General features: G+C 40.6%; 1 protein-coding gene, 1 long non-coding RNA gene and 1 pseudogene across 7 annotated transcripts; all 3 read left to right on the top strand.

The window, feature by feature from the left end:
- The window catches only part of LOC126384248 (major histocompatibility complex class I-related gene protein-like), a 7,752-nt pseudogene extending 3,384 nt beyond the window's left edge, over nt 1-4,368 (top strand).
- Nucleotides 4,369-23,321: 18,953 nt separating this feature from the next.
- On the top strand, nt 23,322-27,207 carry LOC126384562 (uncharacterized). Its single transcript, XR_007569308.1, has 2 exons — nt 23,322-23,495; nt 24,807-27,207. It is a non-coding gene; the product is annotated as an uncharacterized LOC126384562 (long non-coding RNA).
- A 2,117-nt stretch (nt 27,208-29,324) lies between these two features.
- Nucleotides 29,325-58,296, top strand: rxrba (retinoid x receptor, beta a). 6 transcript variants are annotated; one of them, XM_050035669.1, is made up of 13 exons: nt 29,325-29,452; nt 30,418-30,565; nt 33,208-33,443; nt 34,091-34,244; nt 34,413-34,592; nt 38,396-38,416; nt 40,553-40,713; nt 40,861-40,990; nt 42,972-43,104; nt 48,185-48,220; nt 51,093-51,184; nt 51,341-51,446; nt 52,207-58,296. In XM_050035669.1, exons 2-13 carry the CDS (start codon nt 30,550-30,552, stop codon nt 52,352-52,354), a joined length of 1,413 nt encoding a protein of 470 aa, XP_049891626.1. In that variant the 5' UTR covers nt 29,325-29,452; nt 30,418-30,549; the 3' UTR covers nt 52,355-58,296. The 6 variants fall into 6 exon arrangements, with proteins under 6 accessions (XP_049891626.1, XP_049891625.1, XP_049891628.1 ...); XM_050035668.1 differs by lacking the exon at nt 29,325-29,452 and adding an exon at nt 29,481-29,608; XM_050035670.1 differs by lacking the exon at nt 29,325-29,452 and adding an exon at nt 29,616-29,956.
- The last annotated feature ends 13,793 nt before the right edge of the window (nt 58,297-72,089 follow it).

Below are 72,089 nucleotides of genomic sequence, written 5' to 3'. Positions count from 1 at the left end.
CATATGTTGCAGTGGGGGAGGACCTGCCGGCTGATATTTGTGCTCATGCTACCACAGCTCTGTCCTTCTCAGAGGAATAGCAGTATGTACAGCGGCATCATGAGCTTCACATGTGGTTTTATTCAGTTCTATCTGTGTTATACATGTGAGTTAAGTTTTCAATAACTCATTAAATATTAAACGTGCTTTGTGACCCGCAGTTTTGCACACATAGGTTTCGATACAGCCACGGTGTAACTGTTCATGCCTGCTGTCCCAGCCCAAGTTCACTATCTGTGAGTGTGCATATGCATGCTTGCCATGCGCATCCGCGCCCCATGAGATAGTTTCCCCAGTGACTTTTTTTTTTGGCCTCCTATTCCTGCTCGGCTCGTGTTTGGGGATTTTAACAGTGTGTTATTATCTCACCTGTTCTCTGACAGCAGCAGGTATGTTATGTGAGGGAGGTCTTTCACTCTGACCAGAGGGCTCAGAGCAGTGGAGGAAGTACTTAAATCCTTTATTCTAGTAAAAGTAACTAATACCACCCTGTAAAAATATTCTGTTACAAGTCAAATTGCTGCAAAATTTAAATGTTACTGAAGTAAAAGTATGCAAGAATAATCAGGAAAATGTACTTGTCACTGTCAGCATGTTTGCATGCTGAGATTAGCATTTAGCTCAAAGCATTGCTGTACCTAAGTACAGCTTGAAGAGCTGCGAGCATGGCTGTAGCCTCCTAGCCTTGTTTTTATGTGTACTTACTTATTTATGTTGCTCTCATCAAGGCTGGCCAGCAACAACTACCAGTGCTACTGGTATGAACCGGCATTTACTCTCACTGTGAACTTCATGCATTGACCTGTCTTTAATTGCTTCTCTCTCTCTTTCTCACTGAATATTTTCATCTTTCTTTTTCCCTGTTTCTTTCCTTTCCTGTTAGTCTTTTCCTTTCTTTTTCTCTATCCCCTTTCCCTCTCTCATTCCATTCTCTCTATCCCTCTCTTTCCCACTTTCTCTCTTCTCTCTGCAGAGCATCCCTTAGTGTCTCTCCTCCAGAAGTCTCCCTCCTCTCCAGTCAGCTGCCACGCTACAGGTTTCTACCCTGACAGAGCCATGATGTTCTGGAGGAAAGACGGAGAGGAGAATCATGAGAATGTGGACCATGGAGAGATCCTCCCCAACCATGATGGATCCTTCCAGATGAGCAGTGACCTGAACAGTCCCACCTAAAGACTGGAGGAGGTACGACTGTGTGTTTCATCTTTCTGGTGTGAAGGACGACATCGTCACCAAACTGGACAAAGCGGTGATCAGGACCAACTGGGGTAAGACTGGTTTTAAAGGGTGCTGAATGGGACTGTATGAAGATAGAGAGCATAAAGAAAGCTTTACTGATTGAACTTATGCTGAGCTTCATTAAATAATTTAATAAAATCGATGCTAATTTCTATCTTCTCGTTTTTAATACACAAATGACAGGTTTGTGCTGCCTATTCACTCTTTACACAAGTCAGAATGAACAAGGCCAATGTTAAACCTATGAATCATATGCACACATACACATGGGGAAATAGAGCCCAGGTTGAAAAATACCGAAGTTGTCCTTTAAGGTTAACCGCCAAAATCTTTAATAATACTGTATTAATGCTGGGGTAGGCAGAGATCTGGAAAAGGCTAAGAAAAACAGAAATTTTAAAATGCACCCTCCTCCTGCACTTCTCCCCTCTCATTACTAAGCCCCTCCCCCACCCCAGACAACCACTGGCACATACACTTCACACAGCAACCCAGTGTTTCCATACATTGATTTAACTAATCATATTTCATTGTAGAGCTCTCTCTCTCTTAACCAGACCACAAATGAGACATCAATTAGGTAGCTAGCCACCCCACAGTCCCTCTGCCTCAGTCTCTGCTGCTGTGGACTGCTTCCCCAGGAGAAGAGCGTGCCGTGCAGCAGCTCCAGAGACAGAGTCTTGGTCGGTGGCTGTAGTGGCTCAAATTTGACCAGCGCAAATCCCCCAGCATTGCGTGTCACAGCGGGCTGGTAGCCAGCTGCAGTGCCACTTTTTAACTGTGTAGCAGCAGCAATGGGAAGTTTTGCTAATCCAGTGGGGAGTTGGGGCTGTTTGGTCCACTGGAGCAGGGGTTTACGCTGGCTGGATATGTGTAGCTGTGGTTGCTGACTGGGGGTCTGTCTCCGCAGCTACTGCCCACTCTCCTCCTGGAAAGGTGGTCTATAATGGAAGCCACAGCCGTGAGCCTTTAGCAGAGGGCTTGCAGAAAGCTAGAGCAGAAGGCTTTAGTTAGCAGAAGGCTCAAGTATCAGCAACATTGTCTCTCCATCTCTGAAACACTCTATCGATATCTCGTTCATTGTCAGACTCGCTTTTAGATTCTTTTTTTGATCAGTCCATCTTCCTCTTTTGGTTGCTTTGCAGTGCAGTTGTTGCCAATGCTGGAATAGCAACTTTCTTTACAGGATTCTCCAGCATCGAATCAGGCTTTTACCAAAGGGATAGGAAGTCTCTCTCTCTCTGAGATGACCTATGATTAGCCAAACTCTCCCATCACGGGCTAGATTTTCTAAAGCCTGAAAACAGAGCCAGAAGTGTAGTGTTCTCTCGGTCTACTTGAATTACAATATGCTTAAAAGTTATTATGATATTTTTGCCCAATGATGCTAAAATAAAACTGCCTACCTCAGTTTTAACTCAACTCTAAGTTACTCTTAGTTCACAGCAAAAAACCCACATTTATGTATGAATGAATTGTTGGATAGACGTTTTTCTGTTCTAACCTGCTTAATCTGTGCTGGTCTTAATGTTTTTTTTCTTTTTTTTTTGTATTCAACAGAGAAGCCTGGTAACATAACCACTGCTGTACTATTTGTTCTTACGGTTATCCCCATTTTTGCCATTGGATATGTCATTTACAAAAGGAGGAAAGGTGAGGGAGAAAAATGGAAAGATTACTTTCCTATTCAACTTTTTCAGTCTTTAATTTTAGTCGTTAAGTTGAAATTGAATCAAAACGAGCTTTACAGTTTGAAGCAACCAACAGCAACCGCTGTTGGGCTCAGAGCCTGTGAGTCATGATAACATGATTATACCATGATCAGTGTTACAAAAGTAGGGTGTTACAGTAATATAGCTTAGTAGTTTTAGTTTTTAGTAACTAAGTAATATAACATGCTACTAATAGGACTTTGGGTAATACTATTACATTTCCTGTGTCAGGTAACATGTTACAATCTGAAATTAAGTGTTCAGTGTGTTTCCATGAATATACCTACATCGTCAATGTGTCTGTCCTTGTCTTACTCACAATTGTCTCTCAGTTGCTGTTGTAGCTGAAAAGGAACTCACAGGCGGGTGTTCCAGCTGTGGCGTTTCATTTGCGCTTACCATAGTGTGGCCGACTCGTACACCAGTCTACTTGTGCTAACCTCAGCACTTGTCTATTATGTTTCATATGATTGGCCTACAATTTTTAATCTCAGTTGCACTGTATATCAGACTTTGATCCTTTGTCTACTTGGCCATCCCTGTGTTCAAAGCTATTCATTTATTTAGGAAAGGTGGAGGCTATTTAATTGTTCTATATCATCATACCATTGTTTACTTAAGCCAGAGTTTTCAGTACAAAGTGGTAACCACAGCATGTGAATGCATGAATGGGCCAGATCTGTGCTCCGGAGGAGAGCTTTTACTAGGCAATCCAGTATCACCTACCACTGGATTTATAATTGACTGCAATAAACTCTGGCTTCCATACTTTGATAAACTGCTATGAAAAATATCTACACTGTTCCATTTTATATCCATTTTATAATGCCTTGTTATTTTGGTGAAAGTAATGCAAAAGTAGTGGATGAATAAAGCATTACTCCACACAGATAGTAATAATGTACAGTACTTTATTAACTTTTAGATGAAAGTAAATAGTATATGTAATACATTACATTTTGAAAGTAATTTGCCTAACACAATGGTGTGGGAGAGAAGAGATAAGAAACATAAGGAATAAACAGAAGGGTGGAAAGGATTTATTTTTCAGTTTGCGTGAGCAAAGGAAGGGATAATATTCAGTGGGGATATGATGACGAGATATTCTGCCATTTCCAATTGTAACTGAAATGATTTGTCTTTTTTTCTGATTTCAGCCAAATGCCCCTCATCTCGTAAGTAAAACCTATTTTTTTTCTATTTTAGCTGATCTGAAGCACACTTTATGCTGTAGATTAAAAAAGGGTTCAGTTATTGTGCAGATAAACTTTTTCAAGATCATTTTCTTTCCTAACAGTTTGTTTCTGACCTTGCAGCTCCAGACAACAGCCATGAGCACTGTGAGAGACTGAATCCAGAGACTCAGTCAAAAAAGTAAACTTTGATATGTGTTACGATGTGTACAGAACTAAAAGAGACTGAAAGAGGAATCCTGCAACAAATGTGGAATGGTACTTGTGTGCTTTATATTTGAGAAGACAAAATGCAGTGTGTACAACAGGGGTGTTGTTTGCACAAAAATTTATAATCAGGATACCAGAGGATGCATTTTCAAAGCCCAACCAATACGCTTAATGAGTGATACAAAATATAGTGAAAAATAAAGGTGATGTCCAGTGTAACAAGTCTGTCTCACCATTAAGGATTTATGAGAAAAATCTGACAAACTGGACAATATAGAAGTTGCCCATGCGTGCAGGTGCAGGCACCTCTCTTGCGCATTTGGCATATAAAATACTGCAGCAGATTTTGCTCCACCTCCTGGCTCTGATGTCCGGTCAAACTTCTGCAGTGCCTGGCACATTTTTCAGGAGGTGTCTGGTGCCTTTCTGCAGCTCTCTGCGAGCCGAGTAAACCATCACTGAGGCTACTCGGAAGCTCTTCTTTCCGTAAAGCTTTTCCGCAGACATATTAGGCATTACTTTTTTTTGCCTGAAAGCTAACATTAACTGTAGTGCTGTTCCAATGAAGGCTGTGGTGTGATCATATCCTCTTCAGAAGCTTTGTAATTAAACACTGGCTGTCTTCTAAGAATATTTACCTATTTTTTCACGTGAAAGAAAGTTATTGTTGTTATCAATCTCCACTAGCTGTCCATGATGCTTCAGGTTGAGTCAGCTGACCAATCAGAGACTGTATTTCTTACTTTGTGGGCAATGTTGTAGTTAAAATTGTCCCAGCCATGTGATTGTTGCCTGTTAATTTTACGTTTTGTGTGTTATAATTATAAATAATAAATAATAATTATTTTTGTTCAAATGCCTGTATCCCTGCAAGGCATTACAATAAATTGTATTTCTTTGTCATTAAAAGATATAGATATTTAAATCCATATATGCATTTTTGGCCACAGCCACAAGGAGGTTCAGTGAGCCCGCCTGAACCAATGCAAACTGCGCCTGTCGATGTAGAAATGAGGCAGCATAATATCGGCGCTTTGCTTGCGAGAAAGGCTGCTTAAACACACTGGGGTTAGAGAATGGCTTCACCTGTGAGAGGACTGATTAGATTTATGTTGGCAGAGTCAACTGCAGGATCTGATGAAAGGTAAAACATCATTTAACAAGAATAAGGGCCTCCATAGCAATGCTTTCAGTCATATGGCACTCTAGATAAGTTTTACAATAAAACATATGTTGAAGGTCATAAAAAACAAACAATAGAAACCATTATCTCTGAAGTGCAATAAAGAAGTCGGGAAGCTCTTGAGTTACACTGGACTCTGATCTTTACTTGGAAAGTCATGTCAGTTACACAACCAGAGAAGTGCATTCAGTAGAGTGACGGTTACTGCCAGATGCAGCTGTCTGGGCTGATCACAGCCAATCTGGGCAATTCTTGTGATTCCAGTAGATGTTTAAGAAGCTACGAAAAATATGCACTTCATCTATTTTTGACAGAGCCGCAGCATAATTGGACTTTGAACGGTATTAACTTTGTCTGTAGGCTGTAGCACAAGTAAGTAGGAAATAACAACAATAAATACAATTGAAAATAGACTTCAAAGAGAGGCACAAATATCAAGGAAAAATGACCACATCAACAAAATCTGTAAGTCAAGAAAAAATTTAAACCAAAATGAGTCCAAACTTTTCTATAGATGTCAGGTTTTGAGCCACAACGAAGGCAAAAATGTGTCCTGCAACAGACAGAAAGGCTTGTTGTTTTTAGCCGAGCCAATTTCTGGAAAACTTGAAGCCCCTACTGGCTGGTTAAGAGGAGTCAGCACTCAGTGATGGTATAAAGCAGTTAGAAAAACCACAAGAGATCCTTGAGCATACAGTCATAAATGTGCACACAAAATATTAGGCTGATTGAGAGTAGCTGCAGACAGACTGATAAACACACGCACACACACATTACCAAATGCACGATCCCCTTCAGGATTATACCTGGCGGAGATAACACGGGCAGGTTTTTATCACTGGTAAAAGTACATCATATCAGGATTTACATCTCTATCTGACTGATTCATGTATTCCTCTGAAACAAGTTTGACCACTGAAATGTTCTTTTTGCTAGATTATACAACCATAACAGGTTATAGAGAACACAGCAGCCAGAGTCCTCACACAAAGTAGCTCCAGTATAACACTTAATTGGCTCCCAGTGCAACTCAGGATCAACTTTAACATTGTAATAGTAGTCTAAGTCACTTTGTGGTTTGGCTCTCCTGGGCATTTCAGACCTTGACCACTGATTGCAGGATCATAAAAGGTATTTCAAATGAGAATATAATGGGAATTATGTTTTTGATATCATGTCTTTCTATTTTTTAAACAAAATTTTGTCTTGAGGTGCTGCCACACTTTCTTATATTTTGCTGCTTGTTTAGCGTCATTTCTTGGAGTTGCAACTCTAATCCAGTCTTGTACATATATGGACCATACACAGTTAAGAATTACATTTTTATGAAAAGAGACATAGGCATACCTAGTTTGTAGAATTCAAGTTTCACATTAACAGTAATGAAGCCAGCTTAAATTTATCCACATGTATTTGATATTTAGGATTTGAGGATTTGAGGATTTGAGGATTTGTGGATGTTTGTCAGGTCTGAAACATAAGTGTGAGGATGAAAGAACACTACAACCAATATATACCTACCACAAACTGCAATCTGTTTTTTTTGCAGCAGTGCATTAGATCTTGAGGCTTAGACTATGTCCTCCCTTATGTTACCACCAGAGAGCAGCATAACCCTGAAATGTGTCACATGTGAGAGAAGTCAGTACAGAAACCAGCCAGCCCACCTCCAGCAATTCAAAGGATAGGAAACTACTTTAATTATTCAAATATCATAAAGCAACTGGTCTTTTCTCACAAAAAAAAAACCTGTTTTGCTGTGGAAAATCAAACCAACAACTGCAATTTCAAAGGTTAATTTAAAGTGTAGCACCCTGTATAATGTTTGGAGAAACATTTTTCCATTGTGGTATTGACACAAGGATATGCATACAATTTAAGATCAAATTTAATGAGATTTAATGAAAAAAAGAGTGCAACATCAATTGTCTGCAAAATGTCGTACAATGTGAGTGACAGACATAGTGATAATTTTAATGTCGGATCCGTAGGACCTGGAGGTGAAGCTGGTTCGGAGCTTTATAGAAATGAAGACAAGACAGCCTCAGTCTTTCCAATTACAACTTCCTCTCAAGTCTTTGAACACAACAAGCACTTCATATGAAGTGAGGAACTGTCTCAACTGCATAATCTATTCCAAACATAAACAAACTGGAGGCTTTCCAGTGAAGGAGTGCAGGTGTCGGGACAAAAACTTATATCATGTTATTGCTAAACATCAGAAAACTAACCCCAAAAATGACCACCAAAATACAAAATAACATCTTTGTTTGTTTGTCTTTTACCTTGAATGAATTAATTTCTTGGTAGTGATACATCATTCCAATAAACTTGATCAGTATCTCCACTGATACTGACCTCATTCATTGGATCACCTGCATACATGGGCGGATTATGACGCAATGGTCCCCTGGGCACAGACATGCAGAAGGCCCCTCCACCTCTCCTACATAGGAGCAAGACACACAGACTTTATAGTTTTTTTAGCCTCCTTTTGTTGTTTTGCATCTCTTTGTAATCACTATGCATGTCTCTGTGTGATAATTTTGTGTCTTTTGTAGTACATCAAAGATCATAATTAACTCATACAGACTGAGGTATAATTCAACAATGATTTTACAAATACCAGGATGAAATGACACTTTTGTGTCCCGGTTCCCCAGATCTGAACATCTTCAGACCATTTTTGGAATATCTTTACAGGAACAGCAAGTTGGATGTCTTTGGAGAAAGATACAGCATCTTTGCCTTTATATTCCTCCGACATATGCATTGCAGCTTTGCATGCATTGTGTATGTACAGTATTCCATGCAGTACCATTACAAACATATTAAGACCACATAGTTAAGAGCTGCATGTAATCTGTTTAAACCTCGTGGATAATGGGTATATATGATATAGGCTGTGAAGATTACTGTGCAGACATGTGCGACAAGATTTAATTTGTAATGGACTTGATGCAATTACGATTACAGTAATTACATTACTCAAGTAAAAATTTATATAAATTATGCTCCAATGTTTTTTTTTAACATTCTGCCTCTCTGTCCCTCCCTAAACCCATTCATTACCATTCTCTACCTGGCCTCCTGATTACCTCCGACTTTTCCTCCTGTCTCAGCCACCTCACCTCAGATGTGAGAAAGAGAGGAGACAAGTTAGCATCATGAAAGGCACCCCTAGTCACCTGACCATCCCCACCCACCTGCTCACCCGTTCCCACTTCCTCATCAGCCCTACACATATTTAACCAGCCCTCAATCCTTGTTGTCTGCCTGCTTGCACCCCTACCAGCCCCAATCCTGCTGTCCTCTGAGCTCTATACTACCTCTTTTTGGACTTCCCCGTAACTATGTACACTTTTGAAATGAATCCCTAAACTGTCCCTGTCCAGTTGTCTGCATTCGCATCCTGTTTCTCGCTGCCTCACACTCACCCAGTGACAGTGATGTGTCAGTGCTGGTCGATATGTGTCTTCCAATCCTTAATAATATCAAGAGAGTCATCCATCCTTTTGTCACTTTGTCTGTTTTCTAGTTGCACTCTGCTTATGGCTTTAAAGATATAATTAAGTTTGAAGTGCCAAAAAAAAATACATTTAAAAAAACTCAACAGCAATTTGTCTTGCCAGAAATCATGACCTGATCATCCTCAGAAGTTGTCATGAGCAGTTTCATGTAGGAACTATTTTCTCTCTACCAAACCACCAACTGTAGCCTATCACTGCGCAGAAGAGGACGAAGCTTGTGCTCGCAACAGAATTGAGATGTAAACATTAATGGTGTCCTCCTCGGCTGAGCTGTAATTTTAGCTAGCTCAGTGGTGCTAGCTGAGCTAGCAGTAGATGCACACTTCCCTCTGCACAGTAATATGGTTAGTAGTTGTAGCTCAGTAGAAAGAAAATAGTTCCTACATGAAACTGCTCACATCAAGGTCTGTGGATTATCTTGACCAGGTCATGATTTCTGAAAGAGACACTGATGTTGAGGTATTTTTTAAGCACTTTGAGCAACACAGTAATAGCAACACATCTACTATCATCGTAGCTGACTGCTCTCTGGTCTCTGTTTTTGTAGTCTCGTCTTCATGAGGGTCCTGCTGCCTCTGCGGTCTCTGTTTCCGAGGTGGCTGCTTGAGGAACTCCTAGAGCTAGAACAAGCTGGATTTGAGGCATTATTTGATATTTTTTATGTTTGAAAGCTAAACCTTGTAAAAAAAAACAAACAAAAAAAAAAAACAATTGAGATCTTTATTTTTGTTCAATACAAAAAATAAACCTTGCCAAACATAAGCTTATTTCCTTATCTTTTTTGTGGGTGTTAAACACTCAAGATTTGGAAATTTACACTCAGTATTTTGGAACTATGAAGCTTTTGGTGAGGTCTGAGCTTTGAGGCAGTGTTATGTTATTTTGCATAATGGTATGCCAGTCAGAACAATAACATGGCAGCATCTGAGTGACCTGTTAAGATGTTGATGATTTTGTTTGTTTTGGGTTTATTTTGGTATTAACACTGAACCTAATCATTCCCTTATAGCAGCTCTAAAGCAAAGTGCAGGCCAAACATCAAAAAATAATAACTGTTTTTTCCATTTCATACTTGAGAAACAACATCTTCACTGACATGACAGATGCCACATGCACTCCCAGACAGACAGACAGAAATTTGAATCAATCAATATCCTTGTCATTGAGTTAAGTCTACTTCAAGTTCACACGTTTTCAGAGGCGTCTGCAGCCGGCTGCTCATTTTGTCCAGGGGATCTCCACTGACCCCTGAGCCACTGCCCGGGATTGTCCTGATGCAAATCAGGAGGGGGAACCAATTCATCGTCGCACAATTCGATTAGACATCTGCATATTGAGCATCTGCACCCCATGAAAATCTGCCAATACTTACTCTCCCTCCCCCCACTGCCCCCACATTCTCTGGCCCCCCACAGGGGTAGCGCCCCACGACCCCAGGGGCAGCCTCTGTCCCCCCGCCTCCCCCTGTCTCCCCCTCTTGGCCCCTCCTGACCCTGTCAGGCCCGGCTACAATACCTGACCCCGCCCCAGAGACGAGACGATTGGAGTTCAAGGTAAATGTCCCTTTCTGTGGGTCCGTCTGCAGGCTGCCCTGCCTGGCCTCTGTCCGGCCCTTGTCCACTAATCACATGCACCGCTCTTTTTTTATACTTTCTCACACACACAGACAGAAACACACTCAGTTTTTTCATTACAACCTTTTTCTTTAAAAGACATGACTTTGCCTTGAAAATGAAGGCTTTTGAGCATTTCCATTGTAATCAGTTCTGACCGCTGACTCTTATTCAGACATCTCTGCCACTCAGACGATTTCCCTCCTTTTTTTTTGAATCGCTCTTATTGATTCATCAGACTCTCTTTCAGCACTGGGAAGAGAGAGTGAGCATGTCAAGAAGTTTAAAGCAACATGTGTTGAGTCTTACCACACACAGCATCACAGTTGAGGTGTGATGCTCATGCCAAAAAATCCACCAGAGCTTGCTGTTAGAAATATAAATTTATATATAATGTTTGACACTGAATTCTGTTTCAGAGGTAAAACATCTAAAAAAATAGTGACATTTCTGACCATGTTCATGTAGTGTTTATCTGATTTGTCCAATGTCTATCTGATGACACATCATATTTACAATACTGATGAAACACAAATTTGAAACATCCAAAAGGGTGTTTTTGTATCATTGTATGCCATATAAACTACTCTGAATACCTCTTAAAGATTTTTAAGATCAGCTAAAAAGATCCATTTATCAACTTTTAATGTTCTTACAGAAAACTGCAGCTCAAACTTGCAGCTCTAAGGTTTGCATTAGTGTATGATGATACAATATGATACTGCTAAGCTAAAATGTATCATTTGGGACAAGGTTATGCAGCAGAATCCTTGTTGCTGCTGGAATTAGTTGAACTATAAGCTTTAAATTCCTAATGTCTCTGACAGAATTGACAGAACGGCCATTCATGAAAACACAAAATTGGTACTCTTATATTGCATCAGTTTAACAGTTCTTTTCATACAATCATATGAACTGTATTTCATGTGGATCAATATGAGTGGACAGGAAGATGAGCATGAGCAACCATTCTCATTGTGGCAACCATTTTGTTTCGCTTCTGTGACTGGCAGCCTATGTTTCTTTTTTATTTCAGTTTCAACCTTGGTAATGAGGAAATGTTTTTCACCAGGTTATTTATATAGCATGCGAGCGTGCACGAAACAAAACACTCATCTTTGAAACATTGTAGTCTCACCATGGCAGATCCACACCAGTAACATCTGCCATAATTAAAGCCTAGTGTAAGAGCAGTCAGATTCTCTAAGCACCCCTGCTGTCTTTTCCTAAATCCTCGTGAATTCTCCTTCACATCTTTTCTTGATCTTATGACGTTTTCCATCCATGTTAAGCAAAAGTGATTAGGGAAAAGACATGGGATTTTATTTTTTGACTAGTCTACCGCAGCCCATGTGAACACTGATTTGTAATGTCAAACTGCTTTATTCTGTGTTGTAAACTGGGTGATTATTGAGTCCATTTGTTCTGTAGAGGAAGAGACCTCTGCGGATAATTAAGCTCCAGGCGCAAACCTTCTGAACATCTGAACATCTGAGTCTTAAGTTATCAGAACAAAAAAAGGTGAGCTCACCTTAGCAGGTGCTGGGCCAGCCGCCCGTTTCCCGACATGCCAAACAGCACCGGAGAAACGTTATTATTGTGAAACTGCTTTATTCAGTGTTTTTACTGGTTTTAATCATCTGGTTTGTTTGTTTTTAGAGAGGAGAAGACCTCGGATAATTCAACTCCCAATAGAAACCTCTTAAACAATAAACACTGAAGAAATTCTAACGGGGAGAAGTTTTAGCTGGTTGCAATATGCAACCCTCACTGCCAGATGTGAATAAATCTCCCTGAATATTACACACTGAAACTTGTTATTGAGTTGAGAAGTCACTTGCATTACTGTACTTCTCTTGGTGCTTCGTGATACGGTGCTGTTGTTGACTCTTTTATTTAACTGTCACATCTGCCTCTTCTACATTTCCCAGAATACCTTATGACAGTGCCCACTGAAAATATATGGACTTGTTACATCCAGCTGTTGCCTGTACTTCAGTGTGAATTTTCCAAACATCCATTATACAAATTATGCAAGATCAGTGTTTGAGAGAAGACAACAATGTTCAGCACTTCAGTTTTAAGCATGAAGTCTGATAATATGAACCTGTCAAGAACGAAATCTTAAAGCGTGTGTGCTAGGGTTTATGTGTGTTCCTCACTGCACACGTGTTAGTATGTGTGCTGCTGATCACTTTGAACCTCATCTCTCTGACTCTTGGCAGGAAGTGAGCGTCAGCAGCTCTTGGTCATAAAACTGCTTTTGGTCGCTCTCCCAGAGTGCAATGGGAGGGATAGGACAGAGAATCTCTGTGTCACCTCACCATGGCACGGGATGTAAGGAGATCGTTGGGAATGTCAATAATTGCTCTAACCGAGGATGAGCTGCTGCCTGCTCTCAGTGCAACAGATCCACCTGAATATCAATGCAACAGAAACAATTTTTTTTTCTAAATAAAGCAAAAAGGATGCATGCCTCTTTACCACTTCACCATAGCAATGAAGGGCTGCATTCCAAAGTGGTGCCAATTTAAATTCAGAACTAACTTTATATGAGTGGAAATAGGTTTGAAAACAGATTTTACAATAAAAACGCAGCTCATCTCTGAGATATCTGCCAAATGAGGAAACATGAGAGTCAACTAATAGTAAACATTAAAGTAAAAAACGTACTTTTATCTATGAAGTAATTACCTATTGTACAATTAGACTGAATGTGAAAATTATAAATACAAAGGTGTTTTATTTCTACAACATGTGTTATGTCACAGAGGTTTGTATAATTTGAAAACTTAGCTGCGGTTATTCTTTATGCAAGAGGCAGGACTGCCAATAGTTTAGATCATAAGGTAAATGTTGGATTTCACTTGTTTATAGCATTGCTGCAACACTAGAAGGAGGTATTGTACATGATCAGGCCAACTGTGCTTCAGTTATACTGTATTCCTAACCATTGTTAAACCTAAAGTCTTTCATTCACTTTGTGATACAACGCACCTCAGATTGACGTGAGCTCTGCACATAATTATAGAACCAACCAGGTAACTTCCATTCGTAGTTGTCTGATTTCTGACACAAAGCACTGGACGAATTCATAAAAGGATTGCACAACCTTTCCGGTTGCTAAAACTGCACACATAAAACAAAAAAAGTGTAATTCTCAAAGCACCAGCCAGGGGTGCATATTTAAACTAGATAAATATTCATAAATTTGGCCCCTTTTTATGCAAGTGAGTCTTACTGCAAAAACAATCTAGATACAATCCACAATACAATTTTCATGTGTAAATCCTTTGCCTGATGTTTTGGGGGAATGCCTTTTAGGACTTGGTATTGTTTGAAAAATTATGTTTTAAGCAATTATGTATTAAGCATGTAGTGTAGCCAAATTTCCAAATGTTTTGGTGGCAACTCAGCACTCTGAACTGCCACCTCCCACCACAGCACAGACTGTATGGGCTGTCGCTGCTGCTGCGGGAATCCCCCCACCGGATGCAAAAAACAGGTAAATTGCAATCAGCTACAAACTTTCTAGATGTGTTTGTGCTGTAGTATCAGTAGCACAATATCTTTTGTGAATTATAGTGCTATCAGTCCCTCTGTGCTGATGTTGCTAGATGTCTTTTACTGAAAAGGGGGTGATAAGTGAGTCTTTCTTCAACTTTCTCAATGTTGTCTTCACATTCAACAATCTCTGCTGGCATCAGAAACTTGTTGGCGAAAATGCAAGCAGCCCAAGCTGACCAATCACAGTTCATGCAGTCTCCACATGGTATTTCCATACTCTATACCCCCAGCATTTAGTTAGGGGCACACATCACCTATGATAGAGGCTGTAGCTGCACAATAGCTACTTAAAGCACAACTGCATATCCAGAATTTACATTTGTAATTTCCTATGTGAGTTTTATGTAAACAAAATGGCAACAGTTCTGCAAACTTATTTCCTGAGAGAAAAAGGTTCATTTAACAAGCTGCTGAGATACATCATAAAATAAAACCTTTGATATGCAGTTTGGGAAAGAAAAAAATGTGATTATATTTTGTTTTCTTCCTACCTATCACCAGTCAAAGGAAATAGTTGACACGGCTACAACTTACAGCTAGTTAATATTCATTTCATACTGTACCTGTCCAAAACAGTATCTCATTTTGTGTACTCTGCTGTTGGGACATAATTTGATCCATTTCTCAAATTGGTCTCTTACTGTAAAAGTTAATTTCTCCATTTCAAGAATCAGTTCTATTGTTGCTATCCATGAATTTAGTTTGGGTGTTTTTTTTCCATGTCTTTGACACCTGCTTTATGGCTGCCACACACAGTATGTTAAAAAGACACACTTCATTCTGTTGTATCTGTCCATATATTTTAATTCTGAATATGTTTTCTATCTGTAAGGGTTCTTTTTAATCAAATAGGAATTGTATTATTTTCTTAACCTCATCCCAAAAGGGCTTTAACACTGGGCAGAGGAAAATGGTGTGAGTTTAGTTTGCTGAAACTGGTCCAGTATTGAGCGAAATCACTGCAGCCAGCAGCATCAAAAACAGTTGCAATGTAATCCCTGCAATTGAACGCCATCAATTTAAGTCCACTGCAAGTGCTTGTTTTTGCCACTGACAGGCTCAGGTTGTTATTAGAAGTGTTTGACAACAATATGGAAGGTTTGTTTGACCAGAAACAAACTCGAAATCAGCATTATAGACTCCTTTTAAGTAAACAGTAATTTTAGCATTTAGGGAACCAGCATATTTTTGCATTTTACTAGGTAATTTAAGGGTTTATTTCAACCAAACCACAGTTGGTGATTTCTTGAACAGTGGAGAGACAAACCAAGATTACTTCTGTGAGTTCTAATTTTGCTTCTGTTGACTTTAAATGAAGTGTGTTGTACAATGATAAAGTTACTGTTCATTTAAATAATTCTGGTGGCTGTTTCTGGTTAGACAAAAAGGATCTTACTCTTTAACAAAAAGGTGTATCTCTGTAGGGATCCTTTCCATAATGTTATCATAATATTAACAATTGACTGTAGGATTGCATGGCAGCCTGTTTCGACTCTGCTGGCTGCAGCAGTCTTGCACAATACTGGACTAGTTTTTTTCTTTTTTAAACGTTCCCATTTAGACTTCCATTTAAAGTGGAAATTGCAAATCTTTTTTTTTTTTTTTCAATAAAATATTTTCAATAAAAAAAAATTTAAAAAGTAAACACTGCAGGTAAAGCAAGGTTACAGGACAACATTTTATTGATTTACAAGGAAAGAAAGCAGGTTTTCTCGAACACTTAATCATCTTAAAAATTGATTGAGTTGTCAAAACTGCTGTCTGTTCATTTTATCTACCGTGGAACTTGCGGCTCAGCGTTCTCCCATCAGGGTATATTTGTAGCTACAACACAATGTTCAAAAGCCTTTGTCCCTCATCCCATTGCTGTGATCTGCGTCTCAGGGCTTGTGGACAAAAGGTGTCAAACGGAGCGTTGGACTTGGCCTGCCATGTCCTCCCAAGGCTGCTCCTAATCCTATTACTGTGGGCTGTGGAGGAGTATGGATCCCAGCAACTATTAAAGTCTAAGGGGGCCCTGTGTATTTACTCTGTGTATGTGTTGTGTGTGTGTTCTTGTGTGTGTAATTGCATTGTAAGCGACTTCTTATCCACGTTGTCATAATGTGTTATCCACTGATGCGGCTCACGGTTTGCCGTCCTCTTCGGTTTGCTACGGGACAGGTGGACATTTCAATCTTCACTGCTGCCATAGCTCAGCACAACATTAGCCACTTTATCCGTCTGTGTAGGTTAACCTAAACTTTTTCAATTTAGAGACTATTTATGGTGCAATGGGGGAATATGCTCAATTTGCAGCTTTTTGACATCTGACAATTCTGCTGGCATCTGGGAAGTTACCAAGGTTCACACATCACAATACACATAGTAACTTGACCAGATCAAAAGGCCATTTTTGTTGTCACCATATCTGTACAAAAGCTGGAGCAAATGTTAGTCTCAAGTCTTCAATAAAAACATTTTGTGATTTTTTTTTTTTTTTTTTTTTTACATCTTAGCCCCGCTTTATAGATAAGTGATCAGAGGAAGATAATCACCTCCATCATCGGTGCCAAACTTTTGCGGAGAAAAGGTCATTCTAATTTAGCATTAATAAATTCAGAAAATGACAGAGTAGAAAGTGAAAGTTAAGAGGTGAGTGGGACAGCCCAAGTAAAACCTGTGCCATCAATCTATAAACACCTGCAGATCAAATTAGCAGTGTGTATAGGATTTAGTGGCATCCAGGGGTGAGGATTGCAGAATGCAACCAGCTGAGACTTCTCATGTGTGCTAAGCGTGAACAGGAGGTTTATCCACAGAGGTCTCCTCCTCTCCAGATCAATGTACACTGCTCAACAAAAAAAGGAACACTTAATTTTCACAGTTTAAAACCAAGTCAGTTAAACTTCAGGGATATCAGTCTGTCCATTTAGGAAGCACAAGTGACTGTGAACCAGTTTCACCTGCTTTGATGCAAATCAAAGTGACAACAGGTACAATGGAGATCAAAAGTGAGACAACCCCCAAAAAGGGAATGGTAAACATGTGGTGGCCACAGACAGTTGCTCTCTCCTTATCCTTCCTGACTGATTTGTCTCTAGTTTTGTGTTCTTCTAGTGTCCTTGTCACTACTGGTAGCATGCGGCAGCACCTGCAGCCCAGTCAGGTTGCACAGGTAGTCCAGCTCCTCCAGGACGGCATATCCATTTGTGCGGTTGCAAGAAGGTTTGCTGTGTCTCCCAACACAGTCCCAAGAGCATTGAGGAGATACCAGGAGTACAGCTGTTACATGAGGAGAGCTGGACAGGGCTGTAGAAGGGCATCAACCCAGCAGCAGATCGATATTTGTGTGAGGAGGAACAGGAGGAGCACTGCCAGAGAGCTACAAAATGACCTCCAGCAGGCCACTGGTTTGTATGTTTCTGACCAAACTGTCAGACTCCATGAAGATGGCATCAGGGCCCGATGTCCTCTAGTGGGACCTGTGCTCACAGCCCAGCACTGTGTAGCTCGGTTGGCATCCACCAGAGAACATCAGAATTGGCAGGTCCGCCACTGGCATCCCGTTTTCGTCACAGATGAGAGCAAGTTCACACTGAGCACATGTGACAGGCGTTAAAGAGTCTGGAGATGCAGTAGTGAACATTATACTGCCTGTAACATCATCCAGCATAATCGGTTTGGCGGTAGGAGAGTTGTGGAGGCATATCCTTGGAGGGCCGCACAGACCTCCATGTCATAGCCAACGGTACCCTAACTGCTGTTAGGTACTTGCGATTGTCACACTGGTGCAGTGGGCCCTGGGTTCCTCCTGGTGCAGGACAATCAGTGCCTGGCCTCATGTGACCAGAGTGTGTAGGCAGTTCCTGGATGATGAAGGTATTGATGCCACTGACTGGCCCTTTCGTTCCTCTGACCTAAATCCAATTGAGCACCTATGGGACATTATGTATCTGTGCATCCTACACTGCCAAGTACTGCCACAGACTGTCCAGGAGCTCACTGATGCCCTGATCGAGGTCTGGGAGGAGATCCCCCAGGACACCATTCGCCGACTCATCAGGAACATGTCCAGATGTTGTCTGGTGTGCAAACAGACACGTGAGTGCCAAACACACTACTGAAACACATTATGAGTTGCCATGTTAAAATTCACACAGCTTGGATCAGCCTGTAATTTAAATTTTTTACTTTGATTTTCGGTGTGATTTTGAATCCAGCCCTCAGTGGGTTGATGATTTTGGTTTCCATTGACTGTTGTTATGTCATATTGTTCTCAGCAAATCAGGCAATGTACATCAGTAAAGATTTTTAACTTGAATAATTTGGTAATCAAGATCTGATGTGCTTTAAGTGTTCCCTTAATTTTTGAACAGTGTACCTAGTGATTTAAACCAGTAAAAACACTGAATAAAGCAGATTCATAGTAAAAAAAAAAAAATCAGTGTTCTTCCAACACTGTTTGGCGTGGTGGAGACGGGCTGCTAACCTTGCACCTGCTAATGGGGGCTCATCACAGAGGGGCTTCTAACTACGGTGGCTGAAGCAAAAATGCAAAAACACAAATGGTCCTGTCTAGAGCAAGTGTTTGTTTTGTCTGTTCTGGGCTACTGTAGAAACATAACAGTGCAACTGACAGATTCTGTGGATGAGAACTGGCTCCATATGTAGATATAAAGCTCTCATTCTAAAGGCCCAAAAACACCAACAGACTTCACAGAACTAGTAAGTGATGAAAGCCTCCTGCTGCATCACCTCACGTCACCAGACCTCGGCCAAAAAGTTGCACATGAACACACCACAAAGGTCGACAGCCAACCAGCACATATATTCTGTGCCTGTGTGAGAGGAAATAACTCTCCACACCAGCAGACAGCAGTCGTCTGTATTTGTCATTCAAAAAGGGAAAGCAGAAGACCGTCTTGATGCTAGTTGGCCAATTAGCACATTAACAACACAATGCAATGTTGAAAGAACAGAGCATATTCACCGTGTGCCAGTGAACAATAAGACAAACCATCATGAAATGTTTCTGCTGAAGAGATAAATGGCTAAAGAAAAATAACCGTATACCCTTTTTTCACCAAAATTAGTGTGCAGATGAGTATGCCTTTCTGTGTGTTTTTTTTTTTTGGTGTGGCACTTTGAGACAGCAGCATGGAGGAAAGAAAAATTCCATGGACGAAGACAGACTGTGCTTTGGGGTGGCCGTCATTGCATCTCAACTGTAAAGGGGCTAAAATTAGCACTTTCACCCACGTGTTGTGTTTCCATCAATGCCGGTCAGAGCTGGAGGGGATAAATACCCGTGACTACTGGAGAGTTATTTGACCTGGGTGTGAATTAAAATCATTCGCACTGCATTAAATAGCCAGATGTTAGTGGGTGTTAGTGGGGTTGTTTGTGCAGTGGGAAACGCAACAAGTTTGTTTTGGTCTCATTCCCTCTTGACTTTAGCTGTGTGTTTACTTTCCCCACTTCCATTTCTCTTCGCGTCCACTAAGGTGAAGTGCCAATCAGAGTGATTTATTCACTGATGGGCTCCGCCATCACTGACACTGATTCACCATGCTGAGTTGGCAAAAAAAAAGCCGACAGGGGCCCACGGGAGCCGACAAGGGACAATGGTGCAGGGACACACCACACCAACTAACGCGATGGACGTTCACCAACGGCCCAGCGTTGGACGACGGCTGACCATCAGCTGGGCGTGTCAGGGCCTTAAGGTAAGGAAAGCGCGACGATTCTTATTTTTAGGTGATTATACACAACATACAAGAAAACATACGTAATATATTATATTCAATTTCTGTCAATATATCTATCTAAATCCTACACACTGAGACCTTTAAGTGACAAAATAATATCTCATACTCTCCATTTCTTTCATCTGACATTTCAGTATTTGTTCTAATCAAAAGTGAGTAGCATTATGTGCACAGAGTTTTAAATTCAGCTTCCTAAATACGCAACATTTCTGTAGGGGTCAAATCCAACACTGATTTGACTCAAGTTAGATTATGTTCTGCAAAGAATCAAGTTGTCATTCAATCTATAACAGCTCTGTTAATGGAAATTGTAAAAAGCAAGAAGATTTAGTTGATAATATTCACAACCAAGTAAATCTTAAATAATACAAAGGCACACTTTAAAAGAATGGCATCAACAATCAAAGCAAAAGCCATGTCCTGTAGCTTAATATGGCTATGGTTTCTTTTACACACCTTTATGAAGGATTAATTCTTTCCTCATATTTAACTCTGTAGAACAAACTTATTTTTTAACATTCAGCATATGAGACAGGACAGTCTGTAGATAGTGGTTCAATGAAAAGAAGCACCCTAATGTGATATTGACCAACTGTAATATATATTTCTATACTTTTTGCATTGCTGATGTTGACTTTTAAATCTAAAATCAAAACATCACGTTATATCAATGTGTAACTGCACATAACCATAACGAAACATGATAAACCCATCGTGCCTGGGTAGAGATTGAAACAAAGTATGATAAAAAACAACAACTGGGTAAATATATAATATGCAAAAACATTTAGAAAATGTGTTTTCTCATGTTGAGGGAAATATTGATTCATTTGCCGCCTTCAGTTTGTCTCATTGTCTGTGAGCAGTTGGGAGCTTAAAATGAGCGGAATTAAATTTCATCAAATGGCCTTTTGTTTTCTCTGGGTATCACTTATCTGGCCAAAGTGCAGGCTGCGGCCACACACACAGACACACATGCAGCCGTCCACATCCTCTCAATAGTTGCATTTGCGTGTACATTGAACAGAGTCAATTGCCTGTCAAATGCTATGCGCAGTCAGACACCAGCAGGTATCAGGCCTAATGCAGGCGAGCCTCCCAAAGTCTGGACGTTGTAGGGGCCCCACTCTGTGAACCCCATGGCCCCTCTCACTCCCTCTACAACCCCCTTCCCTTTTTCATCTCGCCGCCCCAGTTCAATGTTAATGTCCAGTGGTGTCCACTCTTCGGACGTCTCCCTCCTAAGCAAAAATCCAGAGAAGAAAGGGAAAAAAAGAGAAAGAAAACCAAACCTTCCCTCCTTCTTTTCTCACCCTGGCCTCCTCTTGTGTGCTGTCCAGCTGGCTGTGACCCTTGACCCCCTGACCCTCACTCCTGACCCCTGGACCCGTTCCCACGCCACGCCTTTTTGTGTCCACCTCGCCATGGCAACACCTTGCTCACTGCTGCTGCCACGGTAACAGATGGACAGGGGCCTGGAAATAACTTCATTCAGCCCCGCCCGGAGGGGTGAGCACCATGGACAATCTGCCCGAAGCCTCTCCCTCCTCCCTTACCCTGTCTCAAACACACACACATACTTGAACACACACACACACACACACACACACACACACAGCAACCCCAACCCAACTTTGACACCTCCTATGCTGCATTCTAACACCCCAATTCCCTTGGATGCATTCCCTCAGCAGGGGCCTCTGGGTATCGGGGCCTGATAGAGTCATTAACACAGAGATCCCAGATTCCCCCTGGCATGTACACGGCACATACATGGGAATAAGAATAAGTTGCCGTTGTTGGCACAAAAAAGCATAAAAAGACACCCCAAAGTCACCCACACATCCCATTTCACACTGCTGGTATTTATGGTTCAGGGAGTAGGAGCGCTAACTTCATCACGGTGCTGTAATTATCTCTCTGCTTCTTTTATTAGCCCTATTGTTTTCTCACATCCTCCGATGAGAAGAGGGGCTGGGGGGAGAGTTGTAAAGACACAGAGCTGAGCAGCGGGGGATCTGTTTGCTAACTCGGAGACAAACGACGGACTGAATAGCATCGCTGAGGAGCTCAATAAGGTGCAGCAGGAAAATGAACTGCAACAGTTTTGGTGCTAATCAGTAACTAACCTCTAAACAAGGTTGCGTGCGCTTTGTCTCCTTCTTTGGGGAACACCTCTCGGACAGACACTGTGAATAGATTAAAGGGGGATAGTGTAATTACTTGTGCTGAATGGGGTGCAGAGGAGGAGAGGGTTTACACTGTCGAAACACACTTGTGTTTGTAAAGAGAGCTCTGATCCTCTGGGTCTCATCTTGCACTCCCTGCAGAGAGCAAACAAACAAGTAAACAAACAAAATGGCAACACATGGGAGGGCTCCCATCTCATGGTTATTAGGGTGGACTTAAACTTAGTGTGAGGCGATTGTGTAAAAAAACAAACAAACAAAAAAAACAGGGAAGCTTTCCATTTTTAACTTTATCTTCTTGACAAGGCCGTAGCCACTGAGTCAACACTGGGGGGACGGAATCTGCGGGGGGGTCTCATTTATGTTTATGATTACATTTGCTAATGATCATTTCAGACAGCTGCTTGGTTGCCTGTCATAGCACAGCATTTTTTTAAATTTATATCTTTTTTATCAATTTATCAGGGAGACATTTTAGCATATTCAAATATATATCATAACTGCTGCCTTGCGTCTTAAGGTAATTTTATTGAGGTTTTATGAAAATGTTTACTTTCAGTGTGTGTGTGTGTTTTTTGTTTGTTTTTTTCTTTTTTTTTTTTTTAGTCTAACCAACTGGGCTGACTGGTGAGCAGGCGGGGGGAGAAGCACAGGCAACCACCAAAAGACTGACCATTGAGGCCAAATCACACAAGCGAAGCCACTTATTCAATTTTTGGGATTTCGTATCCCCCTTCCAACCCTGCATGCATCTGCATCCCACTATCTATCCCTCTAGTTTCATTCCCTCCCTCCCTCACCCCTCCCTCCCCTCCTGTGTCCAACACCCCCTCATCCTACCCTGCACCCCCCTTTTCTCCCCCCCCCCTCCTCCCCTCTGCCTCTCGCCCAGTTCATTGTACCAAAGGAGATTTTCTCCATTGAGGCCCAGTCTCTTAGGTAACCCCAGCGCTGCATGAAATGAGGAGAGGAAGAGAGCGAGAGACAAGGAGTGAGAGAAAGTGAGAGAGAGAAAGTGAGAGACAGAGAGAGAGGGCGGGGAAACTGAGAGAGAGAGAGGATGAAGGAAATGTAAAGGCAGAGGGAGGGCCGGACAGAAAGGGTTGAAGAAGGAGAGGGAGAAGGACGCAGGATCAGAGGAGGCTGAGGCGGGGAGAGTGAAAGATGGAGAAGTAGGACAAGTGCGGTCAGACGTCGACAGCGATACAACTAAAAACTCAGCCCAGAACTGAGGGAGGAAGAAGGAGAGGCGAGGATGTCTGCCGCACATGTAAGGATGAATCCTCTGTGGCTGAGAGGGACTTTATCACGTGCCTTTTGCAGAAATTCTTGATCCAGATTTTAGGCCCCAAAAGGGTCCAAACAGTGGGCACTACTGCGCTTTTGTCTTCTTGTCTTTTTCTTTCTTTCTTTTGCTTTGCATTGATACAAACTGATGTAAATTTTGGTATTACACTCTTTTTTTTTTTTTACTTTTCAACAGTACAAGTCTTTTTGAAATGGGGTCCAGTAGCCTGTGTGGTAGCAGTACCAAAGAGAAGTGTAAACCAGATGAGTTTAGGCCTCTAGGCCTCTTTTAAGATCAGTGTGATCACAGTTTTTGGAAACAGGAAAATGGAGCATACTATTTTTGTTTGTAATAGATAGCATAGAATATACATGTTTTCCATACAGGTGTTGAACAGCTAGCAAACTTTACTGCAAGGGTTTTCTACCACTGGAAAAAAGTTTCAACCGCCATGTCTTATTGGCATTCATGACAAACGATTTACTTCCATGTTGCTTAGAGTACATAAAGAAGAGCAAAGTCAAATGTTTTCTAGTTTACTTACTATTATAAACACATTTGTATTCCAGCATTCAGATAAGGCTTGTTCTTTTCACTTTTGTAACTATGTGGTGGATTTGCCTTGCCCTGTGATTTAAGTGTAAACTTTGTTCTGAACAGAGACTTAAACTGTAAGGAGAGGACTCTGTGAAACGCTGCCATCCTTTGTGGCCATGCTGCTCTGCACCTCAATGGTGGGCACACAGCACATGGGGTTCCCATGAATAGGCCAGGCCTCACCAAAGACCACATCATTTGGATAAAGACGGGCTCCCACAGAAAGAGAAAACACCTCACGGAGCGAATCAGATAAAGAGAAAATGTTGCGTACGGCAAATCAGATTAGGGCGAGTCAGAGCTTTACTTTTTCGTTTTCAGGTTTTTTTCTCTCCCTCCCACCCTCCTGCCTCCAACTCAGTTAAATTTACTACTGCTGCAGCTCATGTGTCTGATGATAATGCGCTCTACTGCTGCGCTGAGTTATCATCTCAGGCTTTTGTCTTCTTTGATCCGTGTGACCGTTGGGGGACCCACTTTTTCTTTTGTACGGGGTCACATCGCCGGCTCCTTTTGGACGGGCCTGCCCCCGGGTGGTGACCCCTTCGTTCATCATGGTGTCACCGACACAGAGGACAAGCATGAGTTAGAGCTTTCTCCCTCTCTCTTTTCTCTGTCTTTCTTTCTCTGTGCTTGCCTTCCCGCTCATTCCTCTGCTCTAGTCTAACCATCCTTTTCTTTCTTGTACATCCACAGGCACTGACATGAGGCAAGCTGGAGGTCAAACACCAATATGATACTGAACTTCAGCAGATGGAGGAAGTGATATTTGGATGGATTTGCAACATTCCCTTTCTGGCATCACCAACCAGCACAAGAGGCCATCAACCTGACCATCCAAGTGTTTGTGAGTGTGTGAACATACCAACAACCAAGAGAAGGATGGAGGTCCGGAGCTGATTGTCCAAACGCAATTCTTGCGTCTGCCTTTGTGAAACCAGGAGTTGTGGATGGACATCACGCCCCTGACCTCTGAAAATCAGCGAGGGACAGACCACCATGGACGGGATAAAACTCAGTGGCTTTGTGGGTGGATGAGCGGGAGACAGTGAAAGACAAACAGAGAGAGGGAGAAAGCGAGGGAGATATTGAATAAGGGAGAGTGTGTGTTTATGTAAATGTAAAGCCTGTAAGAGCCTCTCTTGACATTTTTGGAGGTCAGCTCAACTTTTTCTTCCAAGCAAGACCAGAATTGTTACAAGTTGTAAAATCTTTCTGTTCAAAGTTTTTACTCGTGACAGAACAACAGGTCATCTCTGCTCTTCAGGTGTGTAATGAAAGCATAGGTTTCTTGTACAGAGCAGTTACAGGCTGATGCAAAATTAATGTCATTATTGGTTTGTAAGGTAATGGCACTGGACAGCGACAGCAGGTGATGAGCAGTAAAGAGGAAGTCCATTCATTTATTTGGCAATTCACACAACTTAAATTCGTCTATGTCAAATTCTTCCCTCACATATTTCATGGCAAATCTTCTTTTTTTTCCCAAAATGTAAAAGATATTGAAATCTTTCACTCTGATGTGAAAAAGCTTAGGTTCAGCAGGTTTTAACAGGCTTATGGTTGACTTGATGCTCTCAGGAAGAGAAAGGAACGAATAGCCCAGCTGTCAATGCCATTTATTTTCTACTTTTTATTCTAATTTTCCTGCTCAGGTGCAAAGCCTGACACAAATACAGGCCCGGCTCTGCAGATCAGGGGCGTCCCATTTTGAAAAGGGGGTTAGAGTGTGTTGGCGGAGCAGAAAGGGCTGCTCTCACCATGTTAAGTACAGTTGAATGTGTCCGGTTCGCACTTCAGCGCCGGTGTCTAGAGAGGGCCTTGCTAAATTTGCAGTGGAAGGGGTGAGAGTGACAGAAAGGGAGAGTGAATGGGGGGAGGGAGGTGTGTGTGTGTGTATGTGTGCATCTGTGTGTGTGTACTCACCCTCTCTGTGTTTGCCCCTGTGAATTTGCCTCTGTGTGTTTTTTCCTGTGTTTGACAAAGTTCAGGGGGCCAGACTTGGAGAGAGAAAAGGGAAAATGAGAGAAAGTAAAGGGTTTGAATGAGGCGGTGAGAGAGACAGAGGGAGAGAGAGAGACGGTGAGCAGGCAAAAAAGAAAAAGAAGGCAAAGATCCGACAGAGAGTGAGAGGGGAGGACAGAGAAGAGCACAAGAGGACATTTTTGGAGGGAAAAAGAAGACCAGGCACCTTGAAATTTGTGTGGCGAAATACTCCGCTGCTTCACAGCACGAGTGGCGTAAATTGGCGATATTTATAGATTGAAGCTGCAGGAAGCGACAACTCATTCTGGGAAATATGTATAGAGAAAGAGAAAGAGCAAGGGAGGGAGAGAGTGGGAGAAGGAGGGTGGGAGGGAGATCAAGAGCGAGGCTGCATTAATATGCTAATGGCCTGAGTGAATGCACAACAGGCCCACTGACCAGGCTAATCACTGGTGGACACACACTGAGGCTAATCCCTCACACAGCACTCACACACACATGCAGTCAGACATGCACATACAGTGCAGGTTCAAATATTTGGACAGTGACATATTTTTTTTGTTGCTCTGTATTTCAGCTCATTGGATTTGAAATGAAACACTGAGTATGAGCTTAAAGGGCTGACTTTAAGGTTTCATTTCTTAATGTTTGTTTCCATTTTGGGTGATTATTAGCAGTGTGGGAATCATGTTTCTTCTTATATGTAGCCCCTTAATTTTATTACAATTTAGCAGGATAATGATCCCAAACATACCAACCAGATATTTTCTAGGGTCGAACATTAGAATGTGACTACACTCAAACTGAGCATGTGTTTTACTTGCTGAGTACCAGATCCAATACAAAAAAAACATTTGAAAATGACTGTGTCTGCTGATGTCTGTGGGTTGCAGACTTCAGACAGAAACTGACTGCAAATGATTTGCAACTGCAATACTCATAGTATAATTAACTCAGTTTAAGTTAATGTAACATTTTCAGTTATTTTAATTATAAAGTTTAAGGGGAAAGGCAAAAACATGTAGTTTGACATGGATGCATAATATGTCATGATTGATCTTTAAATCCAGTGTGCAGGAGAACAGAGCCAAAAAAAAAAAAAAATCAAAAATGTGTCATTGGCCAAATGCTGAGACACTTCAGTAGGAAAAAAGGGAAATTAAAATGAAATCCTCAACCATTTAATTCACAGTATTGCACAATTTCAGGGGCTCCATCCAAAATGTTGCTTTTATGTATCACTCATCTTGTGTTATATAATGTGTGTGTGTTTAAATATTGAAACTGTTGTCATATAAATGCAAAAATAAATAAATAAACTCTCAAAACCAGTTTTTGTGCTTTTGTCTGTTACAAATGCCAATTAGTAAATGTAATGGGTTGTGCTGTTTTATTTCTACCTAAATTGTTAGATTAATTCATAAGACTTAAAATAAAATCTAGTTATTACCATAGACTGTTACTAAGTGGTTTAACTAATAAAGTGATAATTATACCTTCCTGATCAGTTAGGCCTACTTTGCCTCATAATACAAAAGAAAAACACTTCATGATGACAATTCCACAAAATTTGGCAGATCAATAAAAAACCTTTTTTTTTTTTGTCAGCTAACTTCAACAATAATGCAACTTTGAGGAAATAAAAATGAGAGCAGATGTGACTAATTGCCTGACTGTTTTTATGTCACTGTAGTTTGATAAATGGACAACAATAGATGCCTGGAATGCAAGAAAAGTGTGTACAAAAGTTAAATTTGGAGAGCAGGTGGCAAAGTCTTTAATAAATTATCTTTGATTTTTTACTGAGATATAATGCCATTTCTGCCCTCATGAGGGGGATAAAGCATCAAAAATCCTGCTAGAGCTTCAGCCACTAGGAACTATCCCCCCAAATAAAGACAGTTGTAATGTGCAAAAGTCTCTCTCTCTCTCTCTCTCTCTCTCTCTAAACTGTGAACACAGAAACATACTTTGATTCATCATTGCAATTATCTACAGACAAACAAGCTCTGGGCAGTGTGCGTACAACTTGGATGATGCAAAACAAACTTCATAATACTCATATGTTTTTGATTATTAATCATTGTCATTAGTAATGCTAAAATAAAATTCATAACACCTAAACACTCTCTGTGCAACCTTTATGTCAAATGATAAGAGAAGCAACAAAACCAAAATTCATATTAAGTACTAAAGTAAAGTGATGACAATAATAATATCAAAGCATACATAAAATTAATACATCTCAGTTTGTGCAAATGTGCAAATATTTTTCAAGGTGATGCAGTATTATAAATACAGTAAACAGAACCACCTTGTATCAACTTGACAGAAATTCCCTCATTTGTTTGTGGGAATAATTGGGTTCAAAGTTTTTATTATTTTACAGTGGTGCACAGTTGCCTGACGTAAAATTAAATTTAATGTTAGGGCCTGTTCTTTGCATATGATCCTCCATACACTATAAATTACCATGTTTGGCAATTACTATATATGTCATGCATGCAGGAGTGAATAATTTAATGTTTTTACATTATCTGGTTAGTGCAAAATGTTTATTCTTATTTGAATTTTAAATGAGACATGTAGACAATTGATCAAATAACACTATTTTATGTTTCTGTTTTTACAGTTTTTGGCCATGATAAATGCTGTAATTTTGGCCACTAAAGAAAACATGCCTTTCAAACCTGCCAGTGGGTTTTGGGGTTCAGAGGGTATTTCAAAATAAATACAAAATACAACCACTTTAAGTTGTACATCTCCTCCCTAAAACAAAATTAAAAAAAAAACAAGTCCCTCCCTAGTGCTTTAAAAAATTATTTGACATGCCTCCCCAGTTGTGCACCACCCTCTCCCCTGTCATAAATTACAAACAGTCCCTAAGCAGTGAAAACCAATAGAGTCATTACATTCAATTGCAAACCCAATATATTGATGTGTCTGTTCTTGATATTGCCTCAAAGAAAAATTAGGCTCTGACCTCTGCAGTAATAAAGGATCCCTCATCTTTCAGCCATCAGTCTGTGCTGTAAATGTCTGCCTCCTGCAAACATGGAAAAAATATTTGCATTTTTCATGAGCAAAAAGAAGATGTAAAGATCATATCTACAGGGCTGTACCTCTGGTTTGTTTCCCATCTGCAGCAGAAGTACCAATGCGCCATTGCCCTCCAATAACCTTTTCAACAAATGACATACCGAGATGAACTCGTCTTGACCTCCTGACCTCTTGCACTGGATGCGTCTCCGTCACTCAGTGACATGTGAGACACAACATGACCATACATAACCCTTCTCCTGCCTTGAGGAGCCGGTCTGCAATGTTTCGCAGTGATTCTGAGCCAATGTTAAAGTGTAAGAGAGCACTAAGCCAAATCCTCCACCATCATCATGTTTTCATCCTTGCAGGGGGAGGGAGGGTTGACTACGAGGCAAAGTGGGGGGAGAAACAGACACACACGGGGCCTAGTCGCCACATCTTTTCATGCGAAGAAGCTGTGCCGCTAAACCGTCAGTAATCCGTATTTATTTGCACTCAATATGTATTTACAACATTAAGCGAGTTTATGTGTAGACGAATGAGATATAGGTGGAACAACCAGTAGTAAACGGGTCTGTTCTTCTCTGTCTAGCTCTCCGGTGCATTCGGGCTAACTAGCTTGCTAGCTAGGTTAGGTGGCTAAACGTAGTTAGCGATAGCGCTTAGTTTGTTTTAGCAGTCAACACTAGACAGTGCAGTTTCGCCAAATTATAACGTTAAACACCCGTATTCCTTAAGCGCCATGCTGTGGTCTGTAACAACATTGCGGTGCATGTTCGAAGAGGGTAGCTAACACAAGCTAACACATTAGCTTTACGGTAGGCACAGACATTTGAAGTGTTAGCTATCAACGGTAGCCAGTTTACGAGCTATGCAATGGCTAACGTTAGCTTGCAGGAACGGTGGTTTGTTGCCATCTGTCTGGGCTCCAGCTATTTAGTGGAATGTGACGTTTTCATTAGTGCGTTGACCAAGTTAACATAATCAGTGTTTGATCTAATTTTTTGTCTGTTGTTTATTTAATAACCTGGTGTATTTGTGAAGGCATCAGTTTAGCAGCTGACTGCTTCGCAAAGTCCTTCTATAACGTTACATCAAATGCCAAAAAATGCATCGAATAACGTTACACATATTTCTATTGACAAGCATACAGACAGCTCATAACCTTGCAACAGACTGGGGGTATTAGTTTTTGTTTTATATTATTTGTGACAAAACGGGCATTCTCTGTGCCACATCATTATCTTATGCTGAGCGTTTTCTTCTGTTGGAATTTCAGACCCGTTTTTGGTTTCCCAAAACAACTCCGGCCCGGGCCTCAGTCCGCGGTCTAGAGTTTGATAGCGGGCTGTTTGAGACGGAAGCTTGACGGTGTGTTGCTGCAAGCCACCCCCGTACCCCAACCACCATCATGGGAGACAGCAGAGGTGAGAAAATAACTGCACTGATTTTGTCATCAGCAATGCAACAACATGAGTGCCGACCAAAACTTGCATCTGTAAAGTAATGTTGATATTAACAACATCTTTGCAAATTATACTTACACATTTGCTATCATGACTGGTGTAAATTCAGGCATATGGAGGATGTGGGTTGTTGCAGACAAAGGCTTACTCAACCCCTATATACATGATAAAATATCCTAGCTTTTAAAAACACATGCCTTACAGCTGGCACAGTTGACCTGTTTAGACCCCTCTGTCTTGTAGAGCTTATTTGAACTAAGTCAGTTAGGGTCAGTTGTCCAAACTACCATCCTGCTATTTCTCTAAAGCAAAGTATGTTTTAATATCATTTGTTTATTTGAAATGCCATCCTAGAGCTGAGGAAGGTTCTAAGATGGCAAAAAAAGGCAATAAAAGAAAGTCAGAATTTGAAACTACACCCTCCTCCTGTAGCTCTCCCCTCTCTGTCCTAAGCCCGCCCCACCAGACGATCATGGGCATATGCAAGCGCTTCATACGGTATCCTAGTGTTTCCCATACATTGATTTATTTAATCTTATTTCATTGTAGAGTTGCACACAGCACATCCATTCACCCCCTCCTCACCTGTTAAGAATTAAATAGCTAGCCACCCTATGGTCCTTCCGCCTTGATCCCACCTGCTGTGAACTGCTTTGCTGGGAAGAGAACAGGCAGCAGCTCTGGAGACCGACTGAAGGTCGGCAGGTCTATCGGCTTAAAAACGGCCAGCGGCAGTGCTGGGTCTAACCCGTGTAATGTCAACAATGGAATGGTTGCTGATATGGCAGGGAGTTGGAGCATTATGGTCCACTGGAGCTGGGGTTTGCACTAGCTAGATTCAGGTTGCCGTGGTGGTTGACTGGGGGTCTGTCTTCAGAGCTGCTGGTGAATTTGAAGCCACAGCTGTGAGCTTTTGGCTCTGGTTAGCAGAAAGCTAAAGTATCAGCATGATCTTCTCTCCATTTCTGAAAGGCTTCATCAATATTGACATGCATTTTCTTACGTTAAATGTCTGTCTCTCTTTTAGACTTTCTTTTTGATAAGTCAGTCCTCCGTTTTTGGGTTCCTTTGCAGTGTAGACGGTTGTTGCCAATGCTGGGATAGCAGCTTTCTCTGCAGGATTCTCTGCCATTGAATCAGGCTTTCACCAAAGGGACATACACACGCATCTGCATTTGTAGAATAGCCAATAGGAGCGCCCTCTCTCTCAAATGACTTGTGATTGACCAGAGTCTCAAGTCATGGGCTAAATTTTTTAAGACCTCAGTCCACTGGAATTACAATATTGTTAAAGTTTATTATGGGATTTTTGCCCAGTGACACCAAAATAAAACTGTCTACCCCAGCTTTAATATTGCTTTCTCTTATTGTGACTGTCTTGAAAAACCCCATACAGTAACATAAGGGCAGTGTATCAGTATTGCACCAGCAGGCTTTAAACTTCTCTTTCCTCACCAGCAAAGTAATGGAAAACCATGCCAGTGTTAATGACGAACTCAACATGTTTGACTTGGCCACAGAGGACTCTTCACTCATCTCATTAGGAAGTCATTATTCCTTACAAGTGCCTATTCAGAGCACTTGATGAAATATGTGTTGCACCCGTGTCAGACATTGACAGAGTCTTGTAAGGAAAACATACCTAAAATTAAAACTGAGGAGAAAAGACACATCATCGGCATTTAAAAGCACGATTCCTTGCGTTTGTTCAGTTGATAAGTGTTCACATGATATTGCAAGCACAGTCCTCCCTGGACCACAGTGGGTAATTTGTGTGAGCGTATGATTGGTTGATTTCTTTCCAGAGTGTTTTTGATGCAAGAAAAAAAGATTAGATCAGACAACAACCAAGTACACAGCCTGAAGCAGTGAAAATGCAGCACACAGGCAGCTGCAGAGAAAAGCCAAGACAATACAAACCACAGCATAAACAAAAATAAATAAATAAACCATTTGGTATCATAAAATCAGATCAAAATTCCACCAGATAAAGATCACAGATCCAAAGAAAGGCTTCTAGAAACTGAAATTAATTTCTTCCTCATGATTGCACGGCAGTCAGATTAGATAGAGTAAATGCACATCTCTGGTAAACCTAATTTCAGGTGCTGTGTGAAAAATGATGATAAATCCTGAAATACTGAATAACCACTCAACCAAATCTTTGCCCTAGTTGTTCAGTATAAAATGTAGAATGCATTAAAAATACTGCAAACCTGCAACATTTGATTGAACTCACTGGTAATGGACCCCAGATAGGCCTAAGGCACAACAGTTCCTTATAAACAAAAATAAAACACATTGGCAAAAGGCAAGGCTTCTTGGTAGAAGTTAACTAAGGGTAGATTAATATTTTTGCAACTATTGGTTTTATATCAGTTTTAGTCTGTGCCAGTTCATTATTAATATTTTTACAGCTTGTATTTGATTGATAATTGACATACCATATTTGAATTGAGTTTGAGAATTACTAAAAATGATCATTGTATCACACATGTATTACCTTTATTAAAAAACGCTTAGCCTTTTTTTGCACCACATTATTTTTTATAAATGATTACATAAGCTATTTGCATGTTCTCCCACTTGCTGTCTCTTATCAGATTCCCGCAGCCCAGACAGCTCGTCTGTGTCCTCCCCTCCATCAGGACAGCGCTCACCTCCACTGGTTCCCTCAGCTGCAGCTTCCATGACCTCCCTGCCTCCCATCACCACCACTGGAGTCAACAGCCCCATCAGTAGCATCGGCTCCCCCTTTTCTGTTATCAGCTCTTCACTGGGCTCGCCATGCCTACCTGGCACGCCATCGGTGGGCTACGGCCCCATCAGCAGCCCACAGGTAAGGAAGGACTTATACTTCAGGAATATTATTTGAACATACATTTCTGCCCATGCAGTTGTTTTATATCATACGATTTGCTGTAACGCCAGTGTGTTTACAGTTTAAGATTATCTTGATTGTTGCTTGCTACAACCAAAGCAATTATTAATCCAAGACCTGCTATATTACAATGAAATATCAAATAAATTACATTGAAAAAAAATGGTGTCTTTAATTAAATATTTTGGTATTCATCACAGAATTGTTGACAGAATGGCTGTCATTTTATGTCTGTCTTTGACATGAGACCATTGATACTTTGCTACAGATCTTTGTTACTATGGTTTTGCCCCCACTCCACTTTTTCTCTTTACCTTGATGTTTACATGTCAGATATCAGGAGTTTTGTTTTTAAGACCTTACCTCATCTCAAAGAGTAATATAAGAGGTGAGGCAGGGCCTAGCTCGGGGAACTGAAAAAAAAAAATAGTAAAAACAAAGGGTACATACTTGACTCTGACTGTGATGCTTTGTTGTTTGGTCTTTGTGACAATATAAACAAAGTCTTTTACTTTCTCACAGCAGTAGAAGGATAGTCAGGAAAATCCTCTAAAAAAAACTCCTTATTGTCATTATGTTCACCTTCTCCTCTATTATTCTTTCAGATCAACTCAACAGTGTCCATGTCAGGGCTCCATGCAGTGAGCAGCTCAGATGACGTGAAACCTCCGTTGGGCTTGAAGCAGCTGTCGTCCCACAGCCCAGGGCCAATGCTTTCCCAGAAACGCCTTTGTTCCATCTGCGGAGACAGATCCTCTGGTGACTAGCCAGCTTAAATCTAACACAAGTTTTCTTTGCGATACCTTTGAGTTCGGGCCATAAAGTACAAATAATTTAGAGTCCCTGAGATACTTAAATTAAAACAAATTTCATCCCTGTTGTTTTACTTCTACGGCTCTTTTCCTCCCTCCTTCCCACGCCCTCCAGGTAAGCACTACGGTGTCTACAGCTGTGAAGGCTGTAAAGGCTTCTTCAAGCGCACAGTGCGCAAAGACTTGACCTACACCTGTCGGGACAATAAAGACTGTATGGTGGATAAGAGACAGAGGAACCGCTGCCAGTACTGCCGCTACCAGAAGTGCCTGGCCATGGGCATGAAAAGAGAAGGTGAGCAAGCAGGAGCACTTCAGCACACTGGGCTGGTTCTCAGCCCTTTTTGCTCATGACCCCTAAAAATGAGGCCATTTCACCTTTCCACACACACAATTTTAGGTTTAAATGCACAAACCATGCATTTAAACTGAAAAACAAAATTAAATGATGATTTCATTTTGGTTTTTAAAGGCGGTTTAGTTGATAAGTTATTTGAGAATAATTATATAGCTGACAGAAAGCCGTCAACAAGATTTCCTAAATTTTGCCGTGGTGTATTTGTTAGGGATAGACAGATAAGCCTTCGATTTAGCTCAGCAGAAAGTCATGAGTTGTCCACTCCAACTCTGGTTCATCCAGCAGTAGTTGAGGAAAAAACCCAAATGTGTTGTGGTTCTACTCTTATAAAACTCGTCAGTGATGATGTTGACTTATTGGCTAATTTCTGTGTCTCTGGAGCTAGAACAAATTTGTTTTCTCCATCAGGTTCATGTTTGGCAAGTGTCATTGACACTACTAATGAATAGCCCACTACTCATATTTAGGGTTAGGGGTTAGGGTTAGTTTTGCCAACTTCTCTTTGGGCTGACAAATTCCTACAAACACACCAACTGTTTCCCAGCTCAAGGTCTGACTCATTCAAACTCACCATTTCAGTGCTGGACACATTATGGGTCTCCTTTTCCAAAGGCTCCTCCAAATGTGTAGAGAAGCAGCAATCCTCTTTTTCCCCAAACTGGGTGACAAAACTAATGTACAGTATCCTTCATATCGTGTAATCCATTGAACTCAGTTAATTTCTGTAGAACCCAAAAGGTATCCACTGCCCCCTTTGCAGTTTTTTCATGTTTTTACAATGAAATTTCTATTCTTTTTGCTATTGATGTCAAAACTCTTAAATTTCCCCGCAGTGATTCTGCTTTTTGTAGGCACTGTGAAGTGTCGTGTTTTGGCAATCCATGTCAATTGGAAGAATCATGAAACCATGTCATATTTACCTGGTGTCTGTCTTCAGGGTGCCATCAGTCACCAGTAAATACATCCAATGATTTCTAGCAGTCCAAAAGCACAAATTCCACTTGTGTGTTTCATTAGCAGCTATTAAACTGCAACACTTTTCACTACATTCCCAGTGTGTTTAAAATTAAACATCAAACTTTAAAACTCTTGTCAGAATCATGAAATTGCCTGAGTTTACCACCCAATAATTTCATAGTTTGTCATAATTATATTAGTGACAGGGATAGTGTTGATGAAGTGGTGTAGCTCCTTTTTATTCATGTAATACTCAAAGTGCTTTGTATTTAAAAGTAAACAGGTACACTCACAAACTACAACTGATCTCTATGTAACATCATTCCAGCAACTTAACAAGAAAATTGTGTTAAATCCATTTTAGGCCAATCAGTCTGAGATTATCTGCTGTTAAATCTCTTTGAGGTGAGTAGTGTAGATAAGAGCTTACTGTACTGCACATTGTGCTGGCTCATATTGGAAAATTGTCCGAGGGCTGAATCCCCTAGCATATCACAATGCTTTAATCTTAACTCCGTTCTTGTTCAAGAAATTGCAGAGATTTTTGGTCACTGTTTTTATTAAGCTCGGCATACACAGTACAATGTCAGCCTGTCTCTGACCCAATTTTTGAGCTGTGTGACTCATTTTAGAGTACGACCGAATTTCAGCTTTGTCAGAGGTTGTTTGTCGTACAGTGTACAGGAGGAAGCAAGGACCGATCATGGCCAGATCAACTACATCTGACCCGCCATGGGACATTGGGATCAGTTATTCATTTTGGTTGGCCATCATTAGACTCTTGCACACTTGAAGCAGAGCAACGAGTTGATTCCCCAAGATCAGTGCCTTTTTTTTCTCACTGGCCCTGGGCAAAGTGCCATGGCGACACGACACTTCACATGGATGCAAAATATCTAGGCAAGGTTGGTCGAGCTGTGGCAACAGCATACGTGCCTCTTTGATGTTTTACAACCGACATGAACAAGAGGATTGTTGGCAGTCATACATTATTGTGAATAACTGGAACTGCAACGATTAGTCCATTAATCACTTAGTCGATGGAAAGAAAATCTCCATCCATTTCCAAGAAAATTAATCCCCAACTTTCATAATTGATTAGTCGTAATTGGTTAATCTTCACTTCTCAAGCAAAAATGATAAACATTTGTGGGTTCTAGCTTCCCAAATGTGAAAAAATGTTGCTTGTCTTTGTCATTTGTGATAGTAAATGATGTATGATGTAGAAAATGTATGATAGTCTTTGGGTTTTGGCTTGTTGGTTGGAAAGAAGAAGCACGTTGAGCTCAGGAAATAGTGATAAGCATTTTTTATAATTTTTTTTTTACATTGTATTGACTAAACAATAAATTGATTAATCTTCAAAATAACCGGTAGATTAATTGATTATGAAAATAACCCTTATTTGCAGCGCTTTTGTGAACTGTATTGATGTAACGTTACAAACCTCTGCTAGCAAACAAACGTCTACCTGCCTTGGAGCTTTTAAATGAATCTTCACTGACAATTGTAAATAGCAAGAACTAGGGATGTCCCGATCTGAACAAAGGTGTTTTAAACTTGAAGATTTTGTGCACAGCAAATCCCTGAGTGCAACCATTGTCAACTCTCCTACTCTCTGCTGTCTGTCAGTCTCTCCACTTTGTGTGTGTAAGAGCAGGGGCTGAGCCCCGCCAATGCGTAACACCACACATCCTGAATGATGAAAGTGGTTGTTTTATGTTATTTACCTCATTTATGTGCACTCGTTTCATTTCAGCTCAGTGTGAGAGCAAATCTTGTGTTTTCCTTGTTTGTCATCTGTGGTGCATGGTGTTTAACCGCAAACACTCAGGATGCCACGGCATATTTTATAAAAGCCCTGCGAGCAAATGGGCAATTAAGATAATGTAATCCAAGCAAAAGTTGTACAGACAACTAAAACAAACACGTAACAAAACACTGGAGTGTACTCTCTTAAAGGGATAAAGACATTCCCTCAAGACAGCAACAAGGCCAAAAGAGAGTTCTTGTTATTTTATACTATTCTATTTTATAAAGAATTTTTTTTTAAGGAACAGCTTGGATGCTGGGGATTTTTTTTCATAATTCATTGACGAGCGATTCAGTTGTCAAGCTTATACATATATTGCATTGATTTTAAGAACGGTGCTGAAATGGTGCAGCTGTGTTATCAAGAACGGTATAAATAGCGGATCGGGACTTGGTATAAGCAGATACTTAATATTGAATGGCTCAAATAGTGATCGGGGCAAAAAAGCTTGATCAGAACATCCCTAGCCAGATCACTCTACAGCAGTCCATTGGGCCATTTCATCGTAAATTATACAAGTACAGTATAAGCACTCAGGTTCTGGCCCGACGATTTGACCGTACATTGTGTGCACATAAATCTTGAGCTTTGGCTCTACATCTTAGATGATTTACTCATGCAGTAGGAGTTAAAATTAAACAACATTTCAGGCACAAATCCTCCAGTGTATGCCCCGCTTAAGTTAATGCAGATGAAAGAAACATTCAAGGCAGCCGCTTTCCATCAATGAGATTACACCTAATCCATGAATAGTCATAAATGATAATATCAGTGTTAATATTTTTCCTGTGCATTTTAACTAAGAGAGCGTCAGTAATATTTGTAAAATAGGGGATAGAGAGAATGAGTACAGAGTGGTAGAGAGGGAGATGGGGGTGGGTAAGCCTTGTAAACACTAACCCCCTTTCCCCCTCTCTTCCTCTTTTTGTTTCCTCTCGTTCTCTCTCTCCCCCCCTCCCTCCTTCTGTAGTGGCCAAGATGAACGACAGATGTAAGGAGAAGAGGGAGGGAGGGGTGTGTGCCTGTGTCTGTACGAGTGAACGAGAAGCAGAGAGATATTACATTGCATATCTATGACAGGGAGCTAGTTAAAGATGTTTTTCCATAGTGTGTTGCCAGTGCTCGGGGGTGGACCAGTGCCAGCCTTGAATCACTTTCCCATAACTTGTTTTAAACTTGATAGATCAAGGGAAAGTTTGCTGAGTATGCACACTGCTTTTAATCATCATCCTACTTCACTGTAAAACTACGTGTTTATTCCCACCTGGTTGCTGCCCAGTAAGGTCACAGCTGCTACAGTCAGCCACAGAGCATTTCTGTTCAGGGACATTCATTTTCCTATTTAGGAATACTGCTTGTAGAGGAAGGGTAGATGTTAATTACATTTCCCATCAAGATTTTGAAGTCAGTCTTGGCTTTCAGAGTGGCAGTTTTCTGTCAGGAGCTCACATCTAACCATCCATGGCCTCTGGCATGCCTTTTGTTTTTCTGTATCAAATACAGACACCAAACAATGCAGATTGATGATATCGAGTAGATTAAAATCAAGAGTTTTCAAAAGTGTTTGCTTGACATTAAGTGCACTAAACAAACTAGGATTCAAAATTTAATCAACTTGTTAAATATTTAGACAGACACGTCAATGATCAATAATTAAGTCAACATCAAAATAAGACAAAAGGCTTGTTTTTCCCTTGACAAAGGCTTTGTTGAAACCATGGATACATGATGTTTTCACAGCACGACCCACAAATATTGGGTATTCGAATCATAAATGAATCACTTACAGTTGCTGCTCCTGTACAAATTCTGTTTGCTGCTATTCAACAAATGACCAAAACTTAAAAAAAAGATTAATTAATTTACAACCTCATTGGAAAATGTCAGTTGGTTAATACAGTGACATTTTTACATATTTGGACACTGACATTCTTTGTTGTATGACAGAGCTATCAGTTTGGATGTTTTCTGGTGTTTACATTTGTATTTGGTGAACAGAGTAGACCTCTGATCCTAAATATACAACCAAAGCAACCAAGTGTGTAGGGCCTAACAGTGGGATGTTCTTGACTCACCAAACCAGTTACATAACCTCAGTCTCTGTCTACTGATGTATGTGGGTGGTAGACTTTCGCTAGCCTGTGACTGCAAAAGATTTCAGTTACTGTGTATAAAAATCCCACAAAGTTCATTTAAAGTGTCTGAAACACTGTTATAGGAGAGCTTCCGAAGAACCTTAAAATGGGGGGATTTATTGAAATTAATTGCACTTAAATAAACCTGATAGCTGTTGTCATTCAGCAGTAACCTGAAATCATATTTTCCAAGACAGAGTTTCCCTAATCTGAGTAAGGGATTTAGCAAAACCTTGGATTTCTTTTAAGAAAAAAAAATCCTTTCAGATTATCAATGTCACATTTCATAATTCTTGCCTGAATGTTGCTTTAAAATAAATAGTTGATAATAATGATTTCTGTTCTGTATGTCTTAATGGTCCATTGCTGCAGTGGTAGTGGCAGCAAGAAGTATGAAAGACAGCATGAGAGACTTTGAATTTATTATGAATTGTACAACTGTCTTTTTTCTTTTCTACTGTTATGTGCTTTTTTCATTTTATTTTTTTATTTTTTTCACCCATTATTCATTTTCATTTTTAATTTTCCCCTGTTCTTTTTGCTTCTGTTTGTGTGCCAATCTCTTGCTACACTAATCTTTCTCCCTCACTTCTCTTCATTGTCAACACATTTGTGTTAATCCCGATTCTACTGCTCGCATTTTATCCATTTTGTTGTCTGGTGGCACATCCTTCCTACTAATCCTTTTGTCATGTCCTCATCCTCTACCTTTCATTCTTTCTTTTGCTGTGTGGTTCTTGTTGTCTTTAATTATGTCTTATGCTCTCTGAAAAACCTCCCTGCCCAAACCTTTTGCAACTCCATTTGATTTCCTTTGCTCTTGCACCTTTCCTGCTTCTCTGTTCTTTCATTTTGACCTCCTCTCACCCATCCTTCCCACCCACATTTTCTCCTTTTTGTTCTTTCTACTCTTTGTCCCTTCTTCTCCCTTCTTGTCCTTCATTGTTTTCCTCTGTGCTCCTCTCGGTCCACCCCAATCCCCCGTCCTGTAGCTGTCCAAGAGGAACGGCAGAGGAACAAGGAACGAGAGGGCGAGGTGGAGTCGACTAGTGCGGTGAATGAGGAGATGCCAGTGGAGAAAATTTTGGAAGCAGAGATGGCTGTAGAGCAGAAGACAGAGCTTCATGCAGATGGAACTTCAGGTGGCAGCTCTGTGAGTAGTCTGGATGGTGGAAATAAGCCATAAGCTGTATATAAAGTATATAATGATCCTTGCATTTGTTCAAAGACTGCAGGTTTATCACACACAGGTTGATTGATGAAATAATTCTAAATAATCCTCTAAATCTGCTTTCTTCAGCCCAACGATCCTGTCACCAACATCTGTCAGGCAGCAGATAAGCAGCTCTTCACCTTGGTGGAGTGGGCTAAGAGGATCCCTCACTTCTCTGAGCTAGCCCTGGACGACCAGGTCATCCTGCTACGTGCAGGTAAGTCTTCCTCGAAAAGGTTCAACAAATCAGTGAGCGTTTCCTTCTGTTCTTAGTTCTGACCTCTGTCTTGTCTCCATATAGGGCTGTGACGGTATGGATTTATTCATACCAAAAAAAGCAAGTAAAGTGAAAAAGCAACATATCACTGCAGTTTGGTGGTTAAAAACTATCTAAAAGTTTTCATTTTTTATTGAACTTTGCAGTGTCCCTGCTGGCGCTTGGTGCTCTACACACAGAACATTATATGCATGTACATCATGAATTTTACTGTATAATTCTCCGGTTTATCAGTGAAGTGTGTGAAATACACTGTAGACTGGATTCTCTACTCAAAGTGACGGGACAGCTGAGTCATGGACATTCCAACATGGCTTGAATGTGCATTGATTGATTATTTTTATAAACAATGATAATCTGGTCTTATTGGTCGGCGTCCAGGCATAGTTGCGCTCCCTCTTCCTGTTTTGCGGTTCTCATACTCATACAACAGAAGATTCATCCAGTAACTACATTACTATTGGCAGAACATTAGTTGCAGAACCACTGGTCTGTTTCTGCAACATCAGTGTAGAGGATTGTGATGTTTATTACAACTTAAGTAACATCTGTTGTCTTAAGGCCCAGACACACTAAACCAACGTCAGAGAGCTAGCAGCTCCCTGCTGCGTCACCTCACGTCACCAGGACTCAGTCAAAATGTTGCACATGAACACACCACAAAGACTACAGCCGACGGCCAACTAGGACAAACGTTCTGCGTGAGAGGCAGTCAATCTCCACACCAGCAGATGAAGGTAGTCTGTATTCATCGTTTAAAAGGGGAAACCGGAAGACCACGTTGACATTAGTTAAAAAGAAGACAAAGAAAAATACAAGTTTGCTCTGGTATCTCTCTCAACTTGTTGTTTGTTTACTTTCTTCATCCCCATTTCTCTTCTTGTGTGCTGAACTAAAATGCCAATCAGAGTGATGGGCCCGTTGTTGCTGACACCAATTCAACATACGGAATGGGCCAAAAAAAAAACACCAGCAGGGCCCGACGAAGGGCAACAGTGTGGGACAAACCGCACTGACTAGGGCAACAGATGCTCACTAACAGCCCAAGTTAAATGACAGCCAGCCGTCAGCTTGGTGTGTCAGGGCCTTTATGTTTGATGCACAGTTTTGAGTCCGCTCACAGAGCAGCTCTAGTTATCGTTTTTGCCATCATGACACGGCAGCTTTCAGTGTTGATAGGCTATTACTCGTGGCGTGTAACCAGCAAGTTCTGTGGGTGGGACTTTCAATGCTACAGTGTGGTGACTTCATACTCCGTACTGTCACAGCCCTAAACTCTGGATATTTTCTGTGTTCGTTTTTGTAAGTGCAAGTAAGTTTTTAGGTTGCACTCGCACAGCACAAAAATAAAGGGGAAGTAAAATGCAAGTGCTAAATAAGAAAGTATTTACTTGAATTTTTTGTACATAATCAAATTTTTCAGGGTTTGTGCTGCTCTATCATATTCTACTGTAGCACCATCATATAATTCTCAATACAGCATTTGATCTCTCTTGTGTATGTAAATGTTGGTTCAAAGAACATTAGACACTATCACAAACACTGCAAATATAATCTTTTACACTGCCAACAAGTGTAGTTTCAAACAAATTCTTTGATACTTTGCCAAGAAAACATAAACTTAAATAAATTTGTTTTTGTGTTTGTTTATTTTTTTTTCAAGGCTTTTAAGTTGGAAATTGAAGTGTGCAGGTTTGAATGTTGTTATTGTTATTGTTATTAAGTGTAAGGCTCAGCTGGTAGATCTAAGAAAAGATCAGTTTTTACAAAATAATGTGATGAGCGATCTTCAGTTTGCTTCATTAGGACCAGGAACATTCAGTTGTATGAGGTATTAAGAAATTAAAAAAAAACAGCACAACAGTAGAATATTTAGACATGTGAATTCAATAGAAATATTGAGACACTAACTCTTTAACAGGCTGGAATGAACTCCTGATTGCATCGTTCTCCCATCGCTCCATCTCGGTGAAGGACGGGATTTTATTGGCCACTGGCCTGCATGTTCACAGGAACAGTGCTCACAGTGCAGGTGTTGGAGCCATCTTTGACAGGTAATACACAGATGCATATCTGCACGAACAGTATCGCTCTGAAAAACATTCCATATCAGTGATTTCTCCAGCATTCAGATTTTTGGCTATTTGACACAACTGGAGAGGACATGCCACCATAAACATTATTGTGTTTTACTGGAGAATTTTAGCATAATGAGATTTAAGCGCTTTTTCAAAGGCTTTCCTACTTCACTTAGAATGGATCTGCTGCTTCACCTACTTTTAGCCATAAATAGATTCACCCTGAGAAGCCAGGTAAAAGGCCACAGTCTCCTTATGAACTGAATCCATCTGATAAATCCACGTCAGACCTAAGAGCTAGATGAAGAACTTAGGATACTGTGTCCTCATCTTTGGCTGGCTGCAGCTGCTGTGTTCTGTGTTGGCTGTCGCTGAGAGACTTTGCTTCTTTAGTGCTGCCTGTAGGGTGACAGCGCATGACGGGGAGGCTGGTGACTAATGCTTACCCATAGACATGCATGCGTGCACACAAATATACACACAGTCAGTGGCATAGCACCTATTGCAGCATTTGTTAATGTGATAATGGCTGGCAAAGTACACTCTTAATGTGAATATATAATAATCCCTTAAAATATTTAAAAATGCATAAATAAGATTACATCCCATTATTGTGCAGAATGTTGAAGAGGCCATAGGTATACATTTTGGTATTATATTTTCTTTTCTGTTGACAAATGAATAATTGTTTTGTGAGCTCATCTTGAAAAAATGACTATTGTTATAAAATAATTATAATCTTCACTAGGATTGAGTTAGCATAACAATTTTCAAACTAGTTTGATATTAAGCCAAACACTGGTCCAGACCAGTATACCAAATTTTACCAGTGTCGCACTTGACTGAGCAGCCGCTCCCAAGTGGAACATAAATACATGTCCCAACAGTGAACGAGTGTCCAACTATAGAGTTGCACCGCCAAATATCTGAGAATCAGCCGCTCATCATCCATTGCGGTGCTTTTAAAATGAGAGACAGAATTGAATAAAAACCGAGTGTTCGTCAAAAGTTCAGCTTACAACAGCACCTCACTTGCTCTCAGCCAGCAAGGACACCTCTTTTTTCAGCTTCAAATCTGAAATGTCGCCACATTGATGCAGTTTTAGTTTTCTTGAGAGGCTAACTGTGCCATGTCTCACTCGTTGACGAAAAAAACCAAAACATGAAATTTCTAGTAAACAAATACGATGTGCTCCTCTCTTCCCTCTGCCACCTCTTCTGAAATTCGACCTCCTTCATGTTGCCGGCCTCAGCTTGACAGATAAATTGCACATAGTCGTCAGACACTCGTGGCTCTGTTAGTTTGTGTATAAACAAGCATATTAAGTTAATCACATTGTCAAACTGCTTATTACCAATGCAATACAAGTTGCTGATGAAGGCTACTTTTTAATGTGCCAGAACATGGCATAATGACAAATGCCAGTTTTACCAGTTAGCATAAAATCAAACCGGTTTAAGCTCATACACCGGACCGGACCGGCCAACACTAATCCTCACATAAACTTTTATTTTATGACCATTAGATTCAAAGCACAAGATTCTGATAATCACCTGTAATCCACAGACATGACGCAATCACTGCCAGTCTTTATATCTAATCAAAGGTCACAACATTGTAAAATAAGTTGACTAAAATTAGTTTAATGTTCTGCCCCTTATGTGTTTTCTGTAGGCTTTTGTATGGTTGGTGGCCACAGGTACTCTGTCAGTCCAGAGTCATACACTTTAATATGTGAAACAAACTTATTAGTTTGAGATCCTGAAGCAATTATTCTATTATCACAGCAAAGCAAGACACAAATATGATTACAGCCATGGCCTCTCCAGCTATCTGCATTGTCGCATCAACCATCAGTTGTTACTTCAAAATTGAAATTATTGAAGTTTTTGAAATTGAAATTTTTCATGTCACTAGAAACCAGTATTGAAATAACTCAAATCGTAACATGTTTTGTTATTGTTGGTAGGTAATAGTTGTTTTATTATATGTTATTTAATGAAGATGTGACACTACATATGCTGTAATAAATGCTTGTTCATGTTATAATGGGATGTTATTGCATTATCCAGGTGTAGGTATTGGCAGGCTTTAATGAATTTCCAGTGCTTTGATTGAGACCAGTTTTCTGTTCATTACATTGTCACCTGCATTGATTAAAAATGAAATCCACAACTTGATTACTTTTATTTAAAACACCAACTACATCACAATGTGTCAATTCACTGTTAATTACACAGTAATTACATTGTTATAAAGGGTCAATTTTTCCTAGAAATCCGGTCAGGTTTACAGCAAACTAACTGGGCTTATGGCAAACGGCTCAATGATTTTCCTCTGGTACTTAATAATTTTCTCATAGCACTGCTCTCTTCTAGCAGCAGCCTTTGTTTCAGCTTCGCTTTAGCATCTGTTTGAAGCTACTGAATCACATTTTGTCAAGGAGGGTGTAAATAATAAAATATCAGAATGTAAGTAGGCCCTGAAGTGCAGCAACCTTTAACAACACAATAGACAAAACACAAAATTTCAGAGAACTCAACATTTTACAAATTTAAAAGGTTGGGTACCCACTACCTTTGTCATTCTATGCAAGGGGATCTTCCTCAACCCAAATACCCCCAAATCCAGGAGCAAAGGACGTATGACAACCCGTAACAGATGCACACAGAAAAAAGCCACGCACACCTTGCCATTTTGTCAACATACATACACATAGTGGCATTTTAGCCATCTAATTAACTACAAGAATGACGAAGATAGAGGGCACCTTCCTTTCATGATTTGTTGTGTTTTCTGAAATGTTGCTGTTGATTTCTGTTATGTTGTTTTGATTTGTGCGTTGTGAATTGTTTTCTTAAATGGTGTATTGTGCACTTCGAGCGTCTCTTTTTTTTAACACACTAGCCACATTTAAGTGAAACTTGCTTAAAGTCCAACTGAAATCACATTTCCTCATCCCTTTTTGTAGTTCAAGATTATGTCAGCATGTATTTGTTCATCACGCTAAGGTGTAGGAAAAGTGTGTATTTGTAGGTTCAATAAGAAGGACATACCAGCAGGAGAGCAAATGTTGGTTGTTGCTTTAAGTCTGTGGCTCTTGTGTTGTGTAGCAGGCTGCTGTCTGGCTCAGTGTGACTCTGCTCTGCCTGTGATAGAAAGCCATTGTCACTGCTTGATGCAAGACTTGATTGGCTATATTAGATAAGGTCGCAATAAACATAGACAGGTCCCGGAACAGCTGCAATATTACGAAACTAGGAGGCGCCATCATGAAACCAAAAACTAGATATAAATTTCTCCCCTCAAAATAAAGCACAGGATGAGTGATTTACAGGACATAAATATATGTATAATGTAGCAGGCACAAAATGTAATCTAATCAATCAAAATCAGTTGGACTTTAAGTTACTTTCCATGATGTATGACAGTTTAAGCCAAATTCACACTACATGACTTTCAAAGTCACCCGATTGCTTTACTTTTAACACTGCACAACTTGCTGACTTGCGGGGCAACCTCTAGCTCAGGTCTAAGTTTGATTCTGACTGGCAGCCCTTTGCTGTCATCTTCCCTCCTGCTCCCACCTTTCTAATCTACCTACAGCTGTCTTGCCATTAAAGACAAAATCGCAGAGATCATAATCTTAAAAAACAAAAAAACTTGCTGACTTGTAATTGGGAGTGTCGAAGTGTTTATTTTTACACTACATGACTGACTGGTGACAAGGGGTCACACACTTGGCTGTAGCTTGTAGACAAAGTCCCTGACAGGTCCAGATATTTAGCCCGCTAGGTATCAGGGGAGCATCTGCTATGCATCAATAAGAATCGCAGGTCACACTTTTGAACAGTACACATGTAGTGCGCAGGCTCAAATTTGCAAGCACTAAACCAGCACTAATTTGCCGCTGATCAGGGGCTTTTGTCAGGGAACTCCATAAACTGTTGGCAAGCAGAAAGTCTGGGCTAAAGTCGTGTAGTGTGAACTAGGCAATAGTGTGGAGCACTTGTTAAAGGTTGAGGATTAAAGCTATAGTTGGTAACTTTAAAAAATATATAATTTCGTCAAATTTACTGAAACTGTCACTATAGCCCCACAGTAGTTAATGAGACAGATAGTCTGTGAAAAATATCACTTCTCTTACTCCTTACGCTAATAATGGCATTTGCTAGAGTCCACAGTGGCTGACGGAAGACAACCAGTCAGAGCCGAGGAGTCTCTAACGCAGCTGTCAGTCAGGTTTTATTGCTGATCAAATATGAATCAAGAGTCTGTTGCTGCATTGCCTATTTCTCTCCTCAAATGTTTTCAGAAACATATTTTAGTCTAGTTTAAATCCAGCCAAAACAGAATTTTGATTCATGTTTGTCCAACACTGCCTAGTTTGACCGCAGTACATGAGCACTGATTGACATGATTGACAGCTGCATTCAAGACTCCTTAGCTCTGATTGGTTGTTTTCATTCACATGCAGTGGAGTCTTGCAAATGCCATTACAAGCAATATAAGAAGGAGGAGGTAAATGATTGTTTTCACAGACTATCTGTCTCACGTAATACTGAGTGGATATTGTTACACTAATATGACAAAAAGTTATTTTTACAGAAGTTACCAACTACAGCTTTTATAGTTTTTCACTCACGAGCAGTTTTATGTTACTAATGTTTTCCTGCTGTTATGCATTTGGCTCAAAAGATTTCTAATAACCTCCTTTGTGCTTATTTTAATATATGTCACTATGAATGGTGCTTTATGGAAGATTACAGTTTACGATGTCATAAAACTGATCAAATGTTTATCAGAGGATCACATTTATCACTTTAAGTGTTTGGGTGCAGGTGCAAGATAAATCAATGAGTCAAGAACAATCATCATACAAACTGCTTTACAACAGTTTTAAATATAACGGAAAGGTTCTACCACCACAGATATTCACCATGTGAAATCATGTGTAAGAACCGACTAAAAACAGACAGAAAACAGACAGAATTCTGCAATAACAATGTAACTGTGTAATGACATTGTAATAACACATTGTGGTTGAATACACAGGGTGCACAATGCCGAGGTTGGGGCCATATTTGACAGGTAATTACGCCACTACACAAACACTTTTCTTAAACCCCTCCTCTTGAAACAAACACAGAACCAAAACTAGAAGGTTGATGCTTCTAGCTTTTCCGCAGCTTTGCAGAAGGCAGACGGTTTTCGCTACAAGATATTCTGAACAACATCCCCTGAGAATTGTTTGACCTGATCACTCTGGGAACTATAGGGATATATGGTTTAAATGATGATGACAAAGAGCAGTACTGTATTTTGAATTCGTATTCAGCACTATATTTGGTTTGCGGCTTTGACTGTTAAAAGCCTCGTCCAATTGCCTGCAGAATACTTTTCATCTTTTGCCCGTTGACAGTGCCTCTTCTTACCAAACCAAGTGCTTATAGAGCCTTGCCAGACCATAATGAGCAAATCAAAATGTGTGGGCTGGCTTTGCAAAGCTAGCTTTCACAGGGCATTAGTAGTGGGATAACCATACTGTATTGTTCCAGTGCAGGACACTGTTTTACTCAGTCAGGCCAATTTGTGTTTTGATGCCCTAATTTATCGTTGAGTTTTTTGGAGGTATTGTGAGACCTTTTTAATGATACTCCCTTTGTGGTAGGAAGTGCCTATTTTATAACATTAATGACGTACAGTGTGGGTGTGTAAAAAAAATCTTGGCAAAGCACTTTATTGTAGGCTTCAGTGGTGCCTGTTAAGATGTCAGTTTCTGATGATGGATGATGGAGTTGCAAATAAACTTTCTCTAGTGGTCATCACTTCTTTCCCCTACTCCATAGATGGCACACACCAAGCCTCTGTGAGGGGAAACTTTTTTTTAAACTTGGATCCTATTTTCAGATGTTTTTGTGTATTGGTGACTCCTGGAAACAACTATTTTTCAAATTGGAACAGTATGTAACAAAAGTGCTGTAAAGGGAACAATGTAACAACCCAGGGCAGGTGCACCCTTTCAAATTACGTCCTCTAGAAGTGCTTGTTTTTGCCACTGACAGGCTCAGGATTGTTATTATGAGAGAAATGAAACACTTTTCTGTACCTTTCGCATGTTCCAGTCTGTTTTGTGTCCAAGTCTGGCTATAGGACAAGTCTCAAATCTTGTAGATCCCACAAGACTGACTTTAACACAGAACAGAGCGGAGCAAGCGAAAAGTATGCAAAAAACGTTTAATTTCTCTGTAGGGTCTTTTCCGTAATGTTGTCAGACACTCCTAATAACGATCTGAACCTGTCAGTGGCAAACACAGGCACATTTAGTGGACTTAAGTTGACTGGCACACCCGTCCCGAGTGGTTACATTGTAGCCTGTTGACCCGCTGCCGGCTGTAGCACTCTCTTAATGTTGGACCAATTTTAAAAATTATTGTTCCCACGCGTCACTTCGACAGAAAAACATGGGAACATAGGGTCCAGGACTACAAATTATTGCGCTACACATCTGATGAAGCTTGGTAACTCCTTTGATGAATTTTTTTTTGATATGTTGGTAAGTTGGAATTTATTCTGTTTCTGCCAGGTTAAGTTTTGTTACTACTGTTTGCAGGGGTTGCTCTCAAATAACTGGACAGCTGTCTTGTTTGCTTAGGTTTCAAGATTTGTAGAGCTGCTTTGACAGGAATTGATTAACAGAAAATTAATTTGCAACTATTTTGATCATTGAATAATCCTTTTAGTAATTGAATGGGCAAAAAAGGCAAAAAAAAAAAGGCATTGCCTACTTTCATGCTTCTTAGATATGAGAATATGATGCTTTTCTTTGTCATACATGATAATAAACTGAATGGCTTTGGATTTTTGGACTGTTAATTGGATAAAAACATACCAAGACGTCACCTTGGGTTCTGGGAAGTTATACAGGGCATGTTTGACTATTTTCTGACCTTTTATTAACAAAATAATCAATCCAAAAAATGGGCAGATTAATTGATTATGAAAATAACCATTAGCAGTCCTAAAGATTTGTGAAGCATTTTAAAGAATAAATGGATGGCTTTTAAAGTAGAAAATACAGCACTCAGATTCCTGATCACTCCCTTGCCCTGGCCCTTTCTTCATTCTCGCACTTGACATCTCAAGTAAACGACTTGTCAGAGATGCGTGTGGATGGTTTTAAAATGAACCCAACTCCGTGGCCCACCCTTACATGAGCCAGTTTTGAATCCTTATATCAATCAAGATATTAACTGTAACCAAAAAAAACAATGATATTGGTGTCTTTATTCCCTTTTGTAAATGAGAACATTCTTGTAAAATAAAAATTGTGTTCAGCCACTGAACCCTGACTGCCATATGCTCCTTCTTTCTTGGAGTCATCGGTTGAGGGCAAGGCAAAATATTGGAAGATAAACTGTGTGGAAAAAGTGAACTTCTGAAAGTTAATAGGAAACTATAAAGTTTTTACTCTCCAGCTGTAGAAGATTTCATCATTTGACTCTTTCACAGCAACTTACACACATTTGCTAGCACATGTAACCATAAGTGCAACAAAGACAAGCAACCCTTGAATTAATAAGAAAAAAGAATCAGCAACAGCCAGAACTTTCCACCGTTTGGTGGCAGCAGTTTGCCACCCTTTGTTTGTTTGTTTGTTTTCGGGTTGTTTCCCTGCAGAACCAGCAGTTCAGCCATGCCCTGAGTTGTTAGACCTAAAGCTATTTCTGTACATTGAGAAGTAACCTTAAATAACAATGTGATTACGGAGTCTGGTCCCTCTCTATTGTTCTTACTGTCTTATTCCCTCCTTTTCTTCTTCTTGTTTAATTGCTTTTTCGCTCTCTTTTCCTTATCCTCCTGTTCTCCCATCCTTTCCCTTGCCTCCTCTCTCTTCCCTAATCTGGCATTGCTTTCAACTGGGATTTCCCCCTGCAACTTTCTTCTCCTCTCTTTTCTGCAGGGTTTTGACAGAGCTTGTAAGCAAGATGAGAGACATGCAAATGGACAAGACAGAGCTGGGCTGCCTTCGAGCCATCATCCTCTTCAACCCAGGTATACAGAGGGGTGAAAGGTTGAATACCATGAGGAGCATACCATAAAAGACCCCAGACAAAACTGGACAAATCCATGTCTGAAATGGGTTATGTGTAATATGTGTTTTTATTCCCGTATAGCGATAATATATATGTTCTCTGTTTTCACCTGAAGATGCCAAGGGTTTGTCTAACCCCAGTGAGGTGGAGCTCCTGAGAGAGAGGGTGTACGCATCGCTGGAGTCTTATTGCAAACAGAAATACCCCGATCAGCAGGGCAGGTAGGCTGCACGCATAGACATACCCAAAGAAGTCTTTCATTACTGGAAAGATTTCTTAAGAATGGTGCTACATGGTCAGAGAAAAAGGGCTGTAGCATTCAGTTTTGCCCAAGAGGTAGAAAACCTGCAACTACCAGGATGCACTGCGCTGCATTGGACAAATAGCCTGTTTTTATTTGAAAGAAAACAGTATGATGCCCACTTCGTGTTCAAAACAGTGTAAACAGTGTACTAACATATGTTTTTGAAGAAATTTTAGGTGAGAAGTAGGCAGGCAGTAAAAGAAACTGGTTTATATTTCATTAGTACTGCCTGATTTTACTGTTTGATCTGAGTTTGAGAGAGAGAGAGAGAGAGAGAGAGCGGTGGTTCTTCTGATCTGCTTCTATACTCTTTGTGTCCTAATGCAGAAGTAAGTCTGTAGTTTGAGCAACTCTAGAGCCAGCGAAAATTGGAGATCTGGGCACTGACAAGATGGAAACAAGTTTAACATATTTAATTTACACATACTGTCCACATTGTTATGATACAAAGCTGGTTGAAAATCAGCAAAGTATCCCTTAAAAAGTAAGAGGTAAAGTTGTTGGTTGTGATGGGTGGCACTGCTGCTAAGACTTGTTTCTTTTGTCTTATCAAAAGAAATCTTCATAAAATGACACTCCACACATCTTCTGAATTCTTGTTTTCAGTTTACATGATTGATGGATCTATGCTAATATCTCACTTTACTCTCTATCTTACCCTTCCCTACATCATCCAGGTTTGCAAAGCTCCTCCTCCGGCTCCCAGCACTGCGCTCCATTGGTCTTAAGTGCCTGGAGCACCTGTTCTTCTTTAAACTGATTGGTGACACGCCCATCGACACCTTCCTGATGGAGATGCTGGAGGCGCCTCACCAGCTCACCTAGAGGAGCCAGGTTCGGTCCAGTCAGGATTCGATGCACACCAGGATTACCAACACGTCACCCCAAGTTGGGTCGCTGGCTCCTCTCATTGGGCCTCACTTAACTGCAGCACCTGCTGGTTTTAATGTACCGGCTCTCACACTTGTGCACACACACACACAAAAAAAAAAAACCTCAAATATTCCCTATCACTGGCTAATTATCTTCACACATGCAGATCTTAACTTAAATACAGTAATTGACAAACAACACAACTAATACACAGATAATATGGCTCTGAATGAAGAGTATGCTAACACACATAGATTTTCACCATCTTTTCCCATTCTCAGTTTTCCACCATAGGGGTTACAACTCAAAGAATATATCCCCTTTTTATCACACATATTCAGTAAATGTCTTAATTTTAAGTTAGCCTTCAGTTTTCATATCTTCATCTCACAGTGGGTTTTTGCTTCCGCGTAACTGGTATACTTCCCCTGTTTTTACTTGGGTTACTTAGTTACACTGCTAGCTGCACCTCTGTATATTATATCCATCACTAGCCGGTTAGTTATTCATGTATGGTTTTAGCTTAAAATCAGGTGCGGAGCATTTCAATCAACTTTGAACCATAAAACTAATTCACTTCTTATTGGTCAGCAGGTGTCCTATAATGAACAGGCAGGCACACCCTCCCAGTGAGTTCATCTGATCTCATAAACATTTAAATATTTTATGCTTTTTTTTTTTTAATATTCATGCTGAAACTTGTTTGAGTTTCTATTTTGAAGTACTGTACTCATGAAATGAGAGCTTTTTCCAAGGCATTGAAATCCAGGAAAAGGGGAGTGGGAGCACTTTGTTGAATAGACAGACTTTGTCCCTCCCACCCTGATGCGCACAGCAGGCTTTGTAAGACAAGAAGAATGACTTGAATTTTTTTTTTCCTAGTTTTGATTTCATCCTTTTTCTCTATTTTGGCAGTTAGTTGGCATTCTAAACAGCTTAAGGCTCGCAGGAAGTACAGCTTCCTGCAAGACAAAATCATAGTTGTTTGTCTTTTATCTCCCATTCCCCCAAATCCTCCCTTTGCTGGTGGTCATTTATGCACTTTTGTGAGTTGTAACTGTGTAAATGTTCCTGTTTCCTAGAAATGACCATCTATTCTCAGACACCTAAGATGACCTTGAAGGTACTATGTGTAGGGTTTTCTTGTTATTGCATCTTTGTCAGATCAGATGTAGTGATTTGTTATGGAACATTATAAATAATTGGCTCCTTCCTGTACAGATGCTAACCAGGTTTTGGACTTAACACTAACCACCAGTAGGATGGTTAAAAATAATGGCTGGTGGCAATTATGTCAGACTGTCCTAATACCCAGTCCAGCTGAAAGTCATTATTCTTGACGGGTTACTCTTGAAATCTTTGAATTAACTGTCCATTGGCCATGGAAGAGAAAAAATAGTTTCTGTACTCTTTGAATAATTCTGTGTATAATTTGCCAGTCGCTGTCTGAATTGTGTGAGGCATTGCTTTGTATTTGAGATGCCACACTGTCCTCTCTGTAAAATGAGCTGCGGAAATCTGAATTTTTGTGCAACACAAAAAGAAGCAGCAGCAGAGATATAAGACGCGAAGCTGAGCTGAAGTGACAGTGGCAATAATGCAACATTTCATTTCACCTGGTCATCAAATTTGGCTTATCGGCCAAACCTTTCTAGCCCACCACTCGTGGATGGATCACTGGCTGTGAATATAGATTGGCTAACAATGCACCAGTGTTTGAATTACTTGTGTCATGTTACTGTAATGCAATAATGAAATTAGTGTCATATTATGGAAATCCTACACCTACTACCTGCAGCTTCGAAAACTTTATTTCGTGTGTATTGGCTCAATGCTTGCGAATTTTGTACAGTGGATGTAAATAATACAAAAGAAAAAACACAGGAGTCATGCAGAAACAAAGGCATGTTCACATTCATGTGAATGTGAAATATGTGGCTCCAACAAACAAATTATAAAGCTCTATTTTTTGCTGTCGAATCAACATTAGACTCGCCTTTGGTGTAAGGACATCACCATGAAATTGTTATTGAGCCCAGGGCCAAACCACACCTCACTGCTGCTTTTGCACCATTTTCTGCCAGTGTCTCCTGTTGTTCTCAGTAACTGATTGGCCGGATTTCATTGACTGATTGGCACTTGACATTTACTGTGATTGAAATTGTAGGCGACTGAACCTGAGCATTGCAGTGAAAAGTCAAATGCAGCTACCACATGATCAGGAGATATATAGTAAACTATGAATTAAACCGTCTACACATGCTCAAAGGTGAGCAGTACTGGGGTACACAAAGATTTATTACCATTTTTGTTAGTATTTAAAAGGAGTGTTGACGTTCTGAGGTCTATTTAGCCTTCTAATTAGTCACCACATTTAATAGCAATTAGAAACGTACATTTTGCAGTATCATTCTACAGGGAAGAGGTACAGCTGTCCTCTACCAGGTGCTAAATAACTAATATGGTCTTTCAGTTTAAGACTTGCACATGTACATCAATGCAAACACAGTATGCAAGTACACAGACAAATCATTCTCCACTCATTGAACAGGTCTGCATAAGATGTGGGATTCCCTCTTTGATTTTTGTTTTCCTTTTTCTTACTGAATGACCCCTAACTTTATTGTAGACTCCCAACTATGGAAAATGAACACCAGCTAAGTGCTTGTACATTTTGGCTGTGGCTGATAAGTCTTTGTACTTACACACAGCTAGTGTCTTTTGTATTTTAGAAAGCAGTTAGGCTGGTAGAAGCAATGAAAGCAGCTGGTGAATTTTAGGGTCCACCAGCTACTTTGACCAGAATGAGCAATGAGCTTCCTGCCCTGTGGATAGTCCAAATACTTCTCAGAGAGGATCCATGGCCTCCTCCCCATGTGATGTGGACTTGGAGGCTGACAGTTAGATGACCTGTATGACAGGTGGTTTTGTTTAACATGTCAGTAAGTTGGTCTAACCATAGAGTTTGGTTTTGTGTTAGTTTTTCCTCCATCCATGCGTATGTATGGCCAACTCAATAAAGTAGTCTCCAGATGTCCATTCATTTCCTCCAGGCAGAGAAAAGTCAGCCCTGCGTGCACCAATGCTGCCTCATGTTGGTGTTGCAAGGAAAAGCAACTTGGTGGCAAGCACCAACATCTGCCCGCATGCTTGTACTGTATATAATGCAGTATGTTCCCAGTGCTTTAGCATCTTGAGTTGGTTCAGATGAGCTTAAACTAGCGATCTGGGATTTTGTGGTCACCAGACTTTGAGATTTGGGTGTGTGCTCATCTCTGTTAGGTCGACATCTTAGCAACTATCTCTGCAGGATTTTATTTTTGGAGCTTCCTCTGTTGAATGGTCAAGCCTGCTGCTACTGCATCATGCTTATAGGTAGCGGGGGATGGGAATGATTATACAATTACACAGTCAAGTGCAGGAGCGTTCACTGCTTTGATCCACATTAAACAGCACGAGTCATCTGACTGAGCAAATGCCAATCTTGGTTGATGAGTCATCCAGAAGGCAAAATATACAACGTGTATATTCATATTGTGGCAAACAGTTGTCATGCAACATGTGCATTACTTTTCTGGCATTTGCACATCTTAGCTTAGTCTGTTACATGAGGTAATATTAATTGGCAGTGAAATTATTTAGAATTCCCATCCTCCATGTAACAGCAATGCGTTTAAGTTTTGCCATTTTGTTTTTTAACATTTTGATATGAGCTTAGGTCATTTAGTGGATGATAAATAGATACAGTGAACACATTAAAAACAAAAAAAGCTATACAGTCAGCGCAGGTTCTGTGTGCTAAGCCACTTTATGCTTTGTTGATCAGTTGGCAAGAGCTGGTGGTTGGGTATTTCAGTTTTTTAGCATTTGTTTTAGAGTATGTGTGGCCACATGTGTATGCTTTTATGCACATGTGTAATGAATCTGTCTGCAGCTATGCCTTTTGACTGGCAGATACTATAGCTTTGGCGGTGATGTGCTGAGCACTGTTAAATTGGTTTGTTGAGCAAAATAATCAAAGGATGCACAGAGGAAAAGGGGCCAAGCTGGAGGGGTGATTCACTGGCGTGTTGATCTGATGAGTTATCAACAACCCAGCCTCCTCCCTTTCTCCACTTTGCCCTATCTCCACTGCTTTACTTTAAACTTAACAAATGCTTATTCACTCACCCACGTGGGCTGAAAATGGCTGGGCTTTGCGTTGGAGTAGACTTGTAAAATAAACCTATGATTCTTGGACTGTTTGAAAAGGATGTGAAGCTTTTCGTGGGACAAGCATTGGAGAGCTGTAAGGAAGGGGTTCAGCGCAGTGTGTCCCTCTTTGCTTACTTTACTTGACGGCAGAGCAGCAGCGATCCACGGCCGCCATGGGAGACCGCCGGATCGCACCGCACCGCCCACAAATGTTTGTCGTTGCAACCGTGTGCACTCAAGGCAGACGCATGCTGTGACCTTTTGACTGTGTAGCAGTATTGTTGTCGCCACCTTTGTTACATTTTGAAAATGACTCGCTTTTTGAAAATAAAGACATTTTTTTGAAATGGATCGCAGGCTGTGACTGAAAAAGAATTGATCATCGTGTATAGATTAGATATCAGGGCGGTGTTTTTACCTATTGACACAGGCCCCCCTGGAGCCAAGGCCCATCCCATTAGGATCAATGAGGCAGTGTGTGCTATGCAGCCTTGAAACCACCACCCTCACTGGTTTATTTATCACTGCCAAGTTGTTTGCGGATGTGGCCGTTTTTAAATGCAGGGCCACTCAGTCCCCAGCGCTTGTTTGTCATGTATGTTGTGATTATTGTGCAGCACACTAAAGAGTGTGCTCCAACCTTGGCCTGTGTAGTGCATACTAAAGAGGGGCCCTTATAGGAATGGAATGACAGCTCGTGTGGAGAGGGGAGGACTGGTCACTGGAGAGAGAAGTAGACCAGTGTGTGGCCCCCTCTTGGTGCTCAAGCTGTGCATTGGTGCTTTTTTATAGGGTCCCCCTGACCCTTAACATGTCTGCTTTGGTTTCCAAGACACAGTGAAATGCATATACGAGTGAAATGCGAATAAGGAATGAGTTAACAGACCTGCTCTTTTCAGTTGCATTTGTTTGGTTGTTTTCTGCAATCAGGTCCACTGCAACCTGTTGTGTGTTTACTGAGTCATATGTTGCTGTAGCTGGATCCTACCAGCAATAAAAAACAAAGCCTTCAGAATCTGTTTTAGGTTATGAGGGAGAAATGGTGGCTCTAATTGTAGACACAGTGCAAAGGCCGATAGTATCCACACACCTGGTTTGCAGGAGACACCTCTGAGCAGGACCTGGTTACACTGAATGAACTTGATGGGAGGGATCAACTGAATACAATTGCTCTCTTTAAGGATGTTGTTGTTGGTGTTTACGGTTGGAGGAATTGTGAAGGGAGAGAGAAAGAGGAAAGAAAAGAAGGACAGGGACTTAAAGAACTCGGATCAGGTGTTAGTATGTCGATCGAGAATAAAAACAGAAAACCTATTTTCCGGTAGATCTAGAATCTTCCTTAATTGTTTACTCTTCACTATACAGAAATTCACACACTGTTTTCTTTGTCTTGTTTCCTGTCTCCCTCTTCTCTGACTATGCTATTCATCTTTTGTTTATTACAAAGTATTAAACAAATACAAGAACTGTAAAATCAGAATGGAATCTGTCACTCTTATTTTTAATTTTTCTCTCTTTCTCTTGTGTCTGTTCTTTGTCCTGTTTGTATCCTACTCCATCGTACACATGGAGCTGATTGACTATTGTGTGCTTCGGGGATTGAAAGAAGAAAAAAAAATATGAATAATTTTTTCAGTCATTAATTCTGAACCTTGTTTCTGTTTGTTGTATCATGTCCGAGTAAAGGTTTTAATACTGTACTTGACGTGTTTTTCTTTTATTTAAAAAAAAAAAAAAAGAACATTTAAAACTGCTAAATTAAACAATTAAAGTTGCTTCAGATAATTTCAGATATTGCAAGAAAAAATACCTTTAATTACAGTAGTTACATGCTTAAAACACACGGTGTGGGTTGACTGTCACAGTGCATTCATTTTATTTAGGCTCCACATAAAACACCCACTCACTGTCCATGATATGGAACAACCAAACTCGGCTCCCACTGTGTCCTGGAGAGATGATGGTGAGCTCCTCAGTCCAGCAGGACCGCAGGGCCCCGGGTGACCATTTGCACCGCACTCCCGCCTTCCAACCTCTAGAGGGAGTACTGACCTCTTGTCCCTGTTAAAGTTTCTTCAACTGTGGTCTCCTGTTGCTCTACCTCCACCCAAGATTGGAGCTGCTGGGTGGTGAAATTGTCCTGCGTTATCTCCCCGCCTACGTGACGCACCTTGGCCAATAAGGAAGCAGCAGAACTGAGATCAGAACATTTTTATAGGTAAATTTCACCCTGCACTGGTGCCTCTCTTTCCCTCTGCTATATATTTAGATATAAGAAAAACAGGAATGTGGGTATGAATTTGAATCTGTGTGGCCATGTAGTTAGCTCTCTTACTCTATTTCTCCATCGCTCCTCCCACCTCCTTTACTCTGTCTCCTCCCTCATTTTTGACAGTCCATCCAGGGCACAATCTGAGTAGGTCTTCTTTGTCCCGGCCCACAGGAGATACACTGTGAAGTTCTCGAACAGCTTAGCTCATTGTGCAAGGCTTGAGATGATGCACAAAACTAAGTAATCAAAAGAACAAAATGTTCTGTACATTCAAGTTAATTTTAGGTCACATTTAAAACCTTAAAGTTTTTAAAGTTCTGCTAACCCAGGATATTTGAAGGATTTACCAGCAGTTGCATCCAGTAGTTACATGGAATTAGGCAGATTCTTACTGTGTTTATACATGTTTTACTAAACATAATGAGAAATGTGCACCAATGGGGTCTGAGTGGCTTTTATTGTACAATAGCTTTTCTTGAACTGTTTCAAGCCACAAAGTTTAGTTTATAAAGTTTATTTACTTTATTAATCCCCCTGAGGAGAAATTCAATGTTTTCACTCTTGCTTGTCAATTACACACAGGTCCGAAAGACACAAAGTGATTATGTTTAAAAAGGCTAAGTGGCAATTCACTGTCAGTTTACCTTAACATTTCACCCCTTAAAAAACCCTTGTATGATTTCAATCTTCAATCTAGTTTTGGTACAAACCAGGGTTGGATGATGGAAATCCATGTAGACATAGTAGCATTTACAGTATTACCATGTTTTCCTCTTTGCTTGATGTGTGATTGGTGTCGTTATAGATCCCCCAGAGACTTTGGCCTCTTTTATTACTGTTTATTTCTAGAATTGTTCACTAATAAGATATATTTAGCTAAACTCTCCATTGCTCTAGGGCAGAGTGGTGATTAATATGCTATAAAACATGAGTTTGGTTACCCTGAATTGAATAAGTAGAGTAACACAAATGAGATGGAGGTTAAGCATCACTTTCCATGTTGCAGATGTCTGAGCCAAGTGTGCCACAGTGGAAGCTGCTCCTGTAGCACCAGCAGCTGCCAGCAGAGGGAGCAGGCACAATGAGTGTTCTGTTCAGAGCTATGAAGCACACTGAAGCCATGTCAGCAGCATCATATTTAGAGAAAAGCACATAACCAGACAGTAAGTTGGCCATTTTGATACAGAAAAATAGTTCACAATGTGTTAAGTGTTGGATTCCAAAATAATATTTCCACCAGCTGAAAGATACTATTTTTCCTTTTATTTAATGGCATGGCATTACATTCACGGTTTAAAATAAAACCAGTTAATTATAGTTTATAATTTTAGACACCTAGTGGTTTGTATGAGTGCCCTCTTTGAACTATATTCCATCATGCTTCTTAACCTTTCTCAGGCCCTTTAGCATCTTGCCAGCTTGCTGTCCCCTCTCCATTCCCTGTCTTTCCACCTCTACATCTTTCTTTTCCTGCCTCACATTTCCCTCCTCATCACAATTTTGTCTCACCATCTTGTATTTCCCTCTTCCCCTCTGCTTTCTATCCTCCTCTCTCTCATTCTGACTCCCTCCATCCTGTCTGTTAACCTTTTGATCTTTTCCTCCATGTCTTTCCTGCCCTCCTCTATCCCCAGTCTCCTTCTGGCTCTTACTCTCCCTCCCTCGTGTTTCTCACCCCGCTCCCTCCCCTCCAGCGTGTGAGGGTAAGCGCTGCAGAAAGACACCTTTATACCGAGGGTCAAATTCCTCTTAATTTCTGCTTCACAAACGTCAATTTTCACCAGGTGAATGTTATTGCTGTGTGCCAAATAAACAAGCCATGTTTGAAGTCACTTGCCAGCAGCTCTTTGGTGGATTCTGCGTGGTAGAAATACCCCACACATCGTGGTCATGCACACAGAATAACACACCTGAGGAAGACAGAGCTTTATTGAGCTTGTGCACTCTCTAGACAGGGCAAATACCAAACAGCAGAGCAAGATGTCAGATGTGTGTGCTGCTCACTTACTGTTATTTCTTTTTCTATAGGTAGATAGAAATTAATACTAAAATCTCCCCTCTGAACTTCAACTTTGCATAATTGTGCTTGACTGTGCAAAATAGAACTATCATAGATTATAGCACTGATCAGTCCCAAGCCCACAGCTTAAAAATTGCAGAGTTTCATTGCACATTATTTGCTGTTTGCTTAAAAAATATGATGATTTTTTTTTTTAGAAATCCCTTTTTTTAACTTATGGAATAGTAATGAGTACTTGGAGTCGTGCATTTTGCTGGACTTTGTATCTGAAGAAAAGATAGATTCAAAAATTAAGGTGCCTTAATTTTTTGAACTGCACTTAGACAATTTAAGTTAAGTTAAGTTAAGTTAAGTTAAGTTAAGTTACATGATCTATTGTTGCCAGCCTTTAGTGTTCATTGCCATAAATTAAAGACAACATTTCCATGTTTACTTGCTTGTCCGATCAAAGTGTCATGTCTGTTGCATGACAGTCAGTATGGAAAGCTGGGATTTTGGCCAAATTTGTATCCACTTTGAATACAGCCATGTCTCTATGGCTTTTCATGGCATATGCAGGCAAACTGCCTGCTATATTGTACAGCTTGTTGCCTCTGTAAGGTCCAGACTGTGGGTATGTGAAGGAACTTTGGAATGACTAGTGACAACATTTAGGGAAGCCAAATTACTGGTCAGCCACTGTCCCCATGTTCTTTCAGCTGTAATGATATGCTAGGTTTTGGGTACAGTATACACAGACCAAATCTGAGCCAAGGTACACTTAGAGAGCGCCTCCTGAGCCGAGCTAAATCTGGGTGAAACTGAAACTAGGTCCCACATAATGTATATAATTCTACATTTGAGGGCAGTTATTCTTGCTTTCTAATCACAGGAACATGGCAGAAAAGATGCTGAAATAAATGTTCAGAAAGACACAAGGATGGTGCCATTGCAACTGGGGATTTCAAACTTAATACAAAACTGAAAAACAGCTCAAATGTACTTCTTGTTTGGTTTTTTTTGCATGAATTCGGCATTTCACACTTGATGCAAAGCCTAAATCATGAGCCAGACTCAAACATGGTGTCATGAACACATTATCTATTCTTCTTTTAGATGAAGTAGCTGATTGTACTCACTTCCTCTTTGTATCATAATAGTACGCACTAATACTTTGCATGTACACTTGGATGCACCCCAAACATCAAAGACGAATCCCCACAACATTACACTGACGCATTTAGGAACACCATGGACCGTGAGGGCAAATTGTAGTCACACAAGTTTGGGGGAGTCAAAGTGGAAGTGAAACAGTGAATAGTATGACTGTGGTTTGCTTGATTTTCACCTGACGCAAGATATGGCACTGCAATCAAACTTGATATTCACCTAGAGTTGCAAGAAAACTGTATAGTAGTAGTATAGTAGGCTATTTAATTTTTTGCCAGCAAGGCGCAGCTATTTTTCAACAAGCTAGATGCTGACATCACAGGAATGGTTGATTACTAGGAATGCTGCGCACAACACTGTACTTCAGACTAGTTAAGTGTTGCTACAATGGAGTTTGAGAGTTTTGATGTCATACAACAAAATACGGATAAAGCCAAAAACCCAATTACAGTGCTTTTTGAGCCAGTACAACCAAATACAGTAGTAAGACTGTTCCTATGGAGTCGGACCACAGCAGTCAAATTAAAAGGATGCCTGCACTTTAAAGTCAGCGCATTGGAAGGGTGCTGCTTAACTGACAAACCACACAAAAATTTTCTCCACACGAAATATATGCTCTACCACTGTCTCCATCAAGTTGTCCGACCACAACAATAATGCAAGTCGTTATAACGTCATATTAACAAATCATGTTGCAGCTAACACATCTAACATTAGCCTAACCTAGCTATGAGGTGCACACACCATCTTATATCATGATGAACATCATGCCCACCTAGAAGCCAAGTCAAATGTAGGCACCTTCAACATCACAAAGCGTCGGTAAAATAAACAGAGGGCATGACTCGTTATCAGAGGATTTTTCAAGGTTACGTGCCACTTGGACATGTCCCTGTTTTCCTGTGCGTGTCAGCTTAGATAGCTAGTGGTGCCATTTAGGTTCTTGCATTCGTGTGCCAAACCTCTTCTCTGTGTACATAATAGACTTATCCTTGACATGGAGACTCTGCCAAGATCTTGCTGGTTCTTTGGTAGAATTCTGATATCAACAGAATCAGCATATAATGTTACGCTGGTTAATGATGTTAGCTTCGTCTTAGGTCATAAGATAGAAGTTTTACTCTGTTTACTCCTCACTACTTTCGTAATAGCCTCTTTCCTGCTTTCCTCTATCCACATAAGTAATCCCAGACTCCACTCCTCTGTCAAAACACCAAGTAAGGTTGACCTGCACCAGTGATGCAACGTGTGTCCCAACTGTAGGGTGCCACCAGGCCCCCAGGAATGCTGCTCAGCCTTGCAGCCAGTTTTTCCCAGTAGCCACTCGCAGTGTCGTAGCAAAAAATATATAATGTGGCCACATTAGTGTTTTCCCCACAGGCCACCATTATAAAAGAGGTATGTGTAAAACTGTTGACAGAACACCTCGAACTGCAAACAAGGTCAATTATGACTCTTTCTATTATGATTTTTTTTTATCCAATGAGGTTTTATGTTTGTAAAACTTTCCTTGAGCCAAAAAAAGTGATATAAAAATCTGTGACATCATCACAATGTGAAGTCTATAAGCCAGGCGGGAAGTCGCAGGCAAGGCCAACAGGAGAAGCACCACTGCACATTTTCAGTGGGCCACATACCGCTGAAGTAAACCCAGAAGCTAGAAACTTTGCGTGTACAACTCCATTGGAATGAATACCATGCATGTAGTTATTATTATAAATCTATGGGCGCTACTGCTAAAAAGCTACTTCCTGTATGCACATTTTTGTGCTCAGGATGGCAAAGTCATGACCCACCCTAATCCCTCTCTGATTGGCTAGTGCTTGTTGCCCTCATTGGTTGGATTGATTAGGTTTAGGAAAGAGGTGTGAGATTGGAAAGGGTTAGAGTAAGAATGTCAGGGTAAGCCAGTCATAGGCAGAGTAAGGTGGACCATGCCTCCGCCATTCTATGAAATACAAATTTGCTTCCTGTACTTCTGTGCACTACCCTACTCAAAATATCTCACACATACTAAAAAACATGTTGTCAGAGAACAAAACAGTCATCAAAGGACTGAACATGTTTTACAGTGCCAAGTAAACAAACTCCACCTCAACAACTACTACCGGCATACAAGCAAGCAACAGAGACAAACCATTCCAATGATGTCACCAACTAGGTAAGACAACTGTGCCCTACTGGAGAGCCCTGCCATCTAGTTTTCTAGCAAATCCGAATGGATATCAAGTTTGACTGCAGTGCCATATCTTGCCTCAGGCAAAATCAAATGAACCACGGTCATATTGATCAGTGTTTCATCTCCACATTGAATTAGAGCCTGTTGAAATGACACTGCCCAAGTAAAAAGATTCAAAAAGCCCTCATTCAAAAGTACGGCGATTTGTTTTCCCAATAACGGTGCACATGCTGCACATTTTCTTGAACTGTTAGACCCACTGTCATTCAGCCGTGATACTGACTATGAATTGATCTTCAATTATAAGGTGACGTGGCAAAGGGGAAAGCAGCATTTAACAGCTTCAACACCTCTCAGTTATTCAGATTTGATTAAGAACAAGTATGTGCAGCAACAAGTATTGAATTAATCATGTAAAACATGCAGGAACTCCATTAATAACATCTTTTTGAGCAGTGTACATAGAGGGGGTGATATGTTTTAACTGGAGGGATTGCAAAGCACCGCCTCTTAATTTCACTGTTATGACAAGAGAGACTGGGCAGTCTGTGTGTGGGAGGATTAACGAGCTCTTGTATGCCAGGAGTGAACGTGAGAGGGCCGAAATGTGTCAGCGAGGGAAATACGTTAGATGGAGAGGAAGAGGTATAGATGGAAAGACAAAAATAAAGGAAGAGGGAGGATTTTATTTTCTTTCTGTAGCATCACAGTTATTTATCCTGCCGCCTTGGCATGTACGTGTTTTGTTCGTACAGTAATGGCCCGGATGGGACTGAACTTAGATGAAAAGCTCTTTGATGGCACTTCAGAGGACAGACAGACAGACTGGAATGAGCTCATGGCCATAACAGCTCAGATTGTTTTTGTTGAATGGTTTTCCCTGACCTAATTAACTGGCTGCTGTGTCTGTGTACAGATACTGCAGGCCTAGATGTTCAGCCTCTTGTTTTGGAAATCAATAATTAGTTTTTCTGTTTTTGATCTTTTGTGCTGAATCAGTGTCCTGATTCTGTTCTCATCCTCTTCCTCACGTCTTCCACTTTCATCTCTTTTGAATCACCCCCTTCTTATCTCCTCCATTCTTCCTGAATGTATACAATACGGCTTACACTGTTGTATTTTGTTTGCAAATTATTTGTTTCTTACTTTTTGATATTTCTCAATAATGTTTTAAAATATTTACCCTAATTTAATCAGGGAAGTTTCAGGAATTCCCTGTTCACACACACACTGAGACACACTTACACATGGATGCTGCTTAACAACAGTCAGATTTGTTGATCACAACTGGAGCAGTTGCAAGCCGACCTTGCTCAAAGACACCTCAGATGTGTTTGTAATGGCAGGCAATGATATTGCACTTTCTCCAATCATAGTTATCCTGCCCCTGTAAGTCAACAGATTAAAGCGATGGTTTGGATCTTTGAAGTGGAGTTGTATAAGTGATTTACCCATTGTCAGTGAATTACCTACAGTAGATGGTGGTTGGTACACCCCCAGTTTGGAGAACGAGACAGGTGTACCAACACAGAAGCTAAGCCTTGTACGGGGGATGGACGGGGGTAGCAGCAAAATGTGTTTTAGCGACCTAAAAAGTCCCCAAATAAAAAATCAGTATTGGTTTAAGTGTACACTATATTTAGAATATTTTCACTGCTTTGCCTTGCCATCAGACAGCCCTTTCCAACAGGGATCTGAAATTGTTATATATGTCTTTGCTGTCTTCAAAAACACCAGACTCCTTTGACAAAAACACTAACTTTACCTTGCAGAACATGGGAGCTGCTGGTCTCCTGCTGCCACAGTTGGTTAGTTTGTGTTAACGTGTGACCTTGGTAAATCTGAACTAACCCTTTAAAACAAGGGTCAAGTCACACAGTAACACAAACTAACTGACTGGGGCAGTGGTAGACCAGCAACTAATTTTGATTTTGATTTTTTTTTCCAAACTGGGGGCATGCATACCACCATCTACTGTAGGTAACACACTGACTGGATAAGCACCTCATACAACCTCACTTCAAAAAAAATCAAAATTATCCCTTTAAACTGGCAACGTTCCAGTTACATGTCTTAAGCCTGTAAACACGTTCTCATCCCAGGTTGTCAAGTACCGACGCTCTCTCTCTCTATATGAGATGCAAAGCTGTCTCTTGGGTGAAACTCAAAGTGGATGATCCTGTCAAAGGCTGTGGCTAACTGTAGGCAAATTATCTACTTGATTATGTTTCGAAAAAAAACCCTGTTTTGTGTTAAAATAAGTATGAAATGTAACATAAATATGTCACAAGAGTAACTTTAGTGGATGATGGATGGACGTGTCTAACATTACGTTAAAATAGCACTTACTTTTGGTTTCACACAGGACTTGAACAGTGTTCTCCTGGGTGAAAGTCTCTGTTTGTTTGACCCAACCCTTTTGTTTGACTTTCTCACTCTATATATTTCATCGGTGGATCTAAGCATCAAATATTGATGTGAATGGTTTTATATTGTAATTTGTTCAAGGCCTGCCGTGTCTCAGAGAGACACCAAAGGGTGACATCAGTGTAGCTATCACACACTGAGGGGTGTGGCAAAGTATCAGTATCTGATGACCTGGGAATGAGAACGGGATGGTAGGCCACCATTACTCAGTTAGACAGATTAAAGACTTGAGACGACCTGCCTAGTCTAAGGAGCTGCACCCAGAGTTTTTGAACACTCATATCTCATTGTCAGCTCACTTGTAATACCTCGATAGCATTTGTCAAATTCAGTCTTCAATTTACTTTTGTACTGTGCGTTTTTTTCCTACAAATGGCCCGGGATAAGTTAACACATTTTCTGAGTTAATCCAACAATAACAACGGACTTCACCAACTTTACCAACACTACTAACCCTTTTCACTTCTATAACGTATTCCTTCATATCCTCCAACCTTCATCTTGTTCTGTCACTCAGCTCTTTTTCTACCACCTCCTAGGTGTCTTCTTCTTCCTCCTGTCCTTCGCTCACTGAGCTCTCTTCTCTTCTCAGTTGACAGCGGCTTCATCCCCTCAGTCACATCTTTCTCATATCCCAGGGTCCTCTCTGCTCCACTACTGTACCCAGAGAGAAGGCCCTGGTCTCAGCAGTTTCCTGTCTCACAAAAGACCCCTCTGTTTCCCCCCTCTGTGTTTCCTCCACTGCCACCCCACCCCCTTCCTCAACACCCCTGTGGTACATTCCCTCCCTCTCCCCTGGTGCATTCCTTATTGACCTCGGCCGGGTGAGGAGTCCCTCTGTCAGTGGGCTCTGAGAGAGTGGAGCTGATCCTCACCTGATCTGTGGAGGCAGCTTTTAGGGCTTCTGTCCAGGATAAGTCAGTGTAGAGAGTATGCCTTTCCATATGAGCTAAGTTGACTTTTTTGCCATCACAACTTGCCTTGGTGAGCTGATAACAACAGGACAGACAGGACAACCAAGCCAGCTACTTCCAGTTTAGTGCTCCACTAACTTGAGTGGGGATAAAATGATTCAGTCATGGAGCTCTTCTAGACTTGCTATCAGACCGAATACTTTAAATTCTGACAGTGAAACAAGACATTTCACAGTGGTTGTGACTATAAAAAAAAGTTTATCCATGGATTTTTAGACGTGTCTTTCGCCATGTAAATATATGGGAAAACGACTTTTTTGGCCACATGGCATTACGTGTTGGATGTTATTCCACTTTTTAGCCACAAAGAAACTTGGCTTCAAAGCCTGGCGTACTTCCTGGGGGCCTGTTGCCAGCATGGGGGTCTGTTAAAGAAATAGCTCAGCTAAAATCAGTGCTTAATCTATAGAAACAAGGCATGAAGGAAGAAGGTACACACTCTTTAAATAAATAAAGCATTTCCAAGTGGCATTATTGTTGGCACTCTGTTGCAATACAACCGCATAGCGTTCCGTTTTTGTGTGGCAACTACTACAATTTCCACAGTTACTTTGGTTTATCTACAGTCCATCATCTCCACTACTAGAGATAGTAACTGCAAAGACCTTACATTGATACTCTTTGGTAACTGGGGATAGCTACCAGTAGCTACGGATGAAAACAAAAGCACAATCTTCTTCCTGTTTTGGTAATGTAATGGTTGGTGCACTTCCTTTGTGCTGTAAAATGAGCCTTCATTTTCACTGGAGGTCAAACCCGGTGGTGAACAGATTTACATAGCGAAAGTGAGACTAATAGGGAAGAAACTACAGGTTGATGTTGTCATTCTTGTCTAGGCATTACATCACATAATCAACATTTATTGCAATGATAAGTTAAAGCAAAACAAATGGTCTATTTTTCACTTAAAGCACTTTTTTCCACTTGAGCTGACTTCTATTTGAGGTGTTACATGATAAAGAAATTTGACTTAGAAGTTTGGAGAGGCAAACTGTTGTTCAACTGTTGTATGTCTATCCAAATGTGTATTAAAAAGTCCATGTTAAAATTGGCTGAGTTATATCATAAGCATGTTTAGGTTTTACATGTTTTAATTTCTATCCAACCTGTACTTTTTGCCCATCCTACAGATACCTCCACAGATACGTATATGGATACATCCATTATTTTTATAGTCTATGATACTAATTATTTTAAATGGAGCAATTTGTTACTTGGCAGAGCACTTAATTCATACATGCATCAGGTAATGTACTACTAACATCAGGGCAGCCCTTATAATCTGACATTTCTTACATTTACACTGCTATTACCTGGATAGCACACACTGCTCACTACTGGAGCTTCCAAGCATCCACCCTGATGCATTATGCTGTGGTTATTGTTAACTTTGTTAACTCAAAAAACTTGCTAAAAAAGCAAAGCCAGACCTATCGGTCAATTCCTTGACATTTTTTATGTGAAGTTGACAATTTTTCCTAATGGTGGATATTTCATTTTCAGATTATTAACACTCTACCTTTTTTGTGCTGCTGCAATGCAACCAATTCCCTGCGACTGACAGACAAATGCACTCCTAATACCTCCGGTCATCTCAGCCTGGAAGAGCTCAGTTGAGCAGCTGGTGTGAAAAAGCTCCTGGCTGCTGCCCTGGCTCCTCCACAGTTCTTTGTAATGGTCAGCTGGGCCAGGTGTAGCAAGGTGTCACTCCAACGGCAAAATGACCCATCTGACCTTCGCCTCAACCTCACAGCGTCCAGCTGACTTGTCTGACTTACAGCCGGGCTTCACTGCCCTCTGTCCCTTCACCGTTACACCAACTAAATGCTTTTAATGCTTCACATACTTTGTGCTTCTCTTCTTTCATCCCTTACAATGAACCCACAAGACAGACTTGTTCTTAGTCAGAATGTTCTCTTTCTAAAAATGCTCCCCTGACCTGGCAGAGTCAGTGAAGAGCTCTTTCTTAACCCAAACAATACAAGTTATTTTTACAGCCACCCACAGCCTGTAATGGGGAAGAGTTAAACCTCAACAAGTTGTTTTCTAGTCAGGTTCATTATGCTCCATTTGAGCTATTGTTTCTTCATGATTTTCACATAGGATGGGTTACAGAAATAAAACTGGAACACTGGAAGTATTCAAGATGAGGGCAGTATGCTTAGTGCTTTTTCCTTTGTGTGCAGTTTTCTTGTACTTTCTGTGTTTGACTGGGTTTTCTCAAGAGCTCTGTTTTTCTTCCACAGTCCAAAGATGAGCAGATCAGGTGAACTGAAGAGTCAAACTGTCAGTCCAATGGATTGACCCTGTGATGGCATGGTGTCAAGATTTTTTCCTTCCCTTTACCCCAATGTATGCTGACACAGGGCAAATATGTGGTAATTCACTCAACAAAGTGCCACACAGAGCAGTTTTATTGCTCTGAGTTTTAGCATGGTGGTGCACTTTAATACGTCCTCATACAATATTTTTGTCTAATAAAAGTTACATAATCGTGCATCGGAATTGTTAAAAGCAGCCTCCACTAGGTGATGGGTGGGCTTGTCCTTGTCTGAAAAAAAAAAACACCTGGCACTTTTATGATTTGTGCACAGAGAATCCATGAACTTTCCACGGTGAACACATCCCTTCCTAACTGGATGCGATACAACTGACCAAACATCAGAGTGTTTCAGTTTTGCTCCACCTTCAATCTATTGTCAGAGCAACAACTAGCTGTTGCTTAGACTTGATAGGCTCCATGAATGTTGTTGTCGCTCATATCTGGACAATATTTTGCACTCCATCTGCCAGAGTTTGCTTGCTTGCTTTATGTTAGGGAAAGGTGTTAGGTTCCAACCATTTCATTTAAAGATCCCATTAAATGGGTTCCCTAGTTTGGTGTTTATTAAGTTTTAAACAAGGCAGGACTTAAAACTGTCCAAAGAAATTTGGATTAAAAATAAAGACTGGAAGCTGGAAACTGGCCTGAGCTGTTGAGGACTCTCATCGCTCCTGCCATCCCCATACAATAGCGCAGGTGTAGGGGGACAAAGATCCCTACTTTTTTTTTTTTGTTTGTTTGTTTTTTTGTTGTTGTTTTTTTACATTAAGAATTGTGTTATAACTTTGAGCCATTCTTAGTAGAGTCAGGCAGTGCTACCAACTGACCACAAAGTTCATGCCTCTGAAGAATTATCTCAATCACCCCAACATTGATCCTTTGAATCTACCCACTCCACAAGTCAACTCTGATTCGTCTGGCACCATGGCATGAAATAGTGGTTTCTCTGTTGAGAAAGCAAGGGATCTAATCAGCACCAAGGGCAGGACTAAGCCTGTTGTTAAGCATTGTCAAGCTGTGTGCCGGACCCAAGAAGAAATTATAAGAGCAATGGTGACAGATATGGACAAGTTAGATGCTGCTATATAGATGGCGTGTCTTCTCAATATCACCAATCATTGTTACTTCACTTAACTCTTAAAGCCCCGCAAAACCAGTATGTACGTAAGGCTACTAGTGATTCATGGGTCGGGTCGACCCACGGATCAAGCAGTTCAGGTAAGCTTGTTTGAAAATATTGCGGGTTTCAAGCCGGTAGGTCATTAATCAACAAACCAGTGTTCTAAGTTCTTACTGACCTACATAAACATTGTGCAACATTGTGCTTCTCTTCCCCTCTCTCTCTCTCTCTCTCTCTCTCTCTCTCTCTCTCTCTCTCTCTCTCTCAAAAACAGCAGGCAGCTTTATCATCAGCGCTGCTGCACTCAGGGTTTCTGTTATCTGGTGTTTGACCAGGGAAATCTCTTGAAGTAAAAATGTTTCTCTCTGGGAATATGTAGGCCCAACAGCGCGTCCTAACAGCAAGCAAGCAGACATCTCTCTGTCCACACTGACTCCATTAAATATACACTTCTGTCACATCATGTAAAAAAAAAAAGAGATTGTACCTATCAGCTGTACACTCTTGTAAACAAATCACAGATATCAGCTGTTTGTTCAAGATAGGCAACTTAAGACATCATTCATTCATTTTCCATGACAACTTGTTCTATTAGGGGTCACAGGAGGCTGGAGCCTATCCAAGCTGTCATTGGGCGAAAGGGGGGGTACACCCTGGACAGGCCGCCAGACTCACAGGGCTGACACATTCACATCTAAGGCCAATTTAGAGTCACCAACTGCCACCCTTACTTAAGACATAACGACTTGAAAGACAGGTGAGTACTTGCTGTCTCCTCTTGTTTGTACTTTTTTAAACCGAAAACACAGTGATGGTCATCATCACCTCAAACTTTCAGCTCCTGTTTGTGGTTCAAGTTTTGGTGATTGATTAACACATATGTTTGCAGGTCAGCGGAGCGGATTGGCTATCACAAGGGGCCAGGTTGGCACAGGTTTTTAAAAACCCTGACGGTAGATTCAGGGAAATACTTTGGTGTCTAGTGATTGGTAAGGGAATATCGAATCCCTCTCCAACACAGAAATCAGT

Source organism: Epinephelus moara, chromosome 22 (assembly GCF_006386435.1).
Source record: "Epinephelus moara isolate mb chromosome 22, YSFRI_EMoa_1.0, whole genome shotgun sequence".
Classification (NCBI taxonomy): domain Eukaryota; kingdom Metazoa; phylum Chordata; class Actinopteri; order Perciformes; family Serranidae; genus Epinephelus; species Epinephelus moara.
The sequence above is the reverse complement of the archived record's forward strand: the minus strand, read 5'-3'. Positions and strand labels throughout refer to the sequence as shown.

Bases quoted from the DNA above. Each gene is read 5' to 3' on its own strand.
- rxrba (XM_050035669.1), top strand. The intron at 33,444-34,090 runs GTAAGGAAGGAC...TTATTCTTTCAG, and splicing joins GCCCCATCAGCAGCCCACAG to ATCAACTCAACAGTGTCCAT. The intron at 34,593-38,395 runs GTGAGCAAGCAG...CTCCTTCTGTAG, and splicing joins CATGGGCATGAAAAGAGAAG to TGGCCAAGATGAACGACAGA.